At 48.5% G+C, this 68,508-nt stretch overlaps 1 protein-coding gene and 1 non-coding gene across 4 annotated transcripts; both read right to left on the bottom strand.

Moving 5' to 3' along the window:
- Positions 1-22,951: 22,951 nt before the first annotated feature.
- On the bottom strand, positions 22,952-43,223 carry AK2 (adenylate kinase 2). 3 transcript variants are annotated; one of them, XM_039232500.1, is made up of 7 exons: positions 43,058-43,220; positions 34,730-34,855; positions 32,586-32,696; positions 32,362-32,456; positions 27,643-27,715; positions 26,102-26,297; positions 22,952-23,855 (listed from the first exon to the last, which is right to left on the bottom strand). In XM_039232500.1, the coding sequence occupies exons 1-7, from the start codon at positions 43,154-43,156 to the stop codon at positions 23,851-23,853; spliced, it is 705 nt and encodes a 234-aa protein (XP_039088431.1). In that variant the 5' UTR covers positions 43,157-43,220; the 3' UTR covers positions 22,952-23,850. The 3 variants fall into 3 exon arrangements, with proteins under 3 accessions (XP_039088431.1, XP_039088421.1, XP_039088440.1); XM_039232490.1 differs by lacking the exon at positions 22,952-23,855 and having other exon boundaries at positions 25,925-26,297; positions 43,058-43,221; XM_039232509.1 differs by lacking the exons at positions 22,952-23,855; positions 32,362-32,456 and having other exon boundaries at positions 26,208-26,297; positions 43,058-43,223.
- A 24,577-nt stretch (positions 43,224-67,800) lies between these two features.
- Positions 67,801-67,873, bottom strand: TRNAK-CUU. Its single transcript has one exon. It is a non-coding gene; the product is annotated as a tRNA-Lys (tRNA).
- Positions 67,874-68,508: the final 635 nt, after the last annotated feature.

The raw sequence follows: 68,508 nt of genomic DNA, 5'->3' as shown, positions 1-68,508 counted from the left end.
TCCAGCACCATGCTGGACACAGAGCAGGTAGGCAGGAAGTGGCTCAAGGGGATGAATCACATTTGCTCACTTGTGGAAATAAGCCCAGCAGGGTGGTCTGTGTGGGTCTAGGTGACAAGAGGCGCTCCCCAAGACTGGAAGCCACTTAAACATCGATTTGCACTCACTCCCCTGCATTCATAAGGCCAGAAGCAGTGTGAGTGTGCATGGGTGTGTATTTGTGCAGACCCTTATGTGAAAAGCAGAGGCAATTACATTTGAATCAACTTCCTATTGCTTCGGTCACAAATTACCATTAATTTAGTGGCTTAAAACAATGACAGTTTTATTGTCTTAACGTGGAGGTAAGAACTCAAAGCAGGTCGCACAGGGTCTATAATCAAGGTGATGGCAGAGCTTCGCATTTCTTCTGGAGACTCTTGGGAAGAATCTGTGTCTTCGCCTTTTTAGCTTCTAGAGCTGCATTCCTGGGCTTTGGCCCTTCCTCCATCAGCAAAGCCAGCGGCACGGTACCTTCAGACCTCTCTGTGCTTCTGTCTTCACACATTGCCTTCTCTCTCACAAGGACCCTGTGATTACAACAGCCCCTCCCTAATAATCCAGGGTGGTCTCCCCATTCTTAAGATCCTTAATTTAACCACATCTGCAAAATCACTTTTGCCATGTAAGGTCATGTTCACAGGTTCTGGGGGTTAGGATCTGATATCTTTGGTTGGCCGTTATTCAGCCTAACTCGGGCAGTTGAGCAAGACATTGAGTACACATTGGGTGAATTGCATCATAAGAAAGGGAAGAATACTGCTCTAGCGGAGAGCATGAGATCCCAGAGCTGCAAGAACTGAGAAAACCTGGGCACAGTATAAACCAAAGCCCCTCCAATGAGGCATTACCCCCACCTCCCCCAAGGCATTGCTGTTGTTCTGTCCCTGGAATACTGGTGACTCCCGCCCCAGCCTCGTCCAGGCATCACCATTTTTGTTCTTATTTTATACCATGAATAGACAGCTTATAAATCTGTTACCAAAAGACAGAATCTTGATTTCTAGTGATCAATTAATTGAGCAGAAGAACTGTTTCAGTTAAGCATGAACTTATCTGGAATCTGGAACCTGGATTCAAACCTAGGCTCTGCCACTTGCTAGCTGTAAACAATAATTTTAGGGGTTCCCTGGGTGGCTCAGTGGGTTGAGTGTCCAACTTCGGCTCAGGTCAGGATCTCGCAGGTCATGGGTTCGAGCCCCACATTGGCCTCTGTGCTGACAGCTCAGAGCCTTGAACCTGTTTTGGACTCTGTGTCCCCCTCTCTCTCTGTCCTTCTCCCACTCGTACTCTGTGTCTCAAAAAATAAATAAATAACCATAACCCCCCCCAACCCCCCAGTAATTTTACTTCTGGGAGAAGACTCATATGATGTATATTGTTTTGCTTGTTTTTTGATCTGTAAAATGGGGATAATAACAGAACCTCCACTGTAAGGTAGTTGTGACAAATAAATAAGATAATGTATAATGTAATGTGGTTTTCAAAGTGTGGTTCCCAGACCAGCTCCATAAATATTGCCCACCCCTGGTGTATTGAATCAGAGACTCTTCAGATGGGGTGTGGCAATCTATGTTGCAACAATCCTTCCAGAGAATTCTAGTGTAGCTCAAGCTTGAAAGTCACTTGTGTATATGTCTTCATGCCTTGCCTATATATATGCCTATATGTAATTACATTATGTATCGTATGACATACCATATGTTATGTATACATTTAATGTGATTAATATGCTATATATTGTATTACATATAATATGCTAGGAGGAGGGAGCCTGGCACACAATAAGTACCCAACAAATGGTTCTCATAATTGTTTTTTTAATGTTTATTTATTTATTTATTTATTTTTTTAAATTTTTTTTAATGTTTTATTTATTTCTAGGAGAGAGAGAGAGAGAGAGAGAGACAGCGTAAGCAGGGGAGGGTGAGAGAGAGAGGGAGTCACAGACTGAAACAGGCTCCAGGCTCTGAGCTGGCAGTCAGCACAGAGCCCAACGCGGGGCTCGAACCCACGAACCGCGAGATCATGACCCAAGCGAAAGTCGGACGCTTAACCGACTAAGCCACCCAGGCGCCCCAATGTTTATTTATTTTTGAAAGAGACAGCATGAGTGGCACAGGGGCAGAGAGAGGGAGACACAGAATCCGAAGCAGGCTCCAGGCTCTGAGCGGTCAGCACAGAGCCCCGCGCAGGGCTCAAACCCATGAACGGTGAGATCATGACCTGAGCCGAGGTCAGCAGCTTAACTGACTGAGCCACCCAGGTGCCCGGTTCTCGTTATTACTATCACCAGTGCTTACTCTTGATAGTTCCAGCACATTCCCTCTGAGATGTTGAGTTGGGCGTGTATCTCTCCCCTTCATATCCTACAAACACTATCCATGTTAGGGAGGTCTCCTGATGCAACCTCTCACCCTCACAGCTGCCCTACGATGAGGTGGTCTTCCTGCCTGTCCTTGCTCGCTATTTCTCCAGACAGGTTAAGCCATCTGGTCAAGCCCTTCCCATACCTGCATGCCCACTGTGCATGTGCGGTAGAGACCTTCCCCCAGGGGACTCTTCTCCAAGGTTCCCCTCAGCTGTGCTCGGGCTCTCTAGCATGTCTGAGCCTCAGAGGAGGGCTCCGGGGAAGTCTCCTTTACTAACCTGGGACCTATGTTTCCACTTGTCTGTCTAGCTTGGCAGCTCCTTCACCCTGCTGACTCAACCCTGCTCTGAGGTTGACCAAAACCCTGAGGCATTTTTCTCAGGGACTGTCTGAGCTCCGCTGGGTTGGGAATCATCCCAGTCCTTGACTCGTGCAATTTATTTCTTAAAAATAACATTTACTTTGTTGTTGTTGTTGTTGTTTTTTAAATATTTTTATTTATTTCTAGGAGAGAGAGAGAGAGAGAGACAGCGTGAGCAGGGAAGGGTCAGAGAGAGAGGGAGACACAGACTCTGAAATAGGCTCCAGGCTCTGAGCTGGCAGTCAGCACAGAGCCCGATGCGGGGCTCGAACCCACGAACTGCAAGATCATGACCTAAGTGAAAGTCGAACGCTTAACTGACTAAGCCACCCAGGTGCCCCAAAAATAACATTTACTTTTGAATGACAAGAGTAATACATCCTTGATGCAGTAATTTAGCAAAGAGAAAGGGGGAAAAAATCACTGTTGATGGTCATTTTTATATGGACTGATTTTTATCAAATCGTTTTTATATGGACTGATCAAAAATATATGATTCTATATTTTTGCAATCAAGAAAAGAAAACTCCACACTTAAGCAACTTTCATTTCTGGGGGAAGAAAAAGAATTGGAGAAAACAAAACTAGTGTACATGGGATAACTGTGAATCTTAGCATATATAGATATCTCTGGTCTAATATGTAATTCACATGTATGTCAGTATATAACAATGTCAGCTCATCTCCCAGTGACTACCGTTGCTAATATTTGGGGCATAGCCTCCAGGACTTTAGAGTTAACATCCTTTATGTTTTTTTAAAATATTTGTTTGTTCATTAAAAAATTTTTTTTAAAAATTTACGTCCAAGTTAGTTAGCATATAGTGTAACAATGATTTCAGGAGTAGATTCCTTAATGCCCCTGACCCATTTAGCCCACCCCCGCCCCACAGCCCCTCCAGTAACCCTCTGTTTGTTCTCTATATTTAAGAGCCTCTTATGTTTTGTCCCCCTCCCTGTTTTTAGAGTATTTTTGCTTCCCTTCCCTTATGTTCATCTGTTTTGTGTCTTAAAGTCCTCATATGAGTGAAGTCATATATTTATTTTTCTCTGATTGACTAATTTCGCTTAGCATAATACCCTCTAGTTCCAACCGCATAGTTGCAAATGGAAAGATTTCGTATTTTTTGATTGCTGAGTAATACACCATTGTGTGTGTGTGTGTGTGAATATATATATGTATATATATGTATATTTATGTATATGTATGTATATATGTATATATATACATATATATACATGTGTGTGAATATATATATACATACCACATCTTCTTTTAATTTTTTTTGTTTTTGTAATTTATTTTTGAGACAGAGAGAAACAGAGCACAAGTAGGGGCGGGGCAGAGAGAGAGGGAGATAGAATCCTAAACAGGCTCCAGACTCTGAGCTGTCAGCACAGAACCCGATGTGGGGCTCGAACCCACGAACAGTGAGATCATGACCTGAGCTGAAGCCCGACGCTTAACCGACTGAGCCACCCAAGTGCCCCGTACCACATCTTCTTTATCCATTCATCCATCAATGGACATTTGGGTTCTTTCCATACTTTGACTATTGTCGATAGCCCTGCTATCAACATTGGGGTGCATGTGCCGCTTTGAAACAGCACACCTGTATCCCTTGGATAAATACCTAGTAGAGTAATTGCTGGGTTGTAGGGTAGTTCTATTTTTAATTTTTTGAGAACACCCTGTATGTTTAAACTTAAACTTAGGTCTAAACTTAGCACTGGATTTGGAGATAGACCTGGTTCAAATTTTGGCTCCTGTATTGATTGGTTATATCACTTGGGACAATTTATTAAACCTCTTAGAGTCTCAGCTTCCTCTTCTGTAAAATGGAGGTAATGATATCCGTTCCCCAGGATTGTGGTCAACATGAAAATTAGTGGAAATAAAGCACACAGTAAGAGCCTGCAAAGAGCTTACATTGGGGTTGTTACTATTATTAACTGTTCACCTGGCCAACTGCTATTCCCTTCCAGATCCAGGTCAGTTGCCGCTTTTCTTTCTAGTCTTCCCAGGCTGCTCCCACACCTCCCACTTCCTTTGTCTTGCTGCTGTCCCGTGTCCGTCCCTCTGCTATGGTCTCAGACACACAATGCTGTGCTCTCTACACTCTTAAGCTCCTCCAGGGAAAAGGCTTTATTCACCTTGTTCATTTCCGAGTCCCTAGGGCAGGGTCCAGCAGAAGGCTTGTCCCAGAGTGGCTGTCAGGATGCATCAAATGAGAGAATTAGAAGGGGCTGGATCAGGGGCACCTGGGTGGCTCAGCCTGTTGAGTGTGGGACTCTTGGTTTTGTCTCAGGTCATGATCCCAGGGTCCCTGAATTGAGCTGCACCTTGGGCTCGGCACTGAGCATGGAGTCTGCTTAAGATTCTCTCTCTCTCTCTCTCTCTCTCTCTCTCTCTGTCTCTCTGTCTCTGTCTCTCAGGGTGCCTTGGTGGCTCAGTCCATTAAGCACCTGACTCTGGCTCAGGTCATGATCTCACTGCTCATGAGTTCATGAGTTCGAACTGGGGTCAGGCTCCACACTGTCAGTTCCCCTGCTTGGGATTCCGTGTCTCCCTCTCTCTCTGCCCCTCCCCTCCCCTGCTCTCTCTCTCAAAATGAATAAACATTAAGATTTTCTCTCTCTCCCTCTGCCCTTCTCCCCCTGGGTCGTGCACTCGTGCACTCGCTCTAAGATTAAATTAAAAAACAAAGAATTTTTTAAAAAAGAAGGGGATGTTTAAGAATGTTAGAGAATGGATGCATAAACATGGGGAGACCGAATGCATGAATGGAAGAAGGTGTGAATGAGTCAGGAGCCATAGGCGTCGGCCAGCAGCCCAACCCTCTTCTCCAGCAAGGGGAGCGAAACCCCTTCTCTTGGGTGGGTCTCTTCAGATGGGGCGCGGGGCTCCTGCCTGGCCCCGTCTGCGGCTCACAGCGGGAGCGTCTCTGGGGGCTGGGCCTTTCGAGGTGTGGGGGGTTTGCGGGGGTCGGGGAGGCCAGCCCGGGTTGGGGCAGGCTGGGCCGGAATCTGTGCACCCACACGACCAAACCCATTCCGGCACCCGCACCCCCACACTCTGCGGCCCCACCCGAGGAGTGCGCTCTGGGCGAGCCCCCGCCTAGACGGCTGAGAACCTGAGGCCCCAGGGGTGGGAGGCGGCAGCCGGGCCAAGTCCGCCCCCAGCCCGCTAGTTCACTGGCTGTGTGCCCTTCGCCGGCCCGAGTCTCCGTTCCCGCTCCTCTGTCCTCATCCTGGGAACCCCTTCCCGCGTGGGCGTGATTAACTCTTTCCCAGGCAACCTCCACAGAAATCTCCGAAAGCGAAAGCAAAATCGAAACCTGATACCTGACGCCACCGAGTAGACCCTTAGGAGGAGCAGAGAGCTGAGTCACACGCGGGGGGGGGGGGGGGGGGGGGGGGGAAGCCGCCCTTGCCCCTGGCTCCTTCCCCGCCTTCAGTTTCCCATCCGTAAGCCGGCCGGCTGTCCTCAGTAACCGTCCCGCGCCCACAGGACCGCGGTGAGGACCCAGGGGCTGTCGTGTGTGAACGGCTCGCAAGCGTTGGGAGCCAGTTACTCTCACTCTCGGAGGCCCCGCCCTTCCTGAGGTCCGCACCGCACCCCCGTCCCGCCTTGGCTTGTGGCGGGGGCAGGGTAAGAGGGCTTCCGCGGCCATTCCTGAGCCGGTGTGCCTGCAGCTCCAGAAGCTAGTCTGGGTCCTCCGTGCAGGCCTCAGGCCTGCGGGGGAAGGCAGTTTTTAGAGAAGGAAATGCTTGCGGTGAGACGGAGTGATGGAGTAACTTGGCGGGGGGTCGGGCGAAAAGCTCCCTGCTCTGTGTGGGTCCTTGTGGTGGACGCCGGGAGGGCGCTGTCACCCCAGCCGGTCCCCACTGCGGTCGGAAGGTACCCGGTGTTCACCAGGTGCTTCACTGGGCCGCCGCAAAGCCGCAGGCCAGCCCCCTAGCCGTCCCCGGGCCTCAGAGCCTCTCTCTCATCCGTTTCCCAAGGTCTCCCAGAGGCGGGTCCGCCAGCCACGCCTCTCTTCTGCTCCTCCGAAGGCGGCCCGGGAAAATGGCCTTGGGAGTTAGCTCCTGACTTGCGCGGTGGCATGGGAGGTTGTTTCTCCTCTCTGGATCTCAGTACTGAGTGACAGTGACTTGCATCTGGCTCTGCAGTGGCATCATCTTGAACCAGGATCCTGTGGCCAAGATGGGTATTTTTGTCCACTCTGGGGTTGGGGACAGCAGAAAGGCCCAGCCCCGTGGACAGATGAAAAGGCACCCAGGATAGTTGGAGGGCTTGATCACTATTCAGTGAACGGCTTGGAGAAAACCCCGCCTTCCTGTATTTCTACTTCCTTATCAGCAGAAGGCAGAATGGGACATTCCCTTTTAGGTCTCTCCTTCCTTTTCTATAAAACAGGAGGGGGATGGGCTCCAAGCTTCTTGGGTACTGTGATTTTGCTTCCTAGCTGTGACCCTAGGCAAGCCACTTCACCTCTCCATCTTAGAAATGTCTTAGTTTCAGGGCGCCTAGGTGACTCAGTCGTTTAAGCGTCCGACTTTGGTGCAGGTCATGATCTTGCTGTACGTGAGTTCCAGCCCTGCATCAGGCTCTGTGCTGACAGCCTGCTTGGGATTCTGTGTCTCTCTTTCTCTCTGCCCCTCCCTCGCTCATGTTCTGTCTCTCTCTGACTCTCAAAAATAAATAAAATGTTAAAAAAAAAAAAAGAAACATCTTAGTTTCTCCATCTGCTCAATGGGTGGTTTACCCCTCCCTACTCGCAGGGTTACGGAGTTCAAATAGGGTGAACAGGACAGAGTCACAGCCCAGCTTCATCTCCCCCCACTTCCTGAGGAATCCGGGGTGTGCTGTTCCCATGGTGCTGGCTGGAAGTGAGTGACCTTTGGGATTCTTGCCCCTGAGGTCCCGCTGAAAGACCTCCAGTGGCTCTCTGCCCAAATGGGATCAAGCGCCAACCTCAGCCTCCATTCAAAACCCTCTCCCACTGGGATCTAATTCTTCTCCCTCTCCAACGTACACCAGTAACTTCCTCAAGCAAACCTTCCTCCCTCAGCCCTATACTTGTGATGTCAGGGTCCCAACTGTACCTGTCATCAAGATCTACTCTTCTTCTACCTGTTCTCGAAATTAGACAAGGCTATCCCCACACACCCAGGAGCCGAAGCCCAGAATCTGGGGCATATTATCCTCAACTCCTTTTTCTCACCACCCACGTTTATACTAGCCCGCGTCAGGAAGATTCTGTTCTCTGGGAGTCCATCCTATGTACCCCGGGACCTTGTAGAACATGTGGGGACATTACTGAATAGGCACACACCTTCCCTGTGCTCACACTGGAGGCAGAGAGGCGGGTCAGCCTTTATCCTTAGGGGCCTCTGGCTGGTGGGGAGAGGGTCACATAACCATACTCCTGGACTCGCCTATTCAATCTCTTTACATTTTAAGCCCCCTACCTGGGAGAACATAGTGATGGCTACAAACATGGGTCAAGAGAACCGGACTGACTGAGTGACCCCAAGGAAGCCACCTCCCTTTCTGGACCTGTGCTTTGCCATTTACAGAACAGTGTGGAATTGATTTGAAGAAAGGATGGTTGGGGGCTTTTCCAGCTCCAACAATTTTGAAAGCAAAACTCTCCGGGCCAGACCATAGGAGGGTAAGACAGAGGCGTGGCTGCTCAGATGCCTGACTGAGGATGACTTCACGGCTCCTGCCAGGCATTCCCTTGGAAGCCCCACTCCCTTGCCCTCACCTCTCCCCCACGGTGGTGTAAAGCCATTGTAAAGCCTGGCCTACAACAGAGAAGCTTCTGGGTACTTCCTTCCGAAGCCCTGCTGGGCTATCTGACTGGCCCACAGCCCAGCCTGGCTGGTGACTGGCTACTCCTCTCCAGCGGGCATGGGGCTGGAGTCCAGGCTAGGAAAGGAGAGCCCCGATCTCTGCTGCCTGCTGCAGCTGAGGGTTTGTGAGTTCCAGGCCCGGGTTCGAACCCCAGCTCTGCCATTTTTTAGCTATGAGCCTGTTATAGTTAATGTTCTGTGCCAACTTGGCCCACTCACAGGAACCCAGGCTTGGACCGGCACTATGCGGATAGAGGCTTTGGGCAGCTTGCTGGCTTGCTTGGAGCCTCTATTTTGAAATTTGTAAAAAATGGAAACCATGATTCCTTGCACAAGCACCACGCCTTCCTTTAGAAGTCCCACTCTTTGTGGAAAAGAGCTCCGAATCTTCATTGCAAGCGTGTCCACACTCTCCTCCACCCTGCCCTGGGCTGCCTTGCCAAGATGCGTTTCCCCATCCCTGGCTGGAAGCGCTAGCTGGACCCCATTCCCTTTCCACCCCCACGGCTCTGCACCAGCTGCTGCTCCGTCCCGTGGAACACATGCCGCGTCTCATCTTCTATCTACTTGGTAACCTCTCACACATCCCTCAGGGGCCACCTCTGAGGTGCCCTCCCAGCGCCTTCCCCGACTCCCTTAGGAGCTGTCTCACAGTGCCTGGCACACCGCTCGGCTGTAGTATTATTCGTGTCATGTTGGGGTTGTGCGTCTGTGTCTGTCTCCCCAGACTGTGAGCTCTTGTCTCTGCGTGACAGAAGGGTGGCTTCCCTTTCTCTGCGTTGCTGCAGTGTTTTTCAGAAGTACTTTTTCAGAGGCACGATTTCACTTGAACTTGCAGCAATGTGGGGAAGGAGGCAGAGCCAGGATTAGGGCTCCCAGTTCATTCCCAGACAGGGGTTTTTCAGAAAGGAAAACTTGGATGGGGGGTGGTGGTGAGGGGAGCAGGGGTTGGTTCTCTGGCTTCTAAGGCCTGCAGCTCAGCACAGGCTAGAAAGGCAAGGCCGGGTTGAATTGGGGAGGGTGGGCCCCAGGCTAGCAGAGGGTGCAAGGGCAGATGGAGACCACAGGAGAGGGTCAGATCTGATTCCAGATGTGTCCCCTCTCTGTGCGGTCCCGGGCAGCTCTCCTCATTTCTCCATCTTTAATCTTTAGCTCCACATAGCGTTGCTTGGAAGGCCAATGTGGAAGGCACAAGATAGTCATGGGTGAGTACTCTGGGAAGGAGTGGCACTGAGGAATGCGACAGGCACAGGAAATACGTGCACTCAGATTGACTCAGGTACTCTAGCTCTTCCTGTCTTTCTCATAACTCATCTGTTATTGTGAGATCCCCCTTCCCTGGGGCCAGAGTATCCAAAGACTGTCTCATCAGAACCCCAAAATCCTCTCTGTAAGGGCCGAGAGACTTCCCACTGGGCCCAAAGGGACCCACCCCACCCAGTTCAGAGCCTGAGGGTCCAGTGCTCAAGGGCTTAGAACTTCCTACAGTTTATAGGCCTTTCTGATGGTGGTGTCCACATCTCCTGGGGAGCACTTTGTGTGGGGCTCGTGCTCCATTTCATTCAATAACAGTCCTGCTTTTGCACCCCCAAGGGCAGAAAGAACCACAGTGCAAGTGTCTGCTCTGAGCTCTGGGTTGCCAGCAAGGCTGGGAAATCTGCTTGGGGTTCCTAGGCACCCTCAGGCTCAGCACAGGGCTGTCCCCAAGTCAAAAATCTCTCTTGAGCCATCCTTATGTCCCTCCAGGAAGTTCTTTTCTAGGAAAGTCCCTTGGATGTCTGTCATCCCAGGGAAAGCCTGGCCCAAGGCAAAGCCGAGAAAGACAGTGGTGATTTTACCATGTAGCTCAGAGGCCAGAAATGTGGGTTCTGGTGCTCGTTCTGACTTGCAGTGTGGACATGGGTGAGTCATTTGGACCTCCTAGGTTTCAGTTTGCCTTTGAGTGTGGATTGTGGGCCCCATGTCACAGAGGATCCAGTAAGATCAAAGATGTGGCCATTCTTTGCTGTTGACAGGTGAATGATGGGAGAGGGCTGGCCGTGAGGCGGTGGGCCGGAAGTCAGATCCCCCTTACAGCCAGGTGACCGCGGACGAATCATCTTGGACTTGGGCACACTTTTTCCCTCCCCTGGTTCACTGAGGAAGCTGCTCTCCACATTTCAGGGTTGAACTGCAACATCACTTCCTTAGGAATAATGTCTTTTCCGTCTGCCCAGAGAGATGAGCTTCCTGTCAAAGCTCCCCAGCTACCTATATTTTTCAAAACAATCGAAATAATCACAAATACTTCATTATCGGCATGCTGACATGTTTAGCGTCTGTCCTTCCTCCCAGCCAGCCTGTGGGCTCCTTGCAGCAATCCTGTCTGACCTGTGCTCCAGAGGTCAACACGGGGCCTGACCCATAGGTGTTCAATCACTCTTTCTGTATCACCTGGCAGGTTCTTTGAGTCTTAGCTGCCTCACTGGGCAGATGGAGAAACCCAGAAGGTCAAGGATGCAGTTATCTGGGTGGATGGGTTGCTCTGTGAAGGTCCTTTTCTGAGACTAGAGGGAGGGAGTGCCCTCACCAGGAGGTAGTGTGGCTTTGGCATTGGGGGAAGGGAGGAGGTGGTGTGGGCAAGCTGAGATTCCAGAAGCTTGGCACCCTGCTGCCCCCAGACGCCTGGGACGCCTGGGGATGGGCCCTGCTCTTTCTAACCTAGGAACCTTCAGATGTGGCTTGCCACCCGGTGCTCAACCCAGCCCCTTGCTGCCTCTCGCCTGCTTCTTCAGGCCATCTCCTTGCACTGACACCCACTCCCCACCAACCAGCATCTGCCATGGGGAGCATGCATCTTCCTCCACAGGCCTGGTCCTTTCCCCCACTAGGCCTTTGCATACATTGTTCCCTCAATGGCAGTGTACACCCCTTCTCTGCCTGGAAGGTGCAGGACACACTAGGCTCCATGTTCTTCCCGTTGGGAAGCCTTGTGGGCCACCGCAGGCAGTCAGCTGCTCCTGCCTTGGACCCCATCGCCCCTTGGGTATTTTTCTCTCTATGCAGTACAGCACCTACCACACTGGGCTGTGATTGGTTTCGTATCTGTCCCCAGCCTCACAACTGACTGGGAAATGCGTGAAGGCAGGGACCAGCTCAGCTTCTCACCGCAGTCCCCATGCACAGCACAGCGTCTGGCACGGAGGCAGAGCCTGGGGAACCAGGCAGGAGAGACTACTTTGTGGGATCTACGGTAGCCCACCATCAGGCACTGCGTGGGAAGAAGATCAAGGACCAAGGACAAGGGCAACCTCATTCATCCACCCGCTAGGAAACTGAGGCTCATGAAGGCGTAGGGATTTGCCCAACATCCCATAGCACATCAGTGACCAAGCTAGGCCCCACACCCAAGGGTCCCGAGGCTCGGTCCCCAGCTCTGGGCAACCTCGTACAGTGTTCCGGCATCAAGCCAGGGTACCCGGAGGCCCCAGGGGCCCAGGCCCCGCAGCTGCTCGTTCCACACTGGCTCAGCCCTTCTGGCCGGGCTCTCAGCCAACTGCAGCACGAGGCTGTGTCTGGCTGCCCCTGCCAAAAGGTCGCTGTCAGCAACTTCCCACTGGGTGGTTCAGACACAGCAAGGCCTGGAACAGTGTCTCCACTGGACTCTGGGCTCTGTGGCTGGCCCGTCAGCTGCATTGTGTCCTCCTTGCCAACCTGATTAAGACTGAGATAAGTCTGAAGTACACAGAGCAGAGCCCAGCATGTAATATGCACTCAACAGACATTCGTTGGCATCGCATCATCATTACTGTGATAACGAGAACCTCTGTGGCACAGGGACTAAAAGCACACACCCTGAAGTGTGTGGCTGGGAGGCATACCCAGGTTCCCCTACCTACAGAGTGAAGCAAGGTACTTAGCTTCCTTAGGCCTCCTTTTTAAAATCTTTGCTTTTGTTTCATTTTTATTTTTGTTGTTTATTTACTGTTGAGAGAGAGACAGAGTGTGAGTGGGGGGAAAGGCAGAGAGACACAGAAGCAAAGCAGCCTCCAGGCTCTGAGCTGTTAGCACAGAGCCCGATGCAGGGCTTGAACTCACGAGCTGTGAGATCGTGACCTGAGCTGAAGTCAGACCCCCAACCGACTGAGCCACTCAGGCGCCCCTTATTATTATTTTTTAAGTAGGCTTCATGCCCAACGTGGGGCTTCAACTCCTGGCTCTGAGATCAAGAGTCAGATCCTGTACCGACTGAGCCAGCCAGGGGCCCCCTCATGTTTTTAATCTTGAAAATAGGATTGTGGGGGAATTAACTCGGTGAATATGCAAAAGGTAATTAGAACAGGGCCCGTACAGAGTGATCACTGAGGAAGTGTTAACTGTTGTTAAGTGGCCCAAATCCCTGGACTGATAGAGCGGCTTCCTCCCTGGCCTCTTTAACCCCTCTCTCCTCAACATTAAAACACAAACTGACCCCATCAGCCCTTCCCCGGTTGAACGGTTCCAATAAATGGGCTCAAGACAGGGGTCCACAAACACCTTGGCATGAGGGTACCATCTGCTCCTCCTTTGCTCCCTGCTGCCCCCTCCCCTCTTCTCCCAGCTCTCCCCGCCCCCCGCCCCCCCCCAGCCATAACCCTTGCTGTCTCTGGAGCATGCTGCCCTTTCCATGGCTCCGTGCCTTGTACAAGCCTTTCTTTCCTTCACCCCCCAGAAAGCCCCTGCTTGACTCTCCAGGCCCAGAGGGGATGGTGACTCGGCAAACTTTCCCCGCTGTGCCCAGCTTTAGTAGTTGCTCTGTCCTGTTCTATATCACCCAACACTTTGCACTTGTCTTTGTGCCTGGCTCAGCACCAGCAGACTGGAGCAGCGGCTCCGTGTGTGGAAGGGGGGGAGGACTTCCAAGCATCCATCCAGATGCAGCTCTGGGCCAGTCTCTGTGCTGGGCACTGGGGCTGCAGGTGGGGGCAGAGGCTGCCCTGGAAGGAGCGCCAGTCATCTGGGGAGGTAGAGGCCAAGTCTGTGTATTTACAAATAGAAGAGTGCCAGGTGGCTTGAGTCGGGCATGGGCCCAATCGCAGTTCCAGGAGATAAACTGGAGGTTGCCAGGTAGGTTTCGGGAGACCCAGGGAGGAGAAATGGTGGAGTTGATTTCTTAGTGGTTCCATTTTCCCAGAGCGTAACATGTAAAGGGGACACAGAGCCTGCCAGGCTTGTGTGTGGCTGGCTAGTGAGTTCAGACTTCGCCCGGCAAGTGACATCCCTCCCCTGTGCCCTCTTCGAGGCACTTTTGGCCTGGCGAGGGGTTTCTAGGGCATTTCTTGGTTTCCCACAGGAGGGATGTGTGCTCAGGTAGGAGCCTAGCAGAAAAAGGCAGCCCAGTTGATAAAACAGGTTTATTTGACACAAAAACTCTCTCCCCACTGTCTGCCTGGCAAAATCCTCAGCATCCTTCAAACTGTGGCTCAGAAATCAACTCTTCTCTGAGGCCGTCCCCAACCCGCCTGAGCTAGGTTCCTCACTCCCTGCTGTGTTCTTCCCACTCTGTGTCTCTGATTTCACATGTGTCTCCCCTACTAGACAGGAGCCTGGAGCTCCTGGACGGCAGGCACTGTCTCATTCATCTTTGTTTCTGGACCCAAAGGGCCCGGCACAGACAAAAGGAACTTTTTGTAAGTCTAAGGTGTACAGCATGATGGTCTAACGACCCAGGACTGAGCCCAGGTGTGGGGAGTCCATCTGGTGGGGAAAGAAGGCACGGCTTCAGATGGCGAAGGTCAGAGCTGGGCGTACTTTCAAAGGAACCACCCCTCAGTTCTGATCCCTGGTGCCTTGCCGATGGCGTGCCTGAGAGAGAAGAGAAGAGACACATACTGGGCACCTATCGTGTGAAGACCTAGCATGGACAGTCTCATATACAGAATTCTATTTAATTCTGAAAAAGGTATCACGATCCTCAATATACAAGGGAGGAAGCGAGGCTCACGGGAGGGAAGTGACATGTCCACCGTCTCCCAGTCAAGGAGAAGCAGAGCCACGATCTGAACTCCAGGCTCGGTGCCTCCACACCTGGGGCTCAGGGGCTCACACGAACAGGAGTGGGGGCCGGGTGGGAACTCTCAAACGGGGAAGACTGTGTAGTTCTGGGTGGGACTGGGACCCCCTCCTGGGAAAGGGCCCTGCAACCTGGGCACCTGACCAGTGCTCTCTGGCCCTTGTGCTGATCTCCTGGTCTCCCTGGTCACGCGAGGGACTGCACTGCTGCTGCTGCTGCGGCCTGCGGCCCTGGCCCAGCGCCAGCCTGAGCCCGTCTAGCTCAGCGGCTTCCCCACACCTGCGCCAGCCAAGTGACTTGCTCAGGGCACACAGCTAGGGCACAGAGAAGCTGGGGTTTGAGCTCATCTGGCTCCGGGGTGAACCGCATCATTTCTGGAGTCCAGATTCCTGAGTGCTAGGCTCAATTGCATTCTTGGGCAAGTCCCAACCTCTCTGGGCCTCAGTTTCTCCTCCTGTAAAGCCAGAAGATCAGACAAGGTTAATCTCTAACATCTTGCCTCTCTATGCTGTCCTTAGAAGAGACAGCCCTTAGGAGGTCACCATAGCAATGGTAAAGGGAGGTGTCAAGCCACCAAACTCAAAGATAAAGCACAGTTTTTGTGAGGAGCCCATGAAGTCTCACGGGAAGATGGTTGGCCACACAAAGCCCTAATGCTAGGCGTTATGTGCTGCGCTATGGGGCTCAGACCTTGAACTGGGCCATGAAGAGCTAGGGTTTGGACAGTGGCTGGAAAAAGAATTCCAGGTAGAGGACACAGGCTGGGAGGGGAGACTCTGGAAGCTGGCTTCCACTTTTCACTACCTTAGGCCACTCCTCTGGTGCACAGACTTTCTGGGCAACAGTGGCCTTCTTCACTCACTAGCACTGGAGCTCCAGAGCCAGACAAGCTGGGTCCAAGTCCCATTTTCGACATCTACCGTGAGATCTGTGTTTGTTTCCTGTCTGTGAAACGGATATGATGAGGACAGCGACCTTGCAGGTCACTGTGAGGATTCATCGAGATGATACATAAAAAGTTTAGCATGACATCTGGCGCGTGGGAAATGTTCAACACATCGCTGTGGGATGCCATTCCCTCCTCTCCACACACCCCTACTCCCCACTGCCTCAGTCTCCCCTCCTGCTCCATGAAGCCGCTCTTCTGACTGCTGCACCCCTCCCTCACTGCCTTCTCCTCCTCCTGGGGCCCTTGTCTGTGCCGTGTAAGTTGGCCTATCCGATTGAGTTGGATCCCTGTTGATGACCTCCCCAGGGTCTCGACTGCTCTCCATTCTTCAATCTCCATTCTCACAGTTTCAGGGAAGCTGATTCTACTCCCGGTGAGGCACGTGCTCTGAGCTAAGCCACGAAACAACCTCTGTGCCTAAGGGTTAACCCACAGGTGGGCTGGTGAATTTATGCAATGCACAGGGAATCTTAGGACTTGCTGGGAGTTCTGGGACACAGATTCTCTTTTCTCTGTGGCTCCACACGGTGTGCAGTGCAGATGTGAGGTCTGGAACTGCTGCAGCCATTTTGCGATCATGAGAGAAGCCAGCCTGAGGATGATACTGAGGGCCCAGAGGCAGGAGAGTAGCAGAGAAATGGGGTTCTGATCAAACCGTGCTCGGTTGCCTGGCTCCAACTAGACTTTTTGGTTGCATGAAACAACAAACTTCCTTTGCTGTTAAGTTGATTTTCTATTACTTGCAACCAAAACCATCCTGACTTAAACACTCTCCAGCTAAACAATTTTGTTTACCAACAGATATGTCTATTCACTTATATACTGAGGTCTCTGCTCTACACCAAGTATGATGCGCTGATGTGGTCCTATCCTCCTCAAAGAGCTTACAGTCTGATGGGAAGAACCAGGGGTCAAAATGCCTCTTTTGACCTGGGTGGCTTGGTCTGTTAAGCGTCCATCTCAATTTTAGCTCAGGTCATGATCTCACAGTGCGTGAGTTTGAGCCCTGCTTTGGGTTCTGCGCTGATAACACAGACAGAGCCTGCTTGGGATTCTCTGCCCACCCACCCCCTGCCCCTCCCTCTGCTCATGCGTGCTCCCTCTCAAAATAAATAAATAAACTTTAAAAATAAAATAAAATAGGGATGCCTGGGTGGCTCGGTCGGTTAAGCGTCCGACTTGGGCTCAGGTCATGATCTCACAGTTCGTGGGTTCGGGCCCCGCGTCGGGCTCTGTGCTGACTGCCAGCTCAGAGCCCGGAGGCTGTTTCAGGTTCTGTCTCCTTCTCTCTCTGACCCTCCCCTGCTCATGCTGTCTCTCTCTCTCTCTCTCAGAAATAAATAAAAAACATTAAAAATAAAAAAAAAAACTATTGTAAAAAATAAAATAAAATGCCTGTTTTGGGGGCTGGCTCTGATATGTGTAACCTGCTCAGCATTCATCCTCTCTCCTTTCATCCCTTCCTAGCAGAGCCCTGACTTCTCTTTGGATGTCGTGTAAAGGCCTAGCCAACTGACCACAGCAGCTCATTCAGTGATGGGCACAGAGAGGCAGCCCTGCGACTGCCAGCTTTAAAAAACAGGTCCTGTACTCCTGCTGACGGTTGCTAATCTGGGGAAACATAAGGCTGGGGTTTCCTTGAGCTGAAAGAGTGCTAAGACTAGTTAATCTCTGAGAGATGGTAGCAATAAACTTCTCTGGCTTCACGCCTTCATTCAACCAGATGCCAGTGCCTCCTCCCATAGCGGACCCTGTGCTGTAAGATAGGGAAGGAGGGGGGAGGCAGACATGGCCCTTCCTTTTGAGCTCAGTCTAAAGAGGACACATGAGTAAGTAAGCCACACCACAGCACAGCCATACTAGGAGTCATCAGCTCAGCCTGAAGGCATTCATGTTTGTTGTTGTTGTTGTTAATGATGTGACACGTTATACACAGTAAAAATTAGAAGGCCCAAGAAAAACTTAAAAATAAAAATTTCCTGGGGCACCTGGCTGGCTCAGTTGGTGGAGTGTGTGGCTCTTGATCTCGGGGTCATGAGTTTGAGCCCCACACTAGGTGGAGAGATGACCTAAATAAGTAAACTTTAAGAAAATAAAGGCAAATAAAAATCTCCCTTAGTTCCATGACTCAGCTATGATCATGGTTAAAATTTTTGCCTATAACCTTCCAGATGCCTTTCTATGTACTACACTTAAAAAAAAAAACCCACCCAAATAAATGCAGCGTGGTATAGAGTTGGATCCTGGAACAGAAGGGCACTAGTAGAAGAAACGGTAAAAACCAAATAAAGCCAGAGTCTAGAAACATCCTGACGTTCATCTCAGTTTTGGTAAATACCATGATTATGTTAATCGTAGGGGAAGCTGGGTGACGTGTATGTAGAAACTCTCTGTACTATCTTTGGAACTTCCTGTAAACTGAAAATTATTCCAAAATAAAAAGTTTACTTTACAAAACGAACTCATTCTCTATTGTTCTGTACTCTGTGTTTATCCACTCAATAGTTTATCTTGAAATTCTTGTCTTAAGAGAATTTATTTCATGATCACATACTATTCCTCGAATGAATCAGCACAGCCTATCTCCTCTATTGTTGGAAATTTAGGTTGTTTCCAATTCTTAGGGTAATAAAAAAGTGCTGCACATCCTTAGTCATTCCCTTAGGGTACATTAACCAAGTGGAACTGCTGAGCCAGAGCTGCCAGATAGGAGACAACATACTGAGCACCACAGGCCGTCAGGGTCCTCCAGTCCTGGGTATACGTGAACTTAAGTGCTGACAGGCACACCAAGAAAGAGGTACTGCTCTCCTTCCTTTATTATAGGACAATTGTCAGGGGGTTTCAAAGGATGAGCCAACACATTCTCACCAAAGATTCTCTCAGCCCACGGCGGCCCCTCGCTGGTGTCACATCCAGCTCAAGCACACACGGCTCTGTCCCGTGCTGCAGTGCCCTTCTGTGCCCCCGCCCGTGGCGGCCTCAGGCAGGGCACCCCCTGAAGGCAGCCACAGGAGTGGTCGGTGGAATCAGAGCAGGTCCCGCTGGCCCAAAGTGTGGTTTCCACAACAGCTCCTGTTTCCATCTTCAGCGACAGAACGTCCTCCTCTCGGTGACTTTTGGGTATTGAGGGTACCGTGGCCGTCAATACCCGGCAGGCCACCATGTTAGGACACATGGCTTCCTGTCCGCACCCCTGGGGAAGAGACTCGGACTCCCAGCCCCACCCCGGGGGCACATCTAGCAGCTCAGGAAACACCCCAGTGAAAAGCAACCTGGTCTGGTGCAGCATTCCAGGGGGATGGGTGTGGCGCTGGGGAACAGGGACAAAGATACATAGCCTGAAACGCCTGGCAGCCCCAGCAGGGTCTTTTCCTTGGCAAGGAGCCATAGTTAAAAAGATTAAAAAAAAAAAGGACTACTTATTGGGCTGCTATTTTTCAATTCGGATAGACTGTGCCACCCACAGATGGGTGCTATAACTGTCCCTTTCACAGAGGAGTTCATTCAGGCTTGGAGGTTAAGTGGTTCCCCAAGCCTGCGTCAGTGGCAAGGTCTAACCACAGGTCATCTCTGTCACCAGCACCCGTGCCCACATCACTAGACAAATGACGGAACCTAGAGCTGACAAGAAAACCGAGAGACTCCCTTCTTTTCAGTCCCATAGCAAAGGGTCACCCAACTCACGGTCAAAGCACTGATGCCACATGCTTAGGAGCGGTGGGAAGGATGTCATGTGGACCAGGCTGAAAGTGGTCATCAACTCTGTGCACGTATCCTTGTCTCTGGCTCTTCTGGGGTCTTGAGCAGAAAAACGTCCCTTCTGATGTCCCTATGCTTTGTTTGAAAAATATGATCTCCATCCAAACGCAGATTTCTCAAGTACCCTAGGCGTTTACTACATAAGAGCAGCCCTCAGTGCCAATGGCCTCTGCCTGGAATGCCCTACCCTCTACGCGGAGCCACCCCAGTCCCACCTCCTCCTCGGAGCTACATGACCCTCTTCTCTGCAGCCTCACCTCCTGTATCACATAAGCAGACCTTTCTTCACTCCCCGCTTCTTTTCCAAAATAGACCCAAGGCAGTTTGGAAGGACTCAAGACATGTCCAAGCACATTAACACCAAACAAAATGGCTGACATTGGGTGAGGCAGGTAAGAATTTTATTACAAAACCCTGACGGAGGAAAAGCATGGTATCAAACAGAAGGGGTTTCCTCACAACCAGGGCAAAGAGAAAAACAGCAGAAAATGCAGCATGTCTTACCAGTAGAAGAATGCACACCAACTAAATAGGAAGCTAAGTGATCTCCTAGCTCCAAGCTCAGAGGAATTTGTCCCCAAAGCCTTTCTCTGAGGGACCCCATACAATGTAACGATTTGCCCCCTAGTGATCTTACCCCCAAAGTGCATACCTATTCAATCTGGGGATTCTCTGCACAGGATCTGGTTGTGCCCTTACCGCCCCATTGCCCCACATGACCCTAAGCATGACCCTAAGCCACATTCCTGAGATGTCAGCAGGACAGTGGTCCTTCGAGGTTACGAATCACGCAACGCCACTAGCTGTGTGGAGCCGTGGTCTGAAAAGAATGACCGTGACATGGAGCCAGTACAGGCGGCTCGTTTCAGAAGGTATTGGCCAGGAAGACAGGCTCCTCTCTCCCCCAGGAACTTGCTCTTCTGGCCTTCTGGAAGAGGAGTGGTTCCTAGAGTTCTACAAATCCAGTGCACTGGGGCTTCATCACCCACAGCAGGGAAGCGAGAGAAGGACCAAATAGAAAATTGTCTTACCTGAAGCAGCACTGGCCAATGGCCTCAACTTTCTTCTCCTTTCATTTGGATGCATGGCTCGTCAACTCCTCTGCATCATGAGTGCTTGGCGAGTCTTTCCCTGCTCCCAGCAACGTTTCAAAGCAACGGCGCGGTGGTAAGAGGCCGGGCTGTGGAGCCGAAGATGGGCTCACTCTCGGCTTCTGCTACTCCTAGGTGTGCGGACCTCACAATGCACAGACACCGCGTGGAAATCACAGCAGTGCTCACTCCCACAGGGTTACTGAGGAGTGAGACAGTGTATGCAGACCCTGTCACACTGTAAGCATTAAGTAGACGTTAAACCATGAGAAATTATGAGAATACGAAAATATGGAAATCTGCATGTTTTACCGGCTCATGGACTTCTAGGGGATCCTAGGTTAAGAGTCCTTGGCCTTAGAGAAGGACAAATATCATATGTTTTCACGTATAGGAGGATTAGGAGGAACTTGACGGAGAAACAAGGGGGAGAAGAAGGGCGGAAATGGTGGGGGAAAGGGAGAGAGGCAAACCATGAGAGACTCTTGATTTTTTACAAAAACTGAGGACTGATGGATGTGGGGGGAGGGGGGATGGGCATGGAGGAGGACACTTGTGGGGATGAGCACTGAGTGTTATGTGGAAACTAATTTGACAATAAACTATTTGTAAAAAAAAAAGAAAAAAAAAAGAGTCCTTGGCCTGGTTCCTGAAAGTCAGGAAGACAACAGCTGTCGCCAATGCTGGCATTTTCTCTGAACTCCATCATCACGTCCTGGTAATGTGCTGTGTACCGGGAATCCGGGTCACCAGTGTTGCCAGCACACTTGAAGGGCAAGGGTCATTTCTGGTTTACTGACATGGAGATAACTCACCGAGGGCTCGCGGCGGAGGAGTGTCCTCATTTAGTGGTCTTTCTAAGAAAAACTGGTGAGGCTTCCTGATGGCCGAGGGCCAATGCTCTTCATTGCGTTCTGTTCCGTCTGCAATGTTCGGTGCCCACAGGAGAGCCTAAGGCACAGGCCCCGGGTCCTCCGACCGGCAGCGAGCGTCCATGGACAAGAACTCACCCCGAGGGGCCCGTCTTGTAGAGCGCTGCACAAGTCACTAAATCACTTCAGCAACAAGGTCAAGGGCACAGACTGCGGCGTCAAGGACTGCTTTTCATGTGCCAACTTGACCTCCTCTGTGCGACCCTGCTGCTCCAGAGTCTTGGTTTCCTCCCCTTAAAATAGGAAAACAACAGTTCCGACTGCCCCACATGCTCCAGGAGGGCCAAGCGAGGTGCTCCAGGCAGGGGAGCGGTTCCCTTGTCCAAATGGTTTTCAGATGGGGAGACCCAGCCCAAAGACGTGGTCTTCTCTCAGGCCATTCTTCTCAACGATACCACGCGGCCTCCTGGGCTTGTTCCACAAATATTTCCCCCAGTCTGTTCCACGTTGATCAAGGAAGGGAAGAATCTTTTCTTCGTAGGGCATTTACATAGCTCAGGGAACGCAAAGATCAGAGCACAAAAGTCGTGTTGGCACCTGAATTGATTGCACAGGTGGGGATGTGGTGAAGCAGAGGGAGGAGCTGGCTCAAGAGGCAGGATTTACTATGCCTGTGGCCACTCTGGATCTCTCCGGAACAAGAAAGCCTGAAGAATGGTGGTGCTCCCAGCCCAGCTTCCTCTGATTTGGGGAACAGCAGGCATTTCTCAGAAACCTCACTGGCAGGGGTGTGTGGGTTGGCTAAGCTTCCGACTCTTGATTTTTGGCTCAGGTCACAGCCTTGTAGTCCGTGAGTTTGAGCTCCGTGTTGGGCTCTGCGCTGACAGCACAGAGCAGCCTGCTTGTGATCCTCTCTCTCTGCTCCTCCCCCCTCATGCTTTTTCTCAAAAACAAATAAACTTAAAAAAAGAAAGAAAGAAACCTCATTGGCAAAGGCAGCCCTTCCAAAGAGTGCGAGGCGCGAGAGCTTCGGTTTGGTACTTTTGCTGAGGAAGAAATGGATTTACAAAGCAGGCAGGAGTGTTAAAGAGGCAGCTGGAGAGGCAGCCGAAACTCTGGCTAGGAATTAGAAGCACTGGCTTTCTAGGCTGCGGGCAACTGTCCACTCAACAATTATCTAGCCCGGCACGAAGCAGATATTTTTGTATCTACTCAGATCCAACTAACATTTATCAAGTGTGTGCTGTGTGCCAGGCACCAAGCACAAAGCTTCTTTTTATAAACTTCGTCTAATGCCAACAAGTCTGAGAAGGTGGCATCACGCCTCTTTCTTCAGACAAGGAAACAGGAGCAGAGGGAACGACTGGCCGGGATTCGCGGCACATCCTCCGAGCTCCAGGCACAGTGCTGTCCCCGCTACGCCAAGCTGCCTTGTCCTCTGGTGCAAGAAAAGCCTGCATCTGAATGGAGGCTCAAGCGGGTGCGGTTCATCTAAAGAGCACACGCTTGGACCTTCATGACCCCTAGTGACAAGAAGGGGCTTCCAAGTTAGATTTAGAATTCAAGGCCATCTTTCTAGTCCAGATCCTCTCAAAAAATGCCACAACATGGGATACAAATTTTTAACATACTTTATTGAGTGGCCAAACAAGGCAGCATTTGGTCAATTAAGAAAGGCACCTCATTGAAAATAATACATCACAGTGCTGACGAGTGATCCCAGTCACAGGATTTGAGGATGGCAAGGACAGTCTTTGGATGGTGTTGCTTAGGACACTTGTTCGTTTATCAACAAGAGTCCCTTCACACATTGTGGATGGAAGATGGCAAGAATGTAGGGAAGCTGGGTGGCTGCTGAGAGCTGACCCATGAGAACGGGTGGACTGGTAAACAGTGGTGTATCCTTAAGGAGGGAGACCAGCCCTGCCTCCCCCACAACTCGAGTCAACTCGACTGGCTGAGCACCCTGCCGCCATGAATCCCATACCCCCGCCCCTACCCCGTCTCTTTCCACTGTGGAGATAATCTTCTGATCTTGTGGTGTGGGGGACCAGGGTCAGGGTCGGTAGTCGAACCCTGTCTTTTCCAAGCTTTAGGAAAGACAGAACAGTTTGATCTCCCGCATTCCTAGCCTGGAGACCCATGAGGTTCTGAGATAAAAGCTGAGGTCTTAGAGCATTGGCTTTAAAAAAAAATTCACCAATCCACAGTAAATCAAACTTTCAATTCCTTAGAAACAATACTGTACTTCCCTATTTCTACTTACACACTCTAATCAGTTTGTTTTAATTAATTTTCCCCTTCCCCTGTACTCTTTCAGACCCCTCTATCATGTGTGAGAGAGATGGCCTCACTGCCACATGGCTGGTCTTTTGTTACCCCTTTGGGGCCCTCACCACTCTTCCCTCTCCATCCTCACCCTGACCACCCCTCCCCTCTGCCCAGCACCTAAGAGCAGGGATCACGCCGCGGGGTGATGAGCAGTGGTGCAGTCTCGCCTGGCCTTCTGTTACTAGGCTGAAATAGAGAGGAAACAAGAGAGAAGAAAACGGGGTTTTAAAAACCAAGTAAATATCAGGGAAGGCTGGCATGCACGCCCCAGCAACCAAATGCATCAAACACCGGACATATTTCTCTGTCAGGAGAAAGCTCTCATGCCTGCCGCAGTTAAGGCTCTGTAATCAAAAGCAGCAAAAATCTAAATCCTACCCACCCCCAAAAGGGCATACACGTCCCACAGGATCTAGTGTCATCACAGCCCAAATATGCACATGTGAATGTATACGGGTGGGTGACAAATATTTGAGCAAGGATCATGCACGTTCAATTAGCAAACATTCAAAGACTTCAGCTTTGAGGCTGAGGGCCTGCCCCTGACCCCGGTGAAAGGGGAATCAGCTCCCAAGGCCTAGGAGGCCACCCTCACCCAGAGGACTCCAGGCCCCTTGCAGACACACACAGCTCATAGTTTTGGTTTCACTCCTCTTCCTTGAAGTCATGTGCTTCCCAGAAATGCCCCACGACAGACTAGGTTTCCGTTCAGAATGGGTGGGGTTAGCTGACAGCCAGGGACACAAGGCAGAACACAGCTGGCAGGCACTCACTGGAGCCACACAAAAGGGAAGCAAGATGGCCACATACCCGTGCCCAGCTTCCAGATGGACAAGCCCTCTGACAGTTCCACAGACAGCAGGAGACTCAGGTCAGATGGGGACTGGGACTCTAGAGCCCAGTGCACCAAGTCAGCAGATTATGCGGGGACAGGTGGCATTATTTACTGGACCTGCCACTGGTTTTCCAGTGGCTTTTCCTGAGGCCACTGCTTTGTGGCTCCTAACAGTCTATTAATTCATCTGTTTGCCACAAATCAAACCAGAAATCAAAAGGCACCACACGGACCTCAGGAAATGCTTAACAGTTGAGGAGCTGAAGTTAGGAATACAGGCTGGTTACAGTCATAGGTGATCTTATTTTTGGGTGATCTTTTCTTGGGGAGTCTGTGGCTACTACCACATGAAGTCAGGGGTGAAGGATTGGATCTGAAGGGGAGAGAGTTTGAGTTTAAAAGGGACACATCTGATTTGGGTTTCATATTTTGGAGAGACTGGGTTTGAGTAAATTCTAATAAAAACGAGGCCAAGAATAGATCACCTCCAAAGCACTGTTCTGTTCATACTTGGAAACTGAGGCAAAGATGAAACATGAAAACAAACAAACCTACCCTGGTCTCTCTTTGGGAGGTGAACTGGCTGTTCTCAGATGCCCAGCCTGGATGTTCAGAAGACAGTCTGAGTTCAAAAGGACCGTCTGCTTGGTTTAATTCTTTGGCAACAATTCCGTTTTCAAACACAGGTCCCAAATGATCCCTACTTTACAGCACTGTGATACAGATCACAAAACTATTCCAGCTTGGCTTGGGTCTTTCTATGGTGATATCCTCTCCCAGTAACTTCGGGAATCTGTAACGTAAATGCCTTTTTTCTTCCATTTAGGGGCAAAATTAATGATCTGCATCCACACACTGACTCAGGTGGCTTTTCGTTGTGGGCCGGAGAGCAAGTGGAACTCCTGCCAACAATCTGCCATAGGGAACTTCGGCCCTGCATTACTTTATGTGATCCTAGACTTCTATTCAGTTGCTGGAGATGGGATAAATACCATGAGGTTTTAGAACTGGGGTGCCTGGTAGATAGCCGACTTAGGTTACTTTGGTTAAAAAAAAAAAATCAGGGGTGCCTGGGTGGCTTAGTCGGTTAAGCGTCCGACTTTCGCTTAGGTCATGATCTCGCGGTTCGTGGGTTCGAGCCCCATGTCGGGCTCTGTGCTGACTGCCAGCTCAGAGCCTGGAGCCTGTTTCAGAGTCTGTGACTCCCTCTCTCTCTGACCCTCCCCTACTCACGCTGTCTCTCTCTCTCCTAGAAATAAATAAAACATTAAAAAAAAATCAAATCAAGAGCATGGCTAAAGGAGTGAACAGCTGATAAAGCAACCTTGTCTGTATCTTAGAAAGAAAGAAGAGTGTACACGTACCTAAAACCAGCGCACACACATACACACAACAGATGAGATGAGAGTTGCACACACGCTAAAGATACATCAAGCAAGTGCTTTTTTAATCAATACAACAAATGGTATTCTTTCTTGCCTCAGGAAGCTTCTCTCTGCCTGCTCTGCAGTCCCCACCACTCCCTCAACAGGGACAGGAAGAAGACAGAAACTCCTTTTTTGGACCCAACGTTAGATAAACATAACCAAGTCTTTACATGTGGCTTTGGAGAAGGCCGCTAGGATGCTGGCGAACACGACATCGGGGGTCTGGGTGGCGTCGATGGTGGAGTGGATCCCTCGTTTGCTGTAGTACTCCACCAGTGGGGTGGTCTGAGTGTGGTAGGCCTCCAGGCGGATTTTCAAGGCCTTCTCATTATCATCTGATCGGCGGATCAAGGGTTCCCCTGTGATCTGAGAACAGGAAGAGAACAATGAAAGTCTGGGACCGTTAGCAAGGTTTCCTTCTCTGATGCCAGATGCGGATTTGTGACGCTGCCTGATCCCAAAGTCCATCAGAGAGAAAGACAATCTAGACTCCCCTCCGCTAAAAAACTGTAAAGAACGTTGCTACTCCTGGCAAGCTGGTCCCAAGAACAGACTGGCCGATCCAGAGAAGTCGGCGAGCCTGAGACAGCAAGCGCGAGGAAAGGGGTTGGAGGGAGGAAGATGGACAAGGCCTGTCTCTCACAGCTTCTGCTCGGGCTGTTTACCCTCAAGGTAAACTTCTAGGATCAGAAGTGGAAAGACAGAGGCCCCCGGGACCAGGAGAATATGCAATTGTAACTTTAGTCACTGAAGTCGTTGCTGTTTTTACTAGGGTGTCGGCCATCACCATTCTAAGAGGCAGGTGAAGCGAGAAAGATGGAATTCCCAACCTGGTGAGATGTGACTGAACTGACGTTATGGCTTTGCATCCTGTATGACCTGACGAACTAGTCTCAAGTGACAAAGGCAGGGGCGCCTGGGTGGCTCAGTCGGATGAGTGTCCGACTTCAGCTCAGGTCATGATCTCACAACTTGTGAGTTTGAGTCCTGCATCGGGATCTGTGCTGACAGCTCAGATCCTGGAGCCTGCTTCAGATTCTGTGTCTCTCTCTCTTGGGGCCCCTCCCCTGCTTGCGCTTTGTCTCTCTCTGTCTCTCCAAAATAAGTAAACGTTAAAAAAAAAAAGGTAAACCCAGAAAATTCTTCCTACTGCATGTTCTTAAAACAGACGAATTGGACTCTTTATGGCAAACGTTACCGTGAACATGTTCGAGCCCCTCCCTTTTACATCTTTAAGCAATTGAAGACTGTTGTAAGAACTCGGCAACATTAATCCAGCCAAAATAGTCTGATTCTGTAGGACACAGCAGAGTCACCAAAGAGAAAGGACATTCTTCTGAAGTAGGATCAGTCAACACATTTCTCTTCAGTACTGTTCTCCCAGCTTGGCTCTACTTCTGAGCTTCCAAACAGCCTTCTCCTGAGACTAGTTGGCCATTTAGGTCACCGTAATGCCAGAGAGGGACTGCTCTGGACAAAAAACAGGCATAAACCGGGCACTGTGAAGTAGCTGGTGCTGGTATCTACCTCAAGGTCAAACTATAAACCACCTGGAGGGGCACAGTCTAGATAGAAGAGTCGCAACCCATGTGATTTATGTGTTAGTGATACTTCCCGTGGTTAAGTTATTAACAATGGTGGGAATAAAGGGAATATGGAAAGAACAAAGAACAAGAAAGAATGGACACTTTCTTGCCCCGAGTTTACATACGTCATCTTTCATGGGCTCCTTTGGGGGGTTGAACTCCTCGTGGTAGGAACGGCCACTCAGGGGGTGAATCAGCCTGAAAGACAGCAAGTGAACATGAGTCAGGTTGTCTGAAAGTATCCCTGTACCCCAGAGGTCGCCCAGTTGTCAAGTAGCGCCAGAGAAGCTAGATGTGAGGACTTGGCCTAGAACACAACGCAGCTGTAGGCATCGCTTGCTTGGGAAGGTAACTGGGCTTCCAGGAGAGCTTTCACCAGAAGGAGTTTTGTTTTCTACTCTGACCTGACATGGTCATGAGTGCCTGGCTGCTGGGGCTGGCCTAAGTGCCTAATGTGGGAAGCCGGTCTCACACAGCCACTCATTCTACTCACCCAACAAACATTTCTTTACTAAGTGCTTAGTCCGATTTAGGTCTTACGCTGAATCCAGGGGCTACAGAGCACGAGTCAAGATACCTGATCACAAGCAGTGCTTACTTTAGTGGAGGAGATGATGGGGAAAAAAAACTAAAGTACATGTGATAATCCTTTAATAGCGATTTGTGCAAAGTGCTATGGGGGGCAGAGGACAGAGAACCTAACCCGATTTTCTATTGTAGTTTGGTTATAAAAAGCAGACGGGTGTGATAGAAGGAACGTGGCCCACTAGACAGCGCAGCACACCTCTGACATCGTGTAGATAAAAGGCAACCCCAGCATGAGAGTGCAGTATGAATACCAGCACCAGGAGACATCACTGACTCAACCAGCCACGGAGTGCCCAAGAATGAGCATTTGTTTGGCACTGAAAATCAAGCTGGTCACTCCATCTGTGCCATGTTCCTGACCGGGAGTGGCCACACCACAGGGGCCACAGAACCTCAGAAGGGAAGAAGGCAGGCCAAACACTGCTTGGCAGCCAGGGCCTGTCTGGTTTCCCCATTTTGTCCCAACCAAGGCTTCCTTATTTAACTGATGGCTGCTCTCCTTGTGAAGGTCTGCCAAACCAGAACTTCCCAACATTTTTCACCTCTTGGCACGTGCAGAAAAACTATTTATATAGTACGTGGGTGCCTGTCTCTCCGGAAGAGCCCACCTGCCCAGCCACTCTGACGGCTGAAGGGATCAGCATCTCACCACATCAGCTGAGCTGGGAAAGTTGGAGCCAGACCATTGAAACCTGGGCAGACACCTTCATAAAATGTAATAGTGAGTTTTACTGACAGCACAGTTTTGAAGGGCCAAGTGGTCCATTTACAGCATTGGTGGGGGCAGGTGAGGCTGAGTAAAGAAGCTATACTGAGTGGCCTGCACATGCCACCATGTGACAGGAGGTCTGGCCCTCTTTTACTGGAATCGCTAAAGCGGTTCCTCGGGTGCCTCCACTGGGGAATGCCATCCATCGGGAGATCCAGGGAGAGGCCGCGGGCATGAGATGTGGACCACGATTCTTCTACCTTCTGGAAAGCACATGGCACACAGCAGCCGGACCGCAGCAGACACAACTCTTTCCTGTTCACATGCCTGCATCTCTTCCTCACTGGGATTCCCCCAGCCCTCCAGTTACATACAACAGTCTGCTCCTTCCCCGCGCATGGACTTCATTTTAAGAGAAATGCATGGCTCATTCCCTACAGGGGAAATGAAAGAAAGTCCAAGATCCAAGTTCTCAAAGTGGGGTCGGTTTCAGGACCAACCAAAACAGCTCTAAGAGCCCCTGAGCCTGACCTAGTGGTCAGTGCGGGTGGCGATGTGGAGCGATCAAGGCTGGGATTCTAGAGCCACTGCTGCCTCGAGTGTGATACTTCAGATGTCTGTTTTCTCATCCACAAAGCGGGGATGACTCGAGACATCAGGAGAGCCAACTGGTAGAAAAATCAGGATACCAGAGAGCCAACGCTGAATAAGTTAAAACCAAAACTCACTAACCACACATATTCAAGAAATAAAGTAATGATTCATAAAATTGCCAGAAATGAGGTCCGAGCTAATCAAAAAGATTCTTACAGTGGGGTCGTTATGTCAGAATTAAATAAGGTCTGTATTTAACCAACTAGTTCCTGACTTTTTTCTTCCAACTGTCAGTGCAGTGGACTCGGAGGCAGAAAGCAGGCTTTCGGTGCTAGTTCTGCCACTGATCCAGAGTGAACTTGAAGAAAACACCTCCACCTTCTGGCCTGGCCTGTCCCAGCCTCTGTGAGGGTGCGGGTCACACGACAACATTCACTCCCAAACTGAGAGACTTAGTCTTCTTCATTCTCTACAACAATCTTGTAGTTTGCTCTTCAGAATCTCTGTTCCCCACCAGCCAACCCCAGCTAAAAGCTTCTATAACTCCACGTGTCGGCCACAGCCAGGCTCCTCCTAGGTGGGGTCTTATCCGTTTCTCTTTTCCCACAATTTAGCCTGTGCGCGAGGGCCAAACTAACATTCTTAGAATGCGATTTCTGCCACACTTCATGGCTTAAGAATGTCCTTGGGGGTGCCTGGGTGGGTTAGTCAGCTGAGTGTCTGAATTTGGTTCAGGTCATTATCTTGCGGTTTGTGAGTTCAAGCCCTACGTTGGGCTCAATGCTGTCAGCGCAGAGCTGGCTTCAGATCCTTTCTCCCTTTCTCTATCCCTCCTCCACTCTCACTCTCTCTCTCTAAGGAAAAAAAAAACCCTCAAGAAAACACAAAAAATCACAACAACAACAACAAACCAACCAACATCCATGACTCCTGATGCATCTATCCTCTTCTCCTTGGCAAACCTTCCCCAGTCAAGCCCTTATCCTGCCTTCCCAACAGCACTCACTCTACCACTCAGCTCCTCTAGATCATTCCTCTAGGTCTGGACAGACATTCTGCCACTAGTCCCAGCTAGAGGCTCTCCTGCAACCTATACTTATTCCTGCCTCTACTCCCTTCCTGGAAAGCCCCACCAAAATCTTCTCCATCCAGGAAGGTCAAGTTGACACTATGCCTCGCCTAGGAAGCCCTCCCTCCCTGCTCCCAGGCTCGCTCCTTAGGACTACCAATGTGCTAACCAGCCCGGGTTCCATGTATGGCTTCTAGACTCTCTGAGGTCAAGGATGGGCACATTGTTCTTTTCTATCTTTTCCTGGTCCCCTGCCCCTGAGTCTAGCACTGTGTTGCACACAAAGCAGGCACTCAGGAAGCTGGGCCGATCGAAGCAAAGGGCCCCAGGGTCAACTAGTGCTACTAACATCTGCTTTGCACATTAGGGGCCCCAGCCCTGGTAATGTGTCTTCCTATCAACCTTATCACTTGTTGGCCTATATCAACTTTGTCTACCCTGTGCCATTGGGGATGCAAAAAAACCAAAAAATTCCTGCACTGAAGGCGCCTATGGAATAGCTAGAAACATGAAACTTGGACATCTGCATAGGAGATTAACAAAAGGTGGATCCCGGCATATCTAATAAAGCCTCTCAGGAAAACACCTGTAACACTCACTCTGCTGTCTGTTTACAGGTCTGCCTCTCTCCGTGATGATACAGACTGCAGACGGATGGAAAAAATGTCCAACCTCATTAGGAAATCAAAGTCATTAAATTTATGAGAAAGCACTGTGCCCCTAAATCCAAAAACTTACATGTACTATGATGGTCACAGCATCAATTTATAGTAGACCTCGAGAAAAACCACAACTGTACAACAATAAGGAGACAATTAAGTAAAGGATGGCTCATCTACCGTGAAATACTGGGCATGGGCAACAATTAAAAATAATGGTCATGATGTCTGGTTCGAGATGGTAGGCTGACCATCTTCCTGAGACTCCAATAAAATGACTAGGGATATAAAAGCCATAGCCCACAATAAAGATGACAATGGGAGGTCTATTAGTGGCTGAGAGCTTCCCACAGGTTTCTGGAAGGCACAGAGCAGATGGCAGAGTGGACAGTGAAACAGGGCGGATGAAACTGTAGCCTAAAGCAGTGGTGACCTTTCAGAGCAAACTTGTTCCGAAACAGAAACAGAAGCATTTCTGGGTTCAATGTTGACTACAAAGAGAAACAAGTACTTGTAAGAATATATTTCTTCTTCTTCTTCTTCATTTGTTTTAAAAGTAAACTCTACGCCCAGTGTGGGGCTTGAACCAAGAACTGCATGCTCCACCGACTCAGTCAGCCAGGTGACCCAAGAAAAAAGCACTTTAAAACAAAGCATGCAACAAAGAAATAGTGCATCTGGCTGAGATGGCTGTACCATGAGCAAAGTTTTCCTCCATTTTCGAAACTCTGTGTAGGTGGTCATATTATTCTCACAATTATACAAAGCCTACAGCAAGGTATGGCAACTCCCAATGGAAAGCAGATTTCAGAGGGTACTAAAATGGAGATAACCACCTAAGGAATGTAGCATTTCAGAAGTACCTACTGTAAGCAAGGCTCTGGCGTGTGCACCTTGTGTATCTAAAATGCACAACAGTTCTTTGCAGCAGGTCGTATTCACCCCACTCTACGCAGGAGCGCTCAGCCTTGGAGAGGCTAGGAAACTTGGCTAGGGTTGGAGCGAAAAGGTGACCGGACTGAGATGCTGTCTGATTTCAAATCCCTTGCTCTGCTTGCCACGTATCCCCATCCCATGCCACCACATCGGCGGATGTCACCGATCAAGACCAATGCAGTTAAAATGGCCCTAAGCTGCGTGGCTGGGATCTGGTAAGAGCAGCTCTGGCGGCCTGACAAAGCTCTGAGGAGGCAGCGCCAGAAGGGACCTTCCAGAGGACAAATACCTTCCTGTGATTCTTCGGATGAGCAGAGAGTCTGGGATGCTGAATTCAATCACAGAGTCCAGCTTCTCTTTCCTCTTCTCCATGAGGTTGTCAAGCTGTAAGAGAGTATGTGGCCCGCCTAAGCTACCAGAGCCCGACTGGAGCCATTTCCCTCAGAGGAATTAACAGCTAAAGGGCCAACCCTTCATTTTCATGCGACGGTGACACAAACGCAAGACACCCACCATTTCTGCCTGCCTCACAGTCCGAGGGAAGCCATCTAGGAGAAAACCATTTTTGCACTGAGGCGTCTCCAAATTCTTCTCAATGAGCTCCACTACCATTTCGTCGCTCACCTGGAAGTTAAGAACAAGACAGCCTCGGGTTTAAATCTGTTAATTAGATGACATTAGCCCCACTCTAGGGCCAGTAGTCTGTGTCCATACAACCTGATTACTAAGCAGTATGTTCTCTTGGCCCCAGAAAAGCAAAAACCAGAGCAAATCAGGAATGACTCCATTTGTGGCGCTTGGGTGGCTCAGTCGGTTAAGTGCCCGACATTGGCTTAGGTCATGATCTCACAGTTTGTGGGTTCGAGCCCCCGCGTCGGGCTCTGTGCTGACAGCTAGCTCAGAGTCTGGAGCCTGCTTCTGATTCTGTCTCCTTCTCTCTGCTCCTTCCCAGCTCGTGCTCTGTCTCTCTCAAAAATAAATAAACATTAAAAAAAAAAAAAAAGAATCCTTCCCATCAGATAACAGCACATCAGCAAGCAGCTGTCCTCAAAGCACAAGAAAGGTGAGGGCTCATGGCTGAGAGCTCACCTGAGGTGGGGGTTGACTAAAATGCAGAAAGGTGCCAACCTTCCATTTCACAATTCTCATTAGGCTAACAGTAAAGTAGTCCAGGCCATCCTGGACATGAGGTAACAAAGAAGGTCACTGAACTGGCAAGACTGGGTCAGAACCAAGGAAGTGAGGCCCCAGCCCGACAGACTTGCAAGCCGCTCTAGAAGCCCCAGTGAGGACCTCTCCCAGCTTTTGAAAACTGGTTTTCCTCCCAAGCTTTCATAGAAAGAGAAGTTCCCTATCATTGTAACAGTGAAGGCTGCCCATCTTGGTAGCTAATGCTCTTATCTCCTGGGACCAGCTGTGAACTTGGGGACAAAGTACAAGCTGTGTGACTAAGTAAAGGCTGCAGATAAGTAATCTCGTGGCGATATCCCAATTTTTTCTCAGTACAAGATCTTCTGCCAAGACCCAAAGTCCAAAATATTTGGCTTTCTAGCTTAACTCACAGTTTCACAAACACGAAGGGGAAAAGCTAGAAGTAAAGGGGCGAGTGGGCAGGCAGGGCACCACTGGATACAGCTACTGCATCCTAAAGCCTGCCAGGAGGTAACTCGGGGATAAAGGCAAATTCCAGTGCCTTCCCCAATGAACATTCTAAGATATGAAAAGACCAGAGGGCCAAGTACAAAATGACTTTTAAAAAATGTCTATTTATTTGAGAGAGGGAGAGAGCACTTGTGTGGGAGATGGAGGGGGGGGAGCGGGGGGGCGGGAAATATCCCAAGCAGGCTCCATGCTGTCAGCACAGAGCTGGACGTGGGGGCTTGATCTCAGAAACCGTGAGATCGTGACCTGAGCTGAAATTGAGTCAGACGCTTAACCAACTGAGCCACCTAGGTGCTCCACAAAATGACTTCTGAAGGTGATTCCCGGAGGCCAGGTCCCAAAATAACTCAGTTACAACTAATTTATGGCACTAATCAAAGAAGATTTAGTAGATCACAGATTGTAATTGTCCAATCAGATCAATTGGACTAAAAACCTAAGAAAATGCTATTTTATTCCCCAAATAGGAAGAATTACTTTTGTTAATTGTCAAACAATTCCTCTGTTAGAGACGTGGGAACACAGTGGCACCAAAACAAGGTGAAAACACTCGGTGGTTTCCCAGGTCCTCTCCTGGGGGCATGCTTGAGCTCTGGCCTAAGGATGGCAGTTTCATTTCTGGCTCTAAAAACGGGGCGTATTATAAAATGTATCAGCAAAAGGAACCTCAAGAATATGGTGAATAAAACAAATGCCACAATTCAGAATGAACCAAGTAAGTCGCTACTCTGTAAGCTCATAGAGCGTGCCAGTTTGTTAAAACAACCCACAGCACAGGGCTGTCCGGACAGAATCTTCTACAGTGACGGAAATGTGCCATACCTGTGCTGGTGAACAAACATATGAAATGTGGCAAGTGAGACAGAGAAACCGAATTTTCAAGTAAATGAAAGGTAAATGAATCACCATGGTCACATGTGGCCAGTGGCCACCAAATCAGGCAGTGCAGATCTAGACTCGGGAATATCAACACTCACTGGTGCCACCAAACCTACCAGTTTCCCGGCATCCATAGTTGCTTTCAGCTTTTTTCCCAGTTCTGATCCGGAAGCCACCATGGCCCTCAGCATGTCCCCAGTGGCCAAGTGGCAGACACAGAAGTTTTCGGCCAACTTGGGTGCCTGTGGAGAGGAAGACAAGGACCAAGACAGCGTTAACACTGCAGGCCCGGGCATCAGACTGCCTGGATGTGAACCTGGCCGTCACTCACTGGCTGTGTGAACTTAGGCAAATGCTGATTTCCTTACCTGTAATAGGGATAAAAGTACCTTATATTATACTGTAATGTATGATTACAAGGTTATAGTAAGAATTATGTAAAGCACTTAATACACGTAAAGCACTTAAAACTGCATCTAGCACATAAGAAGCTATTACTACTACTTCCACTATACACACTAGTGACACAAAACCTCAGTTCATAAAGGGGAAGAATAAAAATAGCAGCATCAGTCCTTCAGGACATGGTTGCCATGAAGTTTATTTTTATTTATTTTTAACTTTTCCTTTAATGCTTATTTATTAAAAATTTTTAAAAATGTTTATTTCTGAGAGAGACAGAGTTTAAGTGGGAGAGGGTCAGAGAGAGACACACAGAATGTGAAGGAGGCTCCAGGCTCTGAGCTAGCTGTCAGCACAGGGCCCGACGCGGGGCTCGGACCCATGAATGGTGAGATCATGATCTGAGCTGAAGTCGGCTGCTTAACCAACTGAGCCACCCAGGTGCCCCAATTTGTATTTAATTTTTAAAGATTTTATTTCTAAGCAATCTCTACACCCAGGGTGGTCTTGAACTTACAAATGTGAGATCAAGAATCACATGCTCTACCGACAGAGTCAGCCAGGCACCCCGGCTGCTGTGAAGTTTAAAGGAGCTGATGTATATAAAGCATTCAGGACAACGCCTGGCATATAACGTGTTGAATGAACATTTGCCAAAGGAATGAATGTGTGAGTGTCAAGCAGTGTGGCCACTGGCCTGCGAGGCAGCTGGGCAAGGTGAAGAGTGCAGGCTCCCCCAGGCAGATCTGGCCCTTCTCCTTCCCTATTACTAACCTCTCAGAGGCTTAGGTTCCTCATCTGTTTAAAATGAAGGCAAAAAGGCTCCATCTTGGAAAGTAGCTCTGAGGATCAGACAGGATACAAAAACAGAGCATTTGGCCAACATTAAACACTTACATAGTAGTTTTAGGAGGCAGTATAGCCTTTTGGTTAAGAACTTGGGATTCAGGGGTGTCTGGGTGGCTCAGTCAGTTAAGCGTCCAACTTCAGCTCAGGTCATGATCTCATGGTTCATGAGTTCGAACCCCGCATTAGCTCAGAGCCTGGAGCCTGCTTCAGATTCTGTGTCTCTCTCTCTTTGTCCCTCCTCCACCTGCACTGTCTCTCTCTGTCTCTCAAAAATGAATAAACATTAAAAACAAAATAATAAAAAAAAAAGGGCTTGGGATTCAGAGTCAACATACCTAGGTTTCAGGCACCAATGACACTTGAGAAAAATGGTATTACCTTGCTAAGTTTCAAATTTCCTCTAAGTCAAACGGAAACAGTAGTAGTATCTCCATCATGGGTTGATGGGATCAAACGGAGTTTGGCACATGCACATAGAGACTGGCGCATAGTAGGTACTCAACTAGCTGGTACTGTACCCCCTGCCCAAATCCCACATTTATTCATACAGAAAGAAAACACTGATGTAGGGTGCCTGGGTGGCTCAGACTTTGGCTCAGGTCATGATCTCACTGTTTGTGGGTTCGAGCCCCATGTTGGGCTCTGTGCTGACAGCTCAGAGCCTGGAGCCTACTTCACATTCTGTGTCTCCTCTCTCTGCCCCTCTCCTGCTCACACTCTGTCTCTATCTCTCAAAAATAAATAAACATTAAAAAAAAAAAAAAAAAAGAAAACACTGATGCCTCTTTCAAGCCCTGCTGGCAGCCAGGAAAACAAGAGACATGGGCCCCGCCTTCTAGGAACTCCTGGATCAGTGGATAATACATCAGAGTAAAGACTAGAAACAGGAAGAAACTCTGGACAGTCCAGCGTTGGTTGTAGTGCCCCCCAGACACCCCCCCACCCCACCCCCCACAGAATTTATAAGGAACAGAATCAGTTCAAGAAACTGAATCCTTAGCTTTCTGATTCAACTGTCTTATAAAGTAAGTACAGTTGGATTCTATTCAAACCAGTTCACTGGGAGTTTTCTTAGTTGCACATGAGAAAAGCTAAATAGATAGGGTTCGATGCAGCAAATTCCAGTTTGTGATTCATGGACTAATTCAGTTCAAACAAAGAAATAACCTCATAGCAAAATGGAACCCAGCTGAAGAAGGCATTTAAAACTACACTTCAGAAAACTACTGAGGGTCAGGACCTTCTGGCAGTGGAAAACCTGGTCCTCCAGGCTGGTGTGGTGGCCACAGACCCAGAGAACTGAGCTTCTCTGCCACTCTTTGCCTTGGTTGTTAAAATGAACTTGGGTGAACATTCTGGAGATCAGGCTTGTTCAAGCCGAAAGGCTGACCAAAACATCAGAGAAGGGCTGTAACCAAAGAACCTAACTGTTCTGTTTCTCCCCCCCCCCCCCCCCGCAGGATTCCTATGTTCCTTTCCAGACGCCAGGATTCCACGGCCATGGCTGTGTGGAAGAACATTCCACGAGGGAAGCTACGGTGAGGCTGAAGACGAATTCCTTCATTCTCTGCCGGCTGCACGGGAGTCAATGTGTTTGGAAAGAGCATGGACTTTGGAGTCAGATTTACAAAGGGATCCTGGCTAAGGCACCCAACAGCTATGTGACCTTAGGTTACTTAACTTCTCAGAATCGGTCTCCTCACCAGTCAAATGAGGATGTCTACTGCATCAGGCCATTGAGAGGATAAAATGACAAAAGTACTGAAAACACTGGACACATAGTAGGCATTCAAAATAAATAAAAAACCTCCCTCCGTGGTCTTCTCTTTTGCATTACTCTCTACTTCCAAACGACAGAAGCAGCCTGATGAAATAACCATATTATATTCCCCCCAACTTCAAGCTGATGTTTTAGTGCACTGCTTCTAGTCTAGATCTCCTGGGGGTGCAGCTAAAATGCAGATTCTGATTCCATAGGGTAGGGCCTGAGCATCTACATGTTTAAGGTTTATTTATTTTTGAGAGAGAGAGGCAGAGAATGAGCAGGAAGGGGCACAGAGAGAGGGAGACACAGGATCCGAAGTAGGCTCGAGGCCTTGGGCTGTCAGTAGAGTCCGATGTGGGGCTTGAACTCACAAACTGCGAGATCATGACCTGAGCCGAAGTCAGGGGCTTAACCGACTGAACCTCCCAGGCGGCCCGTGAGCACCTGCATTAAGAAGCTTGCAGGCCTGGCTATGCTGTTGGCCCCTGAACCACACTTAGTGCTGAAGCCCTGAGACACTTGTGTCTCACTGGCCACGGATCAAGAGATAGGCTCATCATCCCTGTGAGAACCCTGTTGGGGAGGGTGAGCTTCCGGGGTGCATGGATAAGAAGGGCTAACTAATACCACTAGGGAGATAGCATGGTGGCTTAATGTTCTCAGTTTTCAGTGAATTATCACAGTCATCTGAGGCACACGCTAAAAATACCAAGGCAGGCCCATCCGCAAAGTTCACAACCGAGTGGTTCTCAGGCACCTCCCTGGGTGCACAACCCTGGGTAGTGGTGCAAGATGGGGTTTTTGGTGGTACAGATCTGGGGTGGAAACCAGGATCTACAATTTTCTTGCTGTGACCCTTTGAACAGTTATGCAGCCTTTTTAAGGCCCCAGTTTCTTCATCACTAGAGTATGAATAATAATGTCTACTTTCAGGGCTGTTATGGGGATTTAATAAAATGATGTATGTGAAAATATTCAGCACAGTGCCTGGCATTTAGGGAAGTAAAGGGGAAACTATCAGTTGTTGAGATCTGACTTAATCTCAAACCCACATGTTTTCTCACCTTGACATTATCTTTCTGCCTGCAGTCTTTCCCACTCCTAGGTCCAATGCTCCTGAATATGTAGCTGGAATCATCTCCCAAAATACTACTGGGTGTGGCCGCCCCAATCCCCCAACACACACACATGTTCAGAAGCCTTCCATGTCTCAGTACCATGGAAGGTACCATGGAAGTACCATAGGGAAGAATTCCAAATATTTTAACCTAGCACTCAGTGTCCTCCACAATAAAAGTCCTAACCCTCCCAAGCTCTTCATATTTACCTCCACAGGTCCCCTGTCTGTATGCCCGGCACCACTATGAGTAGCGGCTCCATGTAAGATTCCCAAATACATAATATAAGCATCTCAGAGGACGTTGGCTCTTCTCGGTGCAGAAACACCCTTTCCCTTCTCTCCAGTGGCCTAAGCTTTACCCTTCCCCACAGGCAAATTCTGAGCATATTTCTCCCACCAAAAGTATTCCCAACTATCCCTTCTTCTTCTACTCTGAGTATCCCTTCTACTCTGAGTGTTTGTGACATGCCAAGCAATTTTTCCATGGGTTGCTTTACTGTTATTTAGTATGCGTAACACACAACAAACCCATGAGGAAGAAACTATTCTTATCTGCATTTTATACATTTCAGAGGCTAAATTGCCCATGATCACATAGCTGGTAACAGCAGAGCTGGCAAGGCCCCGCTCTTACCCATGACACTGTATAGCCTTATTAGAAAACAACAGTAACAACCCACAGAGCCTTAGTGGCTGTCTCTGGGGAAGGAGGGTGAGGGTGTGTGTGTGTGTGTGTGTGTGTGCGTAAGGGAGCACAAAGAGGACTTCACCATGCTGACAACATTATGTTTCCTGATATGGATGTAAGCTACACAAATGTAACTGTGAAAATTCGCACTGTGAAAACTCATCAAGCTGCTCACTTACGGTATTTGTTCCTTTCTCCCTGTATATTATACTTCAGTAAAAAGTTTTTTAAAAAGCATAGAAACCTGTGCTTGAATGTCAGCTCTGCCTCTTAACTCACCATGTAACCTCAGGCCAGTGATAGATCTCGGAGACTACTGTTTCATCTATAAACTGGGGACAGAGAGTATTACCAACATCTCTAGGTGGCTAGGAGAAGAATGGAATACTCTCAACAAATTATAGTTCTTGCTCTGACCCTGAACTACCCTAGCATGTGTCAGGGTCACTCACCTGATACTTCCCACGTGGTACTTTGTACTAGTATGCATTGTTTGCGTGCATTTTCATTTCTGCCTCTCCACCTAGATTAATAGCAACAGGGTAAGATGGTGACTCTGCTTGAGAATCCGTCATGAGTTCAAATCTTGCCTTTGCTACTTCTTCATGGATATCCTGGGAGTTAAGATACAGCTTCTGGGCCGCAGTTTATCATTAAAAAGGCATGGACAATAACAGGACCTACTTCCTAGGGTTGTAGGGTTAAGTCAGATAACACGTGACCAGGGGCCTGTCACAGAACTAAGCCAAGGGTGACTATTGTGGTATATTGTATTCTCCTGAGGGGCAAGTGCTGCTCTCTGCATCTCCAGCACCAAAACCATCAAACACAACATGCACAGGGTGGGAGAAAAAGCTAACCCAGGGTAGGAAATAGCAACAGAAAGAGCAGGAACTTTGGAGCCATTCAGATGCAGGACCTGCCAATTACTTGCTAGGTAAACTAGAAAACTGTCTCTTTGACCTTCAGTTTCTTTAGCTGTAAAAAGGGAACAAGAATGTGGGTCTCAGAGAGGTGTTATGTCACTGCGTGGACATAGCTGACGCAGCCTGACCTTCACAGTGGCGGAAAACTGTTTGTGTGGGCCTGTCCAGGAAGAACTGGTATAAAGTTGAACATGTGGAAAAAAACTGCCCGCAGGGGCGGGCAGAGAAAACAGGAAACACGCCTTGGTTATGAGATCTGGGAACTTTGTGAAGGGAGAGTGGATGGAGAGGGAATGGCCACCAGCTGATGGTTGTCGGGGCTGGATACTGGGTACATGGGGACCCATTATTCCATCTTGTCTTCTTTTATGTATTTAACTCTTCATTAAAAAAAAAAGTTAGGATGCATCTGCAGGCTAAATGCTGCTGCAGGCTGCCACTCTGCACAACTTCTGATTTATGAACATGGTTGGTTTCTTTTAAACTCCATTAAAACTACCACCACCAGTATTCCTATATTTCCACCTATTAAAAGAAAGGTATATAGACATTAAAGAACTTGTGTTTCCTTAAGTCCCAAGCACCTCTCCTCTACTTCCACAAAGCCTTCTCTGACCAACGCCCACCATACGCATACCCTTATAAATTAGCTCCTAAGTACAACTGTCTTCAAAACTTCCTGAATACATCACCCTTTACACTGAAATACATCCGTGTTGGGGAGAAGGGAAATGTGTTATTAAGATGAGGAAGGGGCGCCTGGGTGGCTCGGTGGGTTAAGTGTCTGACTTCGGCTCAGGTCGTGATCTCAAAGTTTTGAGTTTGAGCCCTGTGTTGGGCTCTGTGCTGACAGCTCAGAGCCTGCAGCCTGCTTCAGATTCTTTGTCTCCCTCTCTCTCTGCCCCTCCCCTGCTCACGCTCATTCTCTCTCTCAAAAATAAATATTAAAAAAATAAAAAAAAATAAAAAAGATGAGGGAGTCAATAATTACTGAACACCTACGATGTGCCAGGTGGTCATATACGTACCTGGGGGGGGGGGGGGCTTTACACATGTCCATAAATAACATAATCTTCCAACATCCCTGTCAACTTTTTGTCTATGTGAGTGAGGACCCTGTCAGTCTTGTTCACTGCTCCATCTTCAATGTTTGGTGTTCAAGAAATGTTTAAATTATCACCATGTTTCAGGTGAGAACATTTAGGCTCACAAGTTACAAAGCTTGCTAGACTTTACTATAAAACTCTCATTTCAGCACTGGGATGAGTTGCCTCATTACGCAACTACTGAAATGATTAACTTCCATATGAACTAAGAAAAAAGAACTGATGCATTTGAGCTACCCTGTTCATACACAGTCACTTACAGCAAAAGTCTGCAGAGTCTGGGCTTGCAGACTCAGAGCCTAGGTGGCAGTTTCCCTAATAACCAAGGGTAGTAGCAACAGGAAAAAGGAGACTTCAAAGTTACTGAGAACAGGGGATTAGGCAACAGTGAGTTCCAAGGATCAATCAGCTCCAGCTATGGAAAGAAAAGGAAAAGTGGTTGTTCTTGACCTAATGCCCAGAGCCAAAAAAGCATGTATCAGGAATGAACTGAATCTTCCAGACTTCCTTTCTCATCACCCACATGAATCTATGCCTTTCATTAATTTCCAACACCATCAAGTGCCTTATAATGTGCTGGCTGCCAGAGGGATTCCCAAGAATGAGTAAGACAAGATCTTTTCAAGTGCTAGCAAAAGTGGGCACAGAGCTGTCCCCAGAACACCAGTCACTTAGGTGCTCAGATTTTCAAGTATTCCCTCTTTAGAATCTAAGAACAAGCAAGAGCCTGGGGCCTGGGGGTGGCGGTGGGGGGGAGGGGGGCAATGCCAGACCTTAGGCTGGAAGGGGACATTGGTAATCCAACCTATGCTTCCAAATCTTAAATTTGAGTTCATAAATCCCAACCCCGATCTATGGGTCCATTACAGCCCAGATACCAAGTGAGGCCCCACAGTCTGCTAAGGCAGCAGGTAACTTTAGACTCCAATCTCCTGGAGCCCCATGGCTCCTGAGGTTCCAGACGGCAGGAAGTCAATTTTGCTATCTTCAGAAAGCAACCTGACTTCTCTTGACCTGGTTTCTTACCTGTACATTGAGGTGCCTTCTCCCATTCCCCCAACTTAACTGGCTCAGACAGGCCATACCTCATTTTTCTCAGTACTCCTAATCAGCACAGGCCAGCTCCCACTTGGCCCCACGTGCTGGAGATGCTCCTCCACCTACCGTCTTTAATCATTACAAGCAAGCTTCCCCTACCCGGAGTGCCTGGAACATAACCCTGGGCAATCCAGTCCCATATCGCAGGGAATCTGGGGTCCCTGACTCCTCTCAGGCTGTAATCCAGATGCTTCAACTCAAGGCTCTCCCTACCGCTCAAAGCCTCTCAAGCTTCTAGCCCTTTAAGGGATCTAAATCAGTCCTTTGATCCCCTAACAGGACACCTCAAGCCTAGGTCCCTCCAGAACTCTAATTCTAATTCAGACTCCCCCGACCTCTAACTGTATCCTCTCCCAAAGGCCTTACCAGCACCCCCAACCCCCTCCCCAGGCCTAAACCCACGGCCCCGCTCCAGGGCGATCCGGACCTCCGGCCGTCCTGACCTTGGAGTTCCGCGGGCTCCGCCGCCAAGCCCGGCCCTGCAGCTCACCTGCGTACCCTTGCCAGCTCCGGGCGGCCCCAGCAGCACGGCCCGTATGCCTTTAGGGCACTCCGGGGCCGGTTCGGCCGCGGGGACGTTGGGAGCCATGGCCGCCGAGCCTCTCACCGCTCAACCCGCCAGCACACACCTCGCAGGTCAGGGGCTTCCAGCCTAGCGCGCCGCGCACGCCACGCACGGCCCGCTCGCCTCTCACACTGGTCCGTCGCCACGTCCGTCAAGGCCTTCCGCCCGCCCCGAAGCGCGACGGACACTTCAACTCACCAACCGTGCGGCGATACTGGGGAAGACTGGTTTTTGATTGGGCAAAATCAATGCGAGTGAGGAAGGGGCGGGCCATCTTGGTCCGAGGCGGGTTGGGGCTCAGGGCGGGTGTGCAGAGTGGGCGGGAAAAAGTGAAGCAAAAAAAAAAAAAAAAAAAAAAAAAAAAAAAAAAAAAAAAAAAAAAAAAAAAAAAGTGAAGCAAGACCAGAGGCCAGGCTGGAAGTTCCAGGTTGGCTTTGACAGTTAATGACACCCGCATTCACCCCGGTGAAGTCGTATGAAATTGCCGATAGGAGTGCAAATGGGCGAAATCAGTCTTAGAAGACAAGTTGATAATGTGTATCAAATGTCCTTTGGCCCAGCAACTGCACTTCCAGGAATTCAGAATTCAGAAGACATAAAGATATGCGTCAAGATTTGGGTAACAAAGATAGTAACCGTAGCACTTATAACAGCCAAAAAGGCCCAAATAAGCACACCAAAGAACAAAACAAAACAAAACAAAACAAAACAAAGGCAATATCCCAGATATTCAACAAGAGATCGGTTAATAAATTGCAACAAATTTGGATACTGAATCCCCCCGTTGTATAAAATATCTAATCGCTGTGGGAAAATGTTCATGAAACAGGATACAAAATTGCAGTTACAACAAAATCCCAATTCTGAGTTACAAATGAGGATCTTTGTACACTGTGATTACAGGAGCCTCTCCCCTTCTTTGTGCACTAAAAGAAAAAAATTTTTTTAATGTTTATTTTTGATAGGGAGACAAAGTGTGAGCTGGGCAGGGGCAGAGAGAGAGGGAGACACAGAATCTGAGCTGTCAGCACAGAGCCCCACGCAGGGCTCAAACTCAGAGCTACGAGATCGTGACCTGAGCCGAAGTCAGATGCTTCACCGACTGAGACACCCAGGCAGGCCTTTGTACATTTTTATATTTTCAAAAAGCTCTATGATGAATTCTATAACAAACAGATACTACTTTTATAGTAAGAAAATAATTTTTTAAGTCAGGAAAAGCTACTTGTTCTCAAAAGAGATGCCCTTCTCTTGGAGAGGAAAAGAATTTCTACAGCTTTTTGGTGTGTGAAATTTTCATCCACACCCCCTATGAAGCAATCCCTGAAACCCTGGCAAGAACAGCCCCCAAGGGCCCCTTTGGACCTTTCATCAAGAATGTTGATTATGAAACAGTCTTGACACCTTCCCCCACAGGCCCCTTAGCAACTCATTTCCTATATCCTGGTAGTGAATCTATTCTCCCTTCAGCGTGGTCTCTTTCTTCTCTTTCTCCTCACCAAAGAGCTTAACATTCATTCCTCGACTGCACACTGGCCTTCTACAAGGTACTTGATCTTGAAGGAGGCAGAGATTGTTAAACCCATTTTTCAGGAAAATATGCAGTGGTTAGCCCAAAGAGACACGGTGGCAGAGTCACAATTAAGACTGAGGCACTGATTTGAGGTGCCCAGGTGGCTCAGTCAGTTAAGCTTCTGACTTCAACTCAGGTCGTGGTCTCGGGGTTCATGGGTTCAAACCCCATGATGGGCTCTGTGCTGACAGTTCCGAGCCTGGGGCCTGCTTCAGATTCTGCATCTCCCTCACTGTCTGCCCCTCCCCTGCTCTCTCAAAATAAATAAATAAACATTTGAAAAGGTAAAAAAAAAAAAATAATAAAGATGGGCTGATGAGCCAGTACCCCAGAGAGCACAGGGTTTGTGGGGATGGGGGTGATGGTGGGGAGCAAGCACATTTTTTTTTTTTTTTTCTGGTGGAAGCCTCTATGTAGCCAAAATTCACTTCACTCCAGGAAAGCCAGAGTTTATCAAGGTTTACTGTCCCCAGGGCACAAGGCAAGGGGCATAGGAGCAGTCTTCCTTCCTTACCACTAGTTCCTAAAGTGATTTCTACCAGGCATGGATCCCTTAGGAGGAAAGGTAATTAAGACTACACATAAATACACACAGTGTAAGGTTTATTCACTCAGTCCTAGTCTTTGGAGGCATATTAAAGATCGTAAGGGGGATATTGACAGCCCAAGGGAAGGAAGGAGTACCTCGTTCATTTATTCACTCAATTTAATTTTTAATAGTAACTGCTACCATCTAGTTATTATTGGGTACTGCATAACAGCCTGTACTAAACACTTTACGTGCATTACCTCGTTTAATTCACACAACAAACTATATATGTATTTATTTTATTATCTGCATTTTTTTTAATAGAGGAAATTAAGGCAGAGAGAGGTGAGCCTGTGGCTGTACAGATCTGAGCCCAGGTCTGTCTGACTGGCTGGTGTCTGGCACTGCCAGGTAACAAGATGGGCAGTTTCTATAGACTCAGTGCAACTCGGTTCCAGCTAGAGAGATCCCGGAGGTTTCTCCAGCTAGAGGTGAAAGAGATGAGCTTGAAAGATTCAGAGGATTTGGCTTTGGGGTGGGGGAGATTTCAGGTGGAGAAAACATTCAGAGCAAACCATCAGAGGTGAGAGGGAATAGGGTGTGCTGTAGATTTTATCCAGTGGGCTTTGGGGAATTGGGAAATTTCTTAGGTAGAACAATCATGATCAGATTCACATTTTATAAAGATCACTTGCAGAACAGACTGGAGAGTAGAGAGAGAAATGAATGCAAGACAAGCTAAGAAATATTTCTGTTCGTGTTTTGTGGTAGGCAGAGCAACCCCCCCGCTAGATGTTCATGTCCTAACCCCTAAAACTTGTGACCTTGTTACCTTACACGGCAAAAGGGACTTTGCAGATGTGATTAAGTCAAGGATTTTGAGATGGAGAGAGATTATCCTGGATGATCTGGATGAAACGAATATAATCACAAAGGTCCTCACAAGGATAAGAGGGAGGCAGGAAAGCCAGAGGAGGAGACATGATATGCAAGCAGAGGTCACAGTGGTGTGACTGCTGACTGGGGATCACAAGTCAAGGAATGATGCCAGCCTCTGAAGCTGGAAAGGCAAGGAAACAGATTCTCCCCTAGAACCTCCAGAGGTCACACACCTTCTGCTGACACCTTCATTTTAGCCCCGTAAGACCCATTTTGGACTTCTGACTTCCTGAACTGTAGGCTAATAAATTTGTGCTTTTCTAAGCCACCAAATTTGTAGTAATGTATTTATTTTTATTTTGAAATATTTATTTATTTTTGAGAGAGAGATAAAAGAGAGACAGAGTGGAAGCGGGAGAGGGGGAGAGAGAGAGAGAAGGAGACACAGAATGCAAAGCAGGTTCCAGACTGAGCTGTCAGTATAGAGCCTGATGCAGGCTCGAACTCATGAACTGTGACATCATGACCTGAGCCAAAGTTGGACGCTTAACCAACTGAGCCGCCCAGGCGACTCTGTAGTAATTTATTACAGCAGCAATAGGAAACGAATGCATGTTCTTTGGATGCAAGCAACAGAACCAGACTCTGGCTACATTAAGCAAGGAAGAAAAAAAAACATTGGCAAAATACAGTTGTATGACTGGTGGCCTCTGGAACAACAGGAACGAGAGCGGCTTTGGGACTCCAGATCTCAGGAAATACTGAGAGGGGATATTTATTCCCACCTCTGGCATTTTCCATGTGGAGGCATTTCTTTTAGAGTAACACTCTTGCTTGCCTCTCCAGGAGAGAAGGAAGAGTTACTTCCCTGATTGCTGAGTTTAGGGAGAATGAATGAAGCTCAGGTCAGCTCTTCCCCCTCTTTCTCTCTTAGATCTGCCTGCCCAAGAGAACCGTGTTTTTTGTTTTTGTTTTTTTCTCTCTTCGTCCATGCTCTAAAATTCCCAGGGTCTGACCGTGGTACAGGGGAGATTATGATTTTCCAGTACTGCCTGACACTGGGTAGAGATGATTGGTTTTTGTTTTTTTGAATTCAGTATTAATCATTTCACTTGTCTGTCAGACCTAAAGGTGCATCCCCAACAGCTTTGTCAGTAATAAAGGTAATATTTTGACCTCCTTCTGCTCTACTTCTGTGGCTACCTATCACTGTGTTCCAAACTTGGGTGAGGCTACCCCCGAACCCAACAACGATTTCTCATGCTGCTATGATTGGAACGACTCATCCTGAATGTTTTCTGTATCTGTGTCATTCTACTTAAGGTTCAAAATCGTGACTTGGCTTGGATCTCATGTTCACCCCTTGGCAAAGGTGGAGGGTACCTTGATTAATGGTTCCCTCGGGACTGAAGGAACGGGAGAAGTAGTTCCCCCACATGATGACAGTTTCCAACATAAAAGGTAAGAGCCATGGGGCATGCAGAGATGACAGATGTCCACAGTAGGGAGTATTGCAAAAGTCCAGAAGCAAGGTAATGAGGGACTGGCCTATGGAGGTAGAATTAATGGGAACTGACACCAGACCAGATGGGGATAAAAATGTCCAACCTGGGTGACTGGGAGGAGGGTGATGCCATTAATATTCATCTCATTAATCTTTTAATTGATTCATCTGACATATATTTAGTGAGCATATATTATGTGCCCAACATTGTGCTCGGTGTTAGCGATCTAGCAGGGTTTTTTTTTTTTTTAATGTTTTATTTATTTCTGAGAGAGAGAGAGAGAGTGTGAGCAGGGGAGGGTCAGAGAGAGAGGGAGACACAGAATCTGAAAAAGCCTCCAGGCTCCGAGCTGGCTGTCAGCACAGAGCCCAACTCGAACCCATGAACCATGAGATCATGACCTGAGCTGAAGTCGGACGTCCAACCGACTGAGCCACCCAGGCGCCCCAGGGATCTGGCATTAAACAAGGAGGGCAGGGTATCCCCTGTCATAGAATTTGCAGTCGAGGGGGCAGGAAAGATTAGTAAGATAGCAATTTCGGTACAGAGATGAGGGCTATGCTGGGGAAGGTACAGTCTGCAATGGGAACACAATGGAGGGGCACTTAGCCCAGATTTGAAGGGAAGTGATATCTAAGAGACATGAAACCCCCAGGATGAGGAGAATTTGACTGGAGAAGAGGGAGGGGACAAAGGGAGCAGTGTGTGCCAAGGTCTGGAGGCAAAGGAGACCATGGCAAGTTGAGGAAAACTGCGGTACTCAGAGGAGGAACGCCTCTCCTAAATTGAAATCTCATTTGGCAAAGGGCTTGGGTTGGGGGTTGAGGGGAACAGCCACGTCTCCTCCTATAGTTGCTGAAAGGGCAGAATGTTGCCTGCCCTTCTGGCAACAGGAGAGTGAACACATGACCGGGCCTGCCCAGTGGGATGTCCCTGCCCAGGACTTTGACCTTTGAGGGAGAGAGGCAACCAGCAGGGGAGGGCTGTTCTTGGAGAGGATCTGGGAGTTTAGCGGCAGTGGGTGGCCAGTGGCCAGTAGTGCCTGTTCAACTAGGCTTTTCCTGCGCCATGTCTTTGCCCATGTTCTTAGCCTAAATGCTTTGGGTTCCCATCCATGTGAACTCATGAGCACCCCACATTATTTGATGTAGCCCTTCACTCTTTAGGTTAGCCACCAAACAGATGGGAGAGAGCTGAGAGGGGGTCGGCCTGCCTGGAGTTGCAACTCGAGAGGCTGGGGGAGGAAAGAAGAGGGTGGGAGGCAGGGCTTTCCCTTCTGGTAAAAAAGAGATGGCCCAGAGGGAAAGCTCCTTTCCTGCCTGCCTTTGGATGTTGAAGGAGGGTGCAGTGCTTAATCTCACAGCCATCCTGGGGTTGTGAGGGACGAGCTGAGAGGCCCAGAGAGAAGTTGACCCAGAGTCAGACATCACTGTGCCGCTAAATGAGACCACCTGGTATCACCTGCCTCTAGACTTTTTGTGGTGGGGGCCATGCTTTTTTGGGTATTCTGGTTCCTGCTGCTGAAAGGACCTCACGTGGCACTGCGAGTCATCTAAGCCCTCCCCAGTTTCTCCTCGTAAAGTGTGGAGGATGATACCTACTTCATAGGATCAGAGCGAATATCGAATTAGATAATGGTTGTAAAGTATTTAGCATAGTGCCTTGCTTATGGTAAGCACTAGTAAATGCTAACTATGATCATGTGCTATCAAAGCCATGGGGCAGATGGGTTTGTCCTAGAAAAGAATAGAGGGAAGAGAAAGAGAATAAGGACTAAATCTGGGGAACCAACATCTGGGGAAAGAGGTAGCCTGAGAAGGAGTCAGAGAGTGATTAAAGAGCTAAGAAGAAAACCTGAAGTTTCATTCTACCCATCACACTCTTTTTCATCCGGAAGATTCCTACTCGGCCCTCAAAGTCCAGTTTTAATATCCCCTTTTCTCTGAAGCTTTCCTGTGCACTCAACCCGCAGCCTCACACTCTGAGTTCTGGCTGATGTTCTGGCTCCCACAGCATACCCTTCTTTTCTTGCACTTCTCGTGATTTATTGTGATTTTCTGCTTTTATATCTGTCATCTGCCCCAGACTGTGAATGAATTTCCCTAAGAGCAGAGCCGCCTTCACTGCGTCTTCTGACCCAACCTAGCAAGGGGCCTGGCAGCCAGGGTTATAATAAAAGCTAATTTTGGTGATGGGTTATCCTGTACCAGGTGCTATGCTAAGTGCTTTACATATAGTAAATCGTTTAAATCTCATGCCAACTTCATGAGGTAAGTGCTACTATTAGCCTCAATTTACCATTGAAGAACTATCAGAAGTGAGAAGTTATTTAAACTCAGGGGGTCTGTCTCTGTAGCTTGTGTTGTTACCTACTATGACAAGTCATCCCGTCTCCAGTGGACACTGAAAAATAAATGTTTGTTGATTGAAATGATGGAAGGAGTGTTACCAAAGCCAAGGAAAGAGTTTCAGGAGTGCATTAGTCAGCTTCAGCGGAGTGATGCTGCACTGACAAATAGCCCCCAAAATCTCAGCTTGCAGAAAAAGGCACAGATCAGCTGCAGGGCAGCTATGGTTCTGCCATATATCAGGGGTACTGGCTGAAAGAAAAGGCCTGATCTAGAACATTGCTGCTCTGAGGGGAAAGAGAAAAGATAGATAGGTATGCTGGAGTGGGCTCATACTAAAGAGGGCTGATAGTACACATCTCTTTCCGACTCTATGCTCAGTGATGTCAAACTGGCAGGTTGAAATCAGTCATGATGGGAGTATTCATACTGTGGAAATCCTTTTTGACCCTTAAAGGGCCTGTTGTTAAATATTACCAGCCCAGCACTAGAAAAGAACAATGATGGTAGCCCTTAAAGCTTCTGCCCAGAAATGACCCAGGTCATGGAAACACCACAGGTCACACATACTCCTCTTTTAGTTGCCAAAGCAAGTCTCGTGGCCAAGCTGCAATCAATGGCACCAGGAATATCCTTCTCCTCCTGGGACCGGCCTAGGAGAAGGGGCAGTGAATTATTTGTGAACAATAAATAACGTAGTCCGCCTCTCTGAAGGGGTCCAAGATGAAGATTGAAAAAAGCCTCTTGGAATTGGCCTTGAGGAGTTTGTCCATGACCTTTAACAAGAGAGTAGGTTCAACTGGAGGCTGAGGTGGGGGTTGGATGGAGGAGGCGAGATCCCTCATTCCTGAAGCTGTCCAGCAGAAGGAGGGAGACAGGTGAGCTGGTAACCAGAGGGAGTAGCCAAGTGGAAGGCAAGGCACCTTCCAGAAACAGGCAGCCTGACAGCCCTTTTTAGTATTAACCCATCTATCTCTGCAACTACGTTTCTTCCACCTTCATGCAAGGGATGACACTAGGGAAGGCAAAGAATGAAAGAGAAAGAGTCCCATTTTGAGGGTTCTAAAAGTTGAGGTCCTGGCCTAAGGGGGAAAATATATATATAAATATATAAAAGAAACAGAGTCTGTGCCACACTGCTGGGAACTAGACACCTCCTCCCGGAGAGGAGAAGAGAGTCCGAGAGAAAGCCAGTTGAACTGTGCCATTGCTGGGCAGAAGCTTTAAGGGCTAACTACCACCACTGTTCTTTTCTAGGGCTGTGCTGATAAATGCTTAACAACAGCCTCTCTAGGAAGAAAAAGGATTTGCTGAACTATTATGGGTCACTGAGAAGAGGGTGGCTTGCCCCTCCTCACCCTGAGTGGCTTGGGGGCTGGCGATGAGAGGATTCCCAGGCAGGAGTGGGCAAGTCCTGGAGCAGAAGAGCATCTATCACTTTCCTGGCAGTAGGAAGGGCCCAAGAAAGAAAGCACAAGATCTCAGAGCCCCAGCCCCAGCCCACCATGCAGGGCAAGGCCAAGGACTTGAGACACCCCTGAGGGTTCCCACATGACCCCACGTGCCGCAGCAGGGCAGCAGAATGTGCTGCTGGCCATTGTGGGCTGGCGGGAGGTGGGCGCTGGTAACAGGTGGACTGGAAGAGATGGGGTTATGGGGAGCTCATCACAGGGATCTCAATGGACTGATGATTGGAAAGCAAACGGGAACACGGACATGCCACGTACCCTCTTGGGAGGGGCCTCGTGGGGCGGTCAGCTGCTGTCACTGCTGCGGCTACTAGAACAATCCCAGAGTCCCTTAGCTAAAACCAGAGCAGATTCAGAATTTGGAATTCTTTTGGGCATTAGATAAAGGTGATTCGGGCACACACAGTGTGCTATGTACATTGTTTAGTATGGTCTGGGGGCAGCCGCGTGTAATGAAATATGTGACTATTTCTGCAGCAAAATGTATGGGGCACACCAAAGCTTCTAGAATCTCCTCTTGTTTAAATCAGAATGTGTTTCAGGTCAAATTTTGCTGTGAAGTTACTTTTGATGCCAAATTTACAAAATCTTTCCTGGTTCAGTCCTGGGAGTCAGCCTGACCCCTTCCTTTCCCTCCTTGCTCTCCTCCAGATCCAAGGGGTCAGCAAATAACACCAATCCTGTCTGTCTCCTCCCTTCCATCCCTCCTGCTGCATCCTGGGTGGGGGGGCCACCTTCACCTCTCACTGGGGTTATTGCTACCACCTTCTGGCTGACCTCCTGCAGCCCCCCATTCTGCTCCACACTCCCCTCCACCCGGAGTTGTTCTAGAATGCAAACTTGGCCTGGCCTGGGTGTCCCATCAGGGTAGGGATGTGATCCACTGCGAAATAGTAGCAGATTTGAAGAATGTCAACTTTCTTTAATGGCTCCAGGTATGGAAACTTATTTTTTGAAGTCCACTAAGCAAGAAACAGTCGTATGCTCCCAGATGGAGGTACAGGTGGCTTTTGCAAATTTCTACACTGAGATGTAAGCTGCTGCTGCTTTTCTGCAAAAAGAGGTTTCTGCTGGGTGCAAGAAGCTCTCTGCCCCCACTCCCCACCCCCGATTCTCAGGAGTCTGGTTCCATCCTCGCCCCTCCTTCTCAGGCAGGAGCTGAGTATGCGCCTACCTGCTTACCAGGGACAAGTGATTTGTATAAAACACACATCCCAGAGTCAATATGGGCTTCAGTTTGCTTGAGAGTTCTCCTGCAACTCTCAAATCCAATGCTGGCCCCCAGGGAGTCTGGTTGGTCACATTCATGGCCCCGTGTCTATAGGCTACATTGGCCCTGGCTGCGAAGACCCAAAGCAGGCTGAGGTGCCTGGGTGGCGCAGTCAGTTAAGTGTCCGACTTTGGCCCAGGTCATGATCTCACGGTTCGTGGGTTCCAGCCCGGCGTTGGGCTCTGTGCTGAGAGCTCAGAGCCTCAAGCCCGCTTTAGATTCTGTGTCTCCCTCTGTCTACTTTCCTCCCCCACTCGCACCTCTGTCCCTCCTCCAAAATAAATAAAACATTAAAAAAAAAAAACTTAAAAAAGAACCAAAGCAGGCCAAGAAGCCAGTCTGTTTGTGCCCACAAGAACCGGACAAGGTCCCTGGTCTGAGAAGCAGCTCCTGATCCCAGGGGATGAATGTATAAGAGAAGAAAACAGAGAAATGGCATCTCCAGGGTTCTAGCTGCCGTGAGGCTTTAGTTTGCCCCTTGCCTATTGGTGATCAAGGTTCTCCATACTTTAATTTTATGGAGCAAGCATTTATACCAGACCCTGTGTTCAGCTCTCTACATGCACTCTCACTGGGTCATTACGATGCTCTTGCTACATTAGAACTATTATTATCTCTATTTTGTGGTTGGGAAAACTAAGTTCCAACCTGGTTAGTTGGCTTTTGTGTGAAATCATCCAGTTAGTGAGAGCTCCTATCACTTAGTGTTTTCTTTTATGATGGATTGTACTGTTTTTCACAGATAGTTGATGTCCCTCTCTATTGATATCCTTGCTCTCTTGTACTTAGGCGAGAGCATATGACTTGCTTTGGCCAAGGAGACCTGAGCAGAAGTGACATGGGTGCCATGTCCGCGTAGCAGCTTTTGAGAACCAGTACAGGATTCATGCACTCTTCTTTTCCTGCCTCTGCGGTTATGGAAGCCTGTGTTGAGCGGGAGCCTCTATTGCCCTGGGTCTCTGACCGCCTGCCTTGAGCAGAGACCACTAGTTGATTCAAATGAGCATTTGTTATAGGCAAGGGACTTATTTTGCTGTTTTAAGCTACTAAGATGTTCCTGATTATTTCTTCCTGTATCAAAACCGAAGCCAATCTTCACCGATCTCTCCCTCATTTGGGGTCAGAATAAAGAGGCTGGACCGGAGACTCCTGCCATGTGGGCCAAGACCCACTTCCTATAAGCTTTGAGTTCCAGTCACGTACACAGACCAATCCCCTCCCTCCTGCCAGAGTGCACCCCTTCTTCCGGGGCACCACAATCCCCCGGGAACGGGCGCCCACCTCCCGATGTCTGTACCACTCTTCCTGCTCTTTTGCCATTCAAACCGCAACACCAAGATGTGCTTTTCTAAAGAACTGGCTAAGCCCAAGCCACTTGTATGAGAAGAGCCTTTCAGCTACCGCTTTGAGTTCTCTGTGGCCAAATGCTGATTTCCATAAAGGCTACCAGTATTCCAAGAAGACGTTAGCAGCGACAACTGCACACTTTGCTGGGAAATGCTGCACCCTGGACACTCCCAGTGAGGAAACGCTTGTGGCATGAACCAGAAGTTTCAGTGGAAAATGACGATGTAAAACAGAGGGCGCTGGGTTGGCAGTGCTCCTAGAACAGCATTTATTGGTCACCCACTCTTCCTGGCAGTCAGAACTCTGTGTCAGGGGATTCAAGTGCAAGCAGAGGGTGATGATACAGCATGATAAGTGAGGCTGGCTGCCTAAGGTAGCCATTTATTCATCAGATGCATGTGTATCGAGCTCTCCTGATATGCTAGGGAACTGGGCACTAAGTGTAAACAGGGGAGGGACTATCTTTGGCCTCCTAAAGTTTGTAGCCTAACAGCCCTGAGAGAAATAGACACAGAGTGCTATTAACCTAATCTGCCTCTTTAGCAGAGGCAAATAACCTAATCTGGGGGGTGGGGTGTTCTAGGGTAACTTTCTTTTTATTTTATTTTATTTTATTTTTTTTTATTTCTGAGAGAGAGAGACAGCGTGAACAGGGGAGGGTCAGAGAGAGAAGGAGTCACAGACTGAAACAGGCTCTGGGCTCTGAGCTGGCAGTCAGCACGGAGCCCGACGCGGGGCTCGAACCCACGAACCGTGAGATCATGACCTAAGCGAAAGTCGGACGCTTAACCGACTAAGCCACCCAGGCGCCCCTAGGGTAACTTTCTGAAGGACATGTCTCCAGAAGAAAAGTCCCGAAGGATGGGCAGGAAGGAGGCAGCAATAAGGGGGAAGGGCATTCCAGGCAGAGGGAACAGTTGAAGCGAAGGTCTGGAAGAATGAATCAGCTTCACGCATTTGCTAAGTGCAAGTAGCTGGGTATGACTAAAGCCCAGAGTTTAGACTAAAGATAGATAACAGATCCAGTAAGAGACTCCGCTGACAGGGGCCACATCTCTAAGGGTCCTGGGTGCTGGGTTTAGGTGCTTGGAGCTTGGGCTTAACCTGAAGACAGTGGGAGCCACTGGCGGAGTTTTGAGCTGGAGTCTTTATTAGTTAGGAAACAGACTCGGTGGCTCCAACAAAGATCCAAAACTAACAATGGCTTAAACAAGATAGAAGTTTACTTCCTGCTTCTGCAGAAACCCAGAAGTGGGCAGGACACAGGGACCACAGAGTTCTGGCTGCCAGGCATAATAGGTGCTCAATAAGTGTTGTTCTAGGAGCACTTCCAACCCAGCGCCCTCTGTTTTGCATCATCACTTTCCATTGAAACTTCTGGTTCATTCCACAGTGATGAGGGACCGTGATTCCTTCTGCTTTGTTGCTTTGACATCTTCAACATAGGGTTTCTGTCTCGTGGCCCAAGAAGGCAGCTCTGGCTCCTACCCTCACTTCTGTATTTCAGCCAGCAGGAAGAAGAAAAAGGGACGTGGAAGCTGTATCCCTTCCCTTTTTTTTTTTAATGTTTTATTTATTTCTAGGAGAGAGAGAGAGAGACAGCGTGAACAGGGGAGGGGCAGAGAGAGAGGGAGTCACAGACTGAAACAGGCTCCAGGCTCTGAGCTGGCAGTCAGCACAGAGCCCGACGCGGGGCCCGAACCCATGAACCAAGAGATCATGACCTAAGTGAAAGTTGGACGCTTAACCGACTAAGCCACCCAGGCACCCCAGTATCCCTTCCCTTTAAAGGCATAACCCAGGACTTGCACACATCACTTTCATTCATATTGTACTCCCTAGAATTCAGTCATATGGCCGCTGCCGGCAGACAGGGTGCTGGGAAATGTAGTTTCTCTTCTGGGCAGACATGTATTTAATTAAAAGGCAGAGGGAGACACCTGGGTGGCTCAGTTGGTTAAGCGTCCGACTTCAGCTCAGGTCATGATTTCACGGTTCGTGGGTTCGAGCCCCACGTCTGGCTCTGTGCTGACAGCTCAGAGCCTGGAGCCTGCTTCAGATTCTGTGTCTCCCTCTCTCTCTGACCCTCCCCTTCTCACACTGTCTCTCTCTCTCTCAGAAATAAATAAAAAACATTAAGAATTTTTTTTTTTTTTTAAAAGGCAGAGGCTCTGTTACTAAGGAAGGATGGATGCTGGGAAATGAGCTGTCTCCGACAAGAAGCGACAATCCTATTTGCCTTTTGGAAAGATCTCTCTTCGAATGGGTGGAGAAAGGACTGGATGGTAAGAGATCAGAGCCAGGGAAAGAATCCAAATGAGAGTTACTGAGGCCTGAACCAAGGTAGAGACATCTGGGGTGGAGGAAGTGGACAGAGGCTTAGGAGAGAGTTGGAAGTTGATTGGACCAGGACATCGTGACCAACTGACTGTACTTCTAATTTACTGTACTTACCAAAGCTCTGTGCCCAGTGTATAATAAGTGCTTACAAACGAGTATGAGGTGAGGGCAGGGGCCAAGGACGACAATAAATAATGGCTCCTGGAACTAGCTTGATTTAGGAATATAAGCATTTAAAGGTAAATATAAAATATTTTTTAAAATAAAAATGACTCCTATCAACTGGTCCCCTAGCTGGTTCCAAAACTTTCAGTCAGTTTTAATTATTAATGCAGTCTCGTATTTTGGGCATTAACTCTGTCTTTATTGCCTCCCTTCCTTCCTCTTCCTTCTTCTCTTCCTCTTCCTCCTTCTCTCTCGTTTTTCTTCCTTTCTTTATCTTTCTTTGTCTTTTTATTTTCTTTTTCTTTTTTTAAAAGTTTATTTTATTTATTTTGAGAGAGAGAATAAGAGCTCAAGAGGGAGAGGGGCAGAGAGAGAGGGAGAGAGAGAGAGAGAGAGAGAGAGAGAATAACAAGCAGGCACCTTGCTGTCAGTGTCGAATCCAGTGCGGGGCTCAATCCCATGAACCGTGAGATCATGACCTGAGCCAAAACCAAGTTTCGGACACTGAACCAACTGAGCCACCCAGGCACCACTGTCTTTCTATTTTCGAGTGATAATCTTGTACTGGACTCCAAGGCCCAGTAGGCAGGGCTTGTAGTGGGGGAGGAGGTGGACACGGTCTGCCCTCCCCTCCCTGCTCTCTGGAGGGAAGGAACAAGAAGGAAAACAGGTCCTGCTTCCTCAGGTGTCCCCTGCTGGCCCCTGGCTGGCCCCTTCTTCACTGCTTATAAGGTGGCTGAGTTCTGGTCGTCAAGTAGCTCAGCTCATTGTCTGTAGTCCGGTAGCGTGGGGCTGGGGGCTACCCAGGCCTCCTGAAGAAGGACTCTGTGCACAAGAGCTCTCTTCTGCGGGTGGCCTCTGACTCACCTCTTGGCCTCCAGCAAGCCTGTTGTCCTCGCCACATCTACCTTTTGAAGGCCCAGTCCCAGGGCCTATGAACATGGGCAGAACCTGTCTTTCTTCTTCTCACCCACTGGCCACCCAGTCATACCCTTGGCCTTCTATCTCCAGTGCCCTTTCCCCTACGTCCCCTGCACCAGGGCAGAAGTGCCGTGGCTCAGCTGACATCCACGTGAATGAGAAGTCAGTCCCCTTTAGTGACACCTCAAACCCAACAAATAATTCTCTTGGCTCTGCTTTAGATCTGGTGCTGTGTAATAGACCACCCCAACCTTCATGGCATAAACAACCATCATTTTTTCATCCTCATGGATTCTGTGGGTCAGGAACTTGACAGGGCACAGGGGGGATGGTCGGACTCCGTTTGTGGTAGGCAGTCTCCAAGATGGTTCCCAATGACCTCTGTCTCCCAGTATTCATGCCCTCGTGTGTCAGTCTACTCCCACTTTGTATCAGGGTGGGTCTGTGTGGCCAATAGAATATGGCAGAAGTGATAGTATGTCACTTTTGAGTTTAGGTTATAAAAGATATTGTGGTTTCTGCCTCTTTGTCCTTTGGATCATTCTGGAGGAAGCCGGCGGCCATGTTGTTAGGGTATTCATACATGGAGATGCCCATGGAGAGGAACTGAGGCCTTCTGCCAGTGGCCATGTGAGTGAGCTTAGAAGTGGATCCTCTGGCCCTGGAGAAAGTCTAAGATGACTGCAACCTTGGCCAATAGGTAGTACCTGTAACTTCATGAGACACTGAGTCAGAGCCATCCAGATATGCTGCTCTTGGATTCCTGACCATCAGAACTGTGTCAGCTGAAAACTGTTCGTTGTTTGAAGCTGTTACGTTTTGGGGGAATTTGCTATGTGGCAATAGATAACTGATACACTGCTCCACGATGTCCCTGCCCTTAGCTGAGAAGACTCAAAATGGCTGGGGGCTGGGATCACCTGGAGGTTGCTTCGTTCAGGTGGCTGGTACCTTAGCTGGGATGACTTGAAGGCCCCCTCAACGGGACAGCCCCGGGCTCCAGAGCTTTAGTGGGGTGAGAGCCTGCCTGAGGAGGAAACCAATCCAGAGGAAGGCAGCGCTCAGACCCAAAGCAAAGTCTGTGTCTGAACTTGAACCCTCCAGTGGCTTCATTACAAAAATTCCCATTTTGCTTGAGCTAGTGTGAGTGTTGGGAGTGTCTTACTCGCAACAAAAATGTGTTGACTGATCCAAAGCGTCCGGGACAGCATCTCTGAGGAAGAGCATCTCTGAGGAAGAGCCATCTCTGAGGAAAGGAAGTTTAAGCAGAGACCTGAGAGATGAGCAGCGGGGCAGGTGATGGAGAAAATGCTCCAGGCAAAGGGCCCCAGGGAAGGAAAAGGCGTGGTGGGTTGGAGGAGCTAGAGGATGGGGGGCCTGGTGGTGGCAGGGAGGGGGAGGAGCTGGGCAGAGAGGAGGCTGGACCTGGGTCCCTGGGGATGGGCCTCACAGGCAGGATCTGGGACTTGATCCCCAGAGCAAAGGGAAGTCTTGCAGCCTTTGAAACAGGGATTGACTTAATTTGTATTTTGACATTATTTGCATTTTAATTACACTCTGGGGGCTGTGTGGGGACTAGATTAACAGGAGGTTAGGAGTAGCACAGGGGGATTACTTAGAAAATTATTGCAGACCTCCAGGCTGGAGATGACAAGAACGACTCAGACAATCCTGGCATTGGATGGTTTTGGGGCAGCCAGTCTCCCACAACGGCCCCCCAATGAACCAACTGAACCTGGGACAGCGCCATAACCCACTTTAACCAATAGAATGTAGAGGAAATGACTCTGTACCTTTCCAGGGTGGAAGGTCTGGTGTCCATGTCATTGAGGACTCTGCTCTGTGGCCTCTGTGAAGGGGCCTGTGCAAAGGGCCCAGAGCCTCTCCCCAGACATGAGGTGTGGCTAGAAGCTTCAGAGAGGAAAGCGCTCTCTGGCTCCCTGTGGAGTGGGTTCCACCGACCCTGGGTCTGACCTGTCACCCGAGCACAGTCTCTGTGTCTCTAATTTGTGCGTTAACTGGAGGCCTAAGGATTCAGGGATGTTTAGTCAGCGGTGGGGGAGGGGAGCAGAGAGCCCCGGGGTACAGACATGGCTGCCTGGCTCCACTCTTCCCGGGGGTGAGTGAGCAGTTTCCCGCAAGAGAACATGACTATACAGTGGCTTAAAATTTAAGCTTGGGTGAGGCTTGCATGACTCAGTGCTCTGCACACGGGCCTCAGTCCCAATTTCTCTGGGAATGGAATGGAATGGGATGGAATGGAATAGAATGGGATGGAATGGAATAGAATGGGATGGAATGGGATGGAATGGAATAGAATGGGATGGGATGGGATGGAATGGAATAGAATGGGATGGGATGGGATGGGATGGGATGGAATTTTACCATCCACTCCCTTACACTGGGCAGACTCTCCCTGGCCCCTGGTGGGTGCTCCTCAGCTCAGGTCCCCAAACAAACCTCCCTGGGGGGCTGCTTCTTCCACCCTGCCCCAGCAATACCTTCGGACACATTTCTGGATTTTCTCCTCTGGTCTCTTACATCTTTGGTTCAGGGTAATAATACTAATGGCCACTACTTAAAATGCATTTGTTAATGTATGTGCCAGGCACTTGGCAAAAGCTTTTACATACCCATGAATTCCTTACACCAATTCTAGGAAGTAGACATTCTTATGTCCATTTTACAGATGAACAAAGCAGGGTTCATACAGGATAAGTAAGTTTGCCGAGGTCACACAGCCAGGAGATGGACTGAAGCTTACATACCCCTGAAGTGTGTTCTCTTGCTATTTAGAAACAGTACAGCATTCAGCCCAGGTTGGTTTTTGGCCCAACCTATCTCTTGGGGACGAGAACCTTCTTTCAAGAGGATACAGCTTCTACCTCTTTGCCTGTTGTGTTTCAAGTTCATTTCGGCAAGGGTTCTCAAAGTGTGGTTCCTGGGCCAGCAGCCTCAACGTCACCTGGGAACTTGTCAGAAATGCGTATCCTGGAGCCCACCCCAGACTTGCTGAATCCGGGGTGAGGCCCAGAACGAGGTCTGTGTTAACAAGGGCTCCAGGTGATTTCGGTGCGTGCCCACCCGAGAACCCCCGGAGAATGCAGGGGAGACAACAGACTTTTTTGTTCCCGTGCCTGGGGCTGGCAGCTGGAGACAGGGAGAATTTTCAGCTGAGTATTTTTTATTTGGTTGCCATTGTTTTCTTGTCACATTTGTCAGAAACAACTCAGGTCTGGCACGAGAGAAAGTGTGTGACTTCTTTAATTGCTGCCACTATTATGATTTTTTTTTTTCACATTTGTGTTCAGCCTAAAAAAGAGTGAAAATAAAGAGACCCAAACTGCCAAATTCAGCGTCTTAGCATCTTGTCTGTCCAGGGCAGGGGTGTGACTGTAATCCCATATGCAGTCAACGCACTTGAACTCTGCCTCCTGGGTGCTTCATCCTGGGCCTCTGTCCTGCCTGTCTTTGTGTCAGGGGACACAGACACCTCACTGATACCTAGAATTCCGGGTTCCGGGGTTGGGGTCTGTGGTCTGCTCCACCATCTCAAATCCCTGACCAGCATACAGCCTTGAGGGTGAGTCCGGGTTCTGCCTTGTGCCAGCTGTGTGCTCTTGGGGAAATCACTTGGCCTCTCTGGGCCTCAGGTTCCTCCATCGTGAAATGAGAGTAATAATTCTCACTCCTCAGGCTTATTTCCAAGATGGAGGAAATATATGTAGCATGGCGGCACCACACACTTGCTGTGTGACCTTGAGCAGGTTAACCTCTTCTGCTTGTTTTCTCTCCTGTAATACCAACAGCATACGCCTCATAGGCTGTGAGGTTAGAGGTTATAACCATCTTACAAGGTCGGGTATTCTACAATGTTAACTATTATTATTTAAAACATTTTTTTAAAGGTTTATTTATTTTTGAGAGGGAGAGACACACACAGGGCACAAGCAGGGGAGGGGCAGAGAGAGAGAGAGAGAGACAATTTGAAGCAGGCTCCAGGCTCTGAGCTGTCAGCACCTCAGAACCGTGAGATCAAGACCTGAGCTGAAGTCGGATGCTCAACCGACTGAGCCACACAGGCGCCCCAGCTATTGTTATTATTGAGCACATAAAACAGTATCTGGAGCCTAGAAGATGCTCAGTGAATGGTGGCTACTGTTATTGTCAGTTTCCATCCTTAACCTGAAGACAGCGCTGACCTTACAATGCCTGAGGCTGCTTCCCCTTCCGATTTCTGATTGCTTTGGAGATTCCATCTCACTGATGCCTTCCCGGAGTTTGCACTTGGTGCCCTTTCTGCCAATTCATCTTGTGTCTGACTCTGAGTTTCAGCATCTCTCGGGTCTCCTGTTTGTTCCTGGCCTGGCCTTAGAATTCTTTGTTCTGGTTTCACACCTCATTCCCAGGGTCCCTTTCATCGGCCTAAAGTTTGCCAGACCAGAGTTAAATCCCAGCTCTGTTACTCACTAGCAGTGTAACCTTAGACAAATGATTTAACCCCAATTTTCTCATCTGTAACATGGGGCTCATAGTGTGTATCTTGCAGGGCTGTCTAAGGATTAAATGCGATCCTTGTAAACACTCAGCACGGCTGGTGCCTTTCACATATCAGGTGCTCCCCAGTGTTTATTTACTTCTTTGTCAGCTTCTCCCTGTGGTTCAAATCCCATAATCACTCTGAACTGGTATACTGGTCTGTAAAAAGGGGAAAGTAATGTTTCCAGCCTCCATGTGATATCTAGGTTGTCTTTCTTCTTTTAAAAAAATTAAATTTTTTTATACTTTATTTTTATTTTTGAGACAGAGAAAGACAGAGCACGAGTGGGGGAGGGGCAGAGAAAGAGGGAGACACGAAATCTGAAACAGGCTTCAGGCTCTGAGCTGTCAGCACAGAGCCCGATGCGGGGCTTTAACCCACAAACCTTGAGATCATGACCTGGGCCGAAGTCCGACGCTTAACTGACTGAGCCACCCTGGCGGCCCCCCAAGATATTTAGGGGTGCCTGGGTGGCTCAGTTGGTCAAACGTCTGACTCTTGGTTTTGGCTCAGGTCATGATCTCATGGTTCGTGAGTTCAAGTACCGCATCAGGCTCTGCACTGACAGCATGGAGCCTGCCTGGCATTCTCTCTTTCCCTCTCTCTCTCTCTGCCCTGCCTCTGCTCTCTCTCTCAAAATAAATAAACCTAAAAAATTTTTAAACAAATTTAAAAATTTTTTAATGTTTATTTTTGAGAGAGAGAGAGAAAAAAATGAGTGGGGTGGGGCAGAGAAAGAGAAAGACAGAGGATCTGAAGTGGGCTTGGCACTGACAGCAGAGAGCCTGATGCAGGACTTGAACTCACGAACTGTGAGATCATGACCTGAACTGAAGTGGAACACTCAACTGACTAAGACGCCCAGGCACACCTCTAGTATTTTTTTGTTGTTGTTTGTTTATTTTGAGAGAGAGAGAGAGAATGGGAGGGGCAGACAGAGGGGAAGAGAGAATCCCAAGCAGGCTCTGACAGTCAACGCAGGGCACAATCTTGTGAACTGTGAGATCATGACCTGTGCTGAAATCAAGAATCAGATGCTTAACCAACTGAGCCACCCAGGTGCCCTCTTCTTTAGTACAGTAAAACCTTGATTTGAGAGCATAATTCGTTCTGGAAACATGCTTGTACTCCAAAGCACTGGTACATCAAAGTGAATTTCCCCATAAGAAATAATGGATGATTCGTTCCACAACCCAAAAATATTCACACAAAAGTGATTACAATACTGTAATATAACACAAAATAATAAAGAAAACACAAAATATAAAGAAAAATAAATTAACTTGCACTTATCTTTGAAAACCTTTGTGGCTTGGACGAGGGAGAAAAGCGAGAGGAGGGCTATTGTGCAGGGCAATTTTTACTATTACTAACGGAATCACTGCTATTTATTGGCTCAAAGGAATCTTTTTCTTTTTGTGCAACTTTAAGAAGGAATCTATTCAATGACACTTGCCTTTGCCTCCTTTTGAGGAGTTTGTGGAAATGTGACATTGCATTGTTGTTAAACAGATTCATTGCTCACACCGCTCCAGCCTCATTCGGGTGGTGCTGTTCTACAAAATTTTGCAGTTTCTCACGTTTTATGTGTCTCTCTAATCTCATTTGAAGTGAGGGGTTCCTCTGCCTTTCGATCCTCCGTAACCTCTTGCTGTTGCACGCGATGCGGATCCATCAGCTTGTGGATGGTCTGCTCCTGGCCATGTTCCTCCACCAGCTCCTGAATGTTGTCTTTATTCACCTCCAGCCCCGTGCCCTGCCCCAAGGACACAAGTTCATCTACAGCTGGTAGCTCCTGTTCATGAGCGAGCCCCTCTAAGTCAATCAGGCCACAGTTTCCTCCAAGCAGAATTGAGGGTTCTCTTGGTGACCCCATCCCAGGCTTTATTGATGATCTTGAGGCAATTCATGATATGGAAATTATTTTTCCGAAACTCTCAGAAGGTAAGTTTCGTTCCTTCGGTCACCTTGAAGCATCGCTGAAATAGTGCTTTGGTGTAAAGCTTTCTAACGTTCAAAATGACTCGCAGATCCATGGGCTGGAGGACTGGAGTGGTGTTGGGAGAAAGGAACTTGACCTTAATGAACTTGAGTTCCTCCAATTAGTTGTCCTCAAAGCCTGGAGGATAAGCAGGAGTATTATCCATAACCAGCAAGGCTTGGGGTGGCAGATTCTTTTCCTTTTTAAAAAAATTTTTTATTTATTTCTGAGAGAGAGAGAGACAGCGTTAGCAGGGGAGGGTCAGAGAGGGAAACACAGAATCCAAAACAGGTTCCAGGCTCTGAGCTAGCTGTCAGCACAGAGCCCGACGTGGGGCCTGAACCCACGAACCATGAGATCATGACCTGAGCCGAAGTCGGACGCCCAACTGACTGAGCCACCCAGGCGCCCCTAGTAGATTCTTTCCTAAAAGCTGTTTCTTCACTGGAGGAACAAGGACCTCCTTGATCCACTCAACAAACAAGATACAAGTGACCCATGCCCAGCTCTTGGGCCTCCACGTGATGTTTAACTGGCTCTTCTGCACCTTGCATTTCTTGAAGGCTCGTGGATTCTTGGAATGATACATGAGCAGGGGCTCGACTTTAAAATCCCTGGTTGCATTGGCACAAAACAAGAGGGTGAGATGGTCCTTCATGGGCTTGTGACGAGGCATTACATTCTCTTCTTCTGTAATGTAGGTCCTGTCTGGCATCTTTTTCCAAAAAAGTCCTGTCTCACTGCAGTTAAAGACTCGTTCTGGCAGCTAGCAGTTGGAAACCATGAGCTTCTGGAACTTGGTAGCGAACACCTCAGCTGCCTTAGCGTCAGAACTCACAGCCTTTCCGTGCCTCACAGCGCTATGGATGCTACTTCTCCTCTTAAAGTTATCAAGCCACCCCCTGATTGTCTTGAAGCTTTCTTCCTTTTCTGTTGATGTATCTGGCAGTTTACTTACCAGGTTGATGTACAAGGCCTTTGCCTTCTCGCAGATAAAGTTCTAGGTCACAGTATCACCTGCTAGTTGCTTCTCGTTTGTCCAAACGAGAACACGTGGTCGTTGCTTTGATATTCTCATGACTTTTTTTGCTGCGTCTAGCCTTCTTATTTCTTCTTTAATATTGTGCAAATTGTCGACATAGACATCTTATAAAATCTTGCAATTTCAGCCACTTGCATACCTCGTTCATTCTTCTCAATGACTTCCTTCTTGAACTCCATTATAATCATCTCCTTCTTCTTACCACCTTTCTTTTCAAACTTTTTCTGCCTGGAGGCCGTTGTAAAACTCACACGGATGTTGACTACAGTACAGTATTAATAAACTCTTGTCATCTACTGTATTTAATGTAACTGGCACTAAGGCAACAGAGGAAAAGGTCTCTATCTGCAGGCAGTCTGACCTAGAATGAAGCAAAGCATTCCTAAGCTGACTCTTGGATGGAAAAGCAAAGGACTGTCCCTTGGTGCTTTGAAGTGACAAAAAATATATTAGTGCCAGTTGTGGGCACCTTCCAATGTTCTGAAAAGTCACTGATTTCTGCCAAACACCATGGCCTGAGGCCAAGCATCCAAACATAGGAGACAATCACCCACAATCCCTGAGAGAGAGAGAGAGAGAGAGAGAGAGAGAGGGAATCAATGGCTTGTGATCATGTGATGTTTGGCATCATGTACAGCTCATACTGCAAGACATCGCTTATTTATCAAGTTAAAATTTATTAGAAATGTTTCCTTGTCTTGTGGAACACTTGTAGAACAAGTTACTCACAATCCAAGGTTTTTCTGTATTTTGACCTTATTGGGGTTAGGAAGAAGCAACAATGTCCCCCAACCAGGAGCCGTGGTAAATTGGTACAGGAGCCCTCAGAAATTAACCCATGTGCAATTTGGTGATGGCTGCCTAAAGTGAGTCTTCCCGATGCCTACAATGTACAGCGCTGGTGTTTAACATAGTTAACAATCAGTACGGAGATGGGCACTGATCAGAGAGGATACCGAGCCTGAACAATCTGTCTAATCACATTGGTTACGTGTTAGTCCTGGGAACGCTCCAGCAGCCATTTTGGGCCATGAGGCTAGAAGCCAGGAGCAGAGGATGAAAGGGGAGGAGCCTAGGGTCCTGATGACTTTGTGGGGATGCCACACCAGACTTGGACTGCCCACCTCCAGGATTACACTGTAGACTTGGTAGAATAAACCTGTGTTTATGGCTTTTTGAGTTGTGACTTATTTTCCTCAGCCAAACTGAAATTTACCTGTTGTCCAATCCCATGAAACATTGGGAAGCCAGAATGAAATGAACCAGAAAGTATTTTGTAAACTCTCCAGTTCTACACACATGTCAAGCATTTTTATCACTGTGGTGTTTGTGACCATAATTATGGCTGGTTTAGGAAGGATAGGTTGGAATAGACTGACATGATCCTGGCCAGAGATCAGAGGCTCTTTGTTCTGCTTCAGCAACATGTTTTTGAGGGCTACACACAGATAACAGTGGTACGAGACTGGCAGGAGAGGGGCCACCAGCCTTTCGGTTGGATGCCAGCAGGATGCCTACGTGAGTCTCGTTGAGCTGGGGCCAAAATGCTCAGGCACTGGTTGGCTGTTAAGCATAAAGGTTAAATTAGGACGGATGGGTTTAAATCCAGGCTCCACCTTCACTTGCTATGTAACGCTGGGAAGGTTACCGAATTTCTTTGAGTTTCAGATTCCTCATCTGTAAAACGGGACCAATTATAGCCCCTATGACATAAAGTTGTTAAGGAGATTCAGTGACATCACATACCTAGTAGGGAAAAAAGATAAATCCACAGTGTATCTGTATCTAGTCCAGGTTACAGAGTTTTCTGCTCTGACTACTAACCCTTGACATATTACAAATGGACAGAGTGGATTCTGACTTGTTTCTTCTTACCTTTATTGATTGATTCAGTAAGAATATTGAATGGGCCCACCATGTGCTTACTGTGCACCAGGTGATGAAAAGAGTTAGTGAGTTGGACTTAGACGATAGCATCCAAACACAGCCAGCTGTTCTCAAAGAACAACTAAAAAAAAAGTATGGCCAAAGTTTGTTTGAGTGCCTCTCCTCTTCTCTTTTCTTGAGGTCTCTCTTTGAGGTTTCTGCCATGGCTATGTTGGTTTACCCTCTCCCAATCAGTAGATGTTTAATTCACAGTAGATGTCACTAATTCATCTTATGGTGCAAATGACTACAAATCTCTCAAACCATGGACCTGCAAATGACCCGTCCAGTAAAGCCGGCTGTCCCTGAAAGGCTGTTCCTATCCATAGAAAGCAAGGAGGTTCCAGGCAGACAGACCTAGAGAATTCACTGAGTCTGAACCCTCTCAGTGGGGTAATCAAGCCAGTTTGGTCCAAGCAGGATGACCCAACCAAAGAAGTCATGCAGTCAGGCTGAGTGGGGAGCAGAAAATGGCTCTTCCATAGGCCATAGCACACATGGTGTGCTAAGCACTTTCTGATTAGGTTGTGCAGGATGCCCTGATATTGAGGCAAGACAAACACATTAGACCAAGAGCCCTTTGGCCCCACTGATTTGAAATGCTGCCCTCATTATATATCAAATCCTCCAATACGCATGAGGCTGTTCTGTTCTACTGTTCTACTGCTATCTCTTCCTACAGAGCACCATGATGTTTTAAAGACTATAGCTTTATAACATATTTTGATATCTGATAGAGGAAGTCCTTTTTTCCCCCCCAAGAATGTCTTGGCTGTTTTTATACGATCACTGTTTCAGATGAACTTTTAACTTCTTTTTTTAAGTAGGCTCGGTGCCCAACATGGAGCTTGAACTCACGACCCTGAGATTAAGAGTCACATGCTCTACCGACTGAGCCAGCCAGGCACCCCTCATATGAACTTTTGAATTAGCTTTTGAGTAACACCGATATGGAAACTTCTTCAGCTGTCTTGTTTATACCAGTCACGGGGCACTCTGAGAAGTCAGGCACTCAATTCCTGCCCTTGGGAGCTCACAAAATAGCTGAGAAGTGTAACCAAGCGAGAAGTGTAGAACAACAACCGGATCTCGTGTTCTGGGTAACAAGAGCCATGTGAGTGAGGGGTCCACACAGATGTAACTGCTCTGAGTTCCATTGTCCCTGCATGCTAGGAAAGTCATGGGAGGCTCGACAGGGAAGGTGACATTATAGCGTACTTTGATAGGTGAGCAGGAGTTTGTCAGGTATAGGAGAAGAGAAATGCTTTGAGTTGAGAAATTCAGAGAATGCTTCTTGGAGGAGACATTTCACTTGAGAGGTGAGTAGGCATTTGCCCGGTTCAGAAGGTGAGATGAAGGGAGTCATTGCTCCGAGCTGGGAGGGTCCCAAGGAGGCTCTCTGAAGACATTTTAGCTGGGTTTTGAGTTGGAGGAACAAAGAAGATGCTGGAAGAGGTTAATTAAATAAAAAGGATTTTATTAGAAAAGGAGATGACAAGGAGATGACATTTGACCTGGGCGTTGAGGGTTAAGCGAGCAGA

Source organism: Hyaena hyaena, unplaced genomic scaffold (genome assembly GCF_003009895.1).
Source record: "Hyaena hyaena isolate Hyena2069 unplaced genomic scaffold, ASM300989v1 scaffold_3, whole genome shotgun sequence".
Taxonomy (NCBI): domain Eukaryota; kingdom Metazoa; phylum Chordata; class Mammalia; order Carnivora; family Hyaenidae; genus Hyaena; species Hyaena hyaena.
Note: the sequence above shows the minus strand (reverse complement) of the source record. Positions and strands in the feature narration are given on the sequence as shown.

Bases quoted from the DNA above. Each gene is read 5' to 3' on its own strand.
- AK2 (XM_039232490.1), bottom strand. From the start codon at position 43,156: ATGGCTCCCAACGTCCCCGCGGCCGAACCGGCCCCGGAGTGCCCTAAA. The intron at 32,457-32,585 runs GTGGGTGTCTTG...ACTCTCTTACAG, and splicing joins CTGTGAGGCAGGCAGAAATG to CTTGACAACCTCATGGAGAA. The intron at 26,298-27,642 runs GTATGTAAACTC...TCCTGTTCTCAG, and splicing joins AGGAGCCCATGAAAGATGAC to ATCACAGGGGAACCCTTGAT.